The sequence below is a fragment of the Arachis stenosperma genome, chromosome 1, assembly GCF_014773155.1.
Source record: "Arachis stenosperma cultivar V10309 chromosome 1, arast.V10309.gnm1.PFL2, whole genome shotgun sequence".
In the NCBI taxonomy this organism is placed as follows: Eukaryota; Viridiplantae; Streptophyta; class Magnoliopsida; order Fabales; family Fabaceae; genus Arachis; species Arachis stenosperma.
In genome coordinates, this window is record NC_080377.1 from 42,181,386 (window position 1) to 42,253,474 (window position 72,089).

Consider the following 72,089-nt stretch of genomic DNA (forward strand, 5'->3'; position numbering starts at 1 on the left):
AACTGGCGTTGAGCGCCAGTTTACATCGTCAAATCTCGAATAAAGTATGGACTATTATATATTTCTGGAAAGCTCTGGATGTCTACTTTCCAACGCCATTGAGAGCGCACCATTTAGAGTTCTGTAGCTCCAGAAAATCTATTTCAAGTGCAGGGAGGTCAGAATCCAACAGCATTAGCAGTCCTTTATCAGCCTTTTATCAGAGTTTTGCTCAGGTCCCTCAATTTCAGCCAGAAATTACCTGAAATCACAGAAAAATACACAAACTCATAGTAAAGTCCAGAAATGTGAATTTAGCATAAAAACTAATGAAAACATCCCTAAAAGTAGCTAGATTATACTAAAAACTATCTAAAAACAATGCAAAAAGCGTATAAATTATCCGCTCATCATATATCCCTATAGAACTCTAACTCAGTAACAGGATCATCGATGTCCATCCCAACAGCCGCGGTGGTAAACTGAGCAAACTCATATGGGGCGACATTCCCAAAGAGCTGAGAGCTACTGCCCAAATCGTAGGTCGGCTGATCCATAGCTGAGGCTGAACCGACTACATCCTCACCAACACCGTGCTGAGTGCCCTCATCCTCAACGGATGGTCCTCTACCTCGAGCCCCTCCACGGCCGTCCCGCCTTGCCTGTCGTCTGGCTCTACGTCGAGGAACACGATAATCCACCGCATCTTTATGATCAGCTCTAGGGATGTCCTCCTCTAAACGGTCAGCCAGCTCTCGCCACTCTCGATCCGTGGTACGGGTGCCTATACGCCGACGCCGATCTACTCGCCTGTTATCTGGTCTGTCGTAAACGTGCACCCTAGGAGGTGCCTGCGACGACCCTCTGTGACGAGCCTCCTCAGTCAACACAATCGGCCTCGGATCCTGAAATACAACATTTGGGGATAGGAATCTGTGCGCTACACGGCACCACCAATCCAGGTAGTCTGATGATGGACCGGGATCAAAGACTTGATCGACCAGATGACTGAATGAAGCCGGTTCTCCCAATGCTGATGCCACTCCCGATAATACGTGGGAAACCACTGGTCCCCACCCCTGCCATCCTTCGCATGTAGCCAATCTATGTTCAGAGCTGGCTGAGGGAGATGCTGAACACTGCCAAACTGCGGTAGAACCCTGTCGACCTGATGCCACTCAATCACAGCAAAATATATCAGGCTAGTGATGGCCGTCCATAGCCTACGGTGCTCGTCAGCTAGTATCTCCGGATGAATAACAGCAACAACCTCGGCAGAAGAATAAGGCTCCCACACAAACTGTATCGATACAGTCAGGGTTTCGTCAGACCATGACACTTAACATAAACCAGTGCAACTAAGAGAAATAACTAAATGACTCACATCGTGGACACGCAATAGATCCAAGGAAAGACGTGCAGACAATAATCTTTGATCCCCGGCATCGTTCCTCGGCATATACGTAGCCCACCTGCAATTTTCATTGGAATGATGTCATAACATGGAAGAACACATGATGTTGAACAATTTATGAACCGAAAATAATAAACCGTACCTGGAAGCAAGAGGAAACCCGAATCCATCAAACCCATTAGGCCTCAAAGTGGGAAACCTCTAGAAAATCCAAGACTGTAGAAGTTGTAGGGGCCCGGCCAAGTTAACAACGTTTCTGTTTGTCCCACGACAAAGACATCTATACAACCATACCAGTGCAGCCGAACCCCAGCTATATCTGCCCAAGTCGTCTAACGATGCCAAATAAGACAACCAGTGAAGGTGGACCTGGTTTGCATTCTTGTCCGCAAACAGCTGAGAGGACAAGAGCATCAAAATATAAGCACGAGCGTATATACGCACGGTCTCATCACTAGCATCTACTGGGAGAACCCGAAACCTCTCATGGAACCATGTGTAGCACACTGTCATCTGCTTTACTTTACTCTGCGGAGGTAACTCCCCAAACAACTCGCGGAACCACACCCATGCTGGTCTACCGTACTCCATCAGATTCTCAAACTCAGTCAGGCACCCACTGACGGGCTCACCATCGATCAGCAAACCCAGCTGATATGCCACATCTTGCAAAGTAATAGTGCACTCACCAAAGGGCGTATGGAAGGTGTGGGTCTCAGGACGCCACCGCTCAATAAATGTGCTAAGGAGAGGCTCATCAACCCAGAACCACTGACTGTTAAGCCTAGCCAAATGATACAAGCTCGCGGTCTCTAGATAGGGTATAATCCGGTCGTGTAAGGGCATATTCTGTTGTTTCCTAACGCCGCTAATCACCCTAGTAGGCTGCAAAATGTGGGTAACAAAATCCCTCAACATATGATCATTACTAATAACATCAAACATAATTTATAAAAAATTATTAGAAGCCTCACATTGGTTTTGTTGATTCCCTAATTATAGCAATAACACTAATTATAACAGTAACAATGAAACTACTAATACGACACACTCATAATAACAATAAAAATTAAATGTAAAAAAATTATTTTACTAACAATAACCAAAATAATATCAATATTTATACAAATAATAATAATAATAATAATAATAATAATAATAATAATAATAACTAACCTCTGCGTCGATATATCCAGCCACGTGAGCGACGCCATTTAGTCGGTACAAGCGATCCTCATCCTCCATACTCCACCACCTAAACCTCTCAAACCTTCAAAGCTTTCCACAAATTCTCTCAAACCAACAACCCTCAAAATTTTATTTGTGACACAAATGATCCGTAAGGAGCTTCAGCGGATTATGTATTTATAACCCCTAACACGTAAACCGTAGTAACCTATAGAGATTTTCGTTTACTACACCCTCTTTATAAAGTAGCCACGGTTTATGCCTTGCTTTCTCTCTTTGTAATCCGTTGCAATTTGCCAGGGTTTACGCACAAAAACTACCTTTCATAATCCGTTGCTAGCAGTCACAGTTTATGTACAAATAAAAAACCGTGGTTGCTTCCCATAGATTACATAGAAATGTCAAAATGCATATGCACGTAACACATTTCTATTTTGTGTATTTGGATAAAATTTTCATCAAATTTATTTATTTGGATAAATTATCCTAATTCTAGTGATCTAAAAAAAATGGAATGAGAGACCACAGATGATATAATAAACTCTGCATAAAAAACATTATAATAAATTCAACTCTCAAATTCTTACCTTTAAGACACATTGAATTTTCCCTACTTCTACAACTCTCTATTAATAGTTTAATATTAGATTAGATTTGATTTAACGTTTCCTTAAATAAAAAAAAGGGGGAACAAGCACACAACCGATGCATAACGCATAGGTCCCGGACATAAATAAATACAGTAGCAAACAAAGAAAGACCTGTGTGTAGCCGCCAAAGAGAACGGTGAAGGACGGCCGGGTCATCCTACACCACCCGTCACAAAATCCACGTGTCAGCCTCCCAACAAACAAACCCTGGCCACGTCGCCCCCTCCCTCCTCTCACTTCTCTGATCCTCTCCTCTATTTTCTCTCTCCCGCCAAATTCTTCGCTTCCCCACCCGCTTCTTCTCCTCTCTTTCTTTCTTTCTTCTCCTCACTCTCCACCTCCACATTATTCATTCATCCATTTCTCTACATTCAAGCTCATACCTAAACTCCATCATCAATTAATTCATTGAGTAACCATCAGTTCAATTCAACAAAACGTATGCTGAAGAAGTCAAAATAAAGATGTCTCTGCCTTCAGAAGCAATGAGGGGAACTCCCCCGGGAATTCTCCTAATAAGAGCCCTAAGAGGAAAAGATTGGAACCTCCGAACATACCGTTATATGGTTCTGTTAATAACTTTCATGGCCTACGCATGCTACCATGCGACAAGAAAGCCCACGGGCATAGTCAAGAGCGTCCTCTGCCCAGACGCACACAAGCACGCCACCGAGGCCCAAGGCTGGAGCCCATTCAACGGCCCTGAAGGCCCGTCCCGGCTCGGCGAGATTGACGTTGCCTTCCTCGCTTGCTACTCCCTTGGCATGTACGTCGCCGGCCACCTCGGCGATACCCTAGACCTTCGTTTGTTTCTCACTACCGGCATGATGGGAAGTGGAATCTTCGTTGCTCTTTTCGGAATGGGATTCTTCTGGGACGTTCATGAATTTTGGTTCTACTTATCGATGCAGATGGTGGCAGGGTTGTTTCAAGCCACAGGTTGGCCTTCTGTGGTAGCAGTTATTGGAAACTGGTTTGGGAAGAGGAAGAGAGGGTTGATAATGGGGATTTGGAACGCGCACACATCGGTTGGGAACATTAGTGGTTCACTTCTTGCGGCCAGTGTTCTGGACCATGGTTGGGGCTGGTCTTTCATGGTCCCCGGTGCTCTGATTGTGTTTGGAGGGATTGTTGTGTACTTGTTTCTTGCTGCGTACCCGGAGGACGTTGGATTTGCGACGATTCACAGCGTTGGATCGGATGTCATGCCGGAATCTTTGGTTCCTGTAGACGATGAAGAGGCTCCTGAGGGGAAATGTGCTCAGAGGCAGGGTTCCATGTGTAGGAGGAGCATTGGGCTTGCTGAGGCTTGTATGATACCCGGTGTCATTCCATTTGCGCTCTGTCTTTTCTTTGCCAAGCTTGTCGCCTATACTTTCTTATATTGGTTGCCATTTTACTTGACTCAAACAGGTGATTATACTTGCATCTTATTATCTTTTCATTCATATATACATTTGTTTGTTTCCTCCATTTCCCTTGAAAGCTCACACACCCCTTAATTAAGGGTTCTATGTATGTTGTGGCTTATGTAAGACATATTTAAATCTATCTTCCATAAACCTACGAGAGTCAGGCTTAGGGATTAGGAAGAATATAATATATATATACACATCTACACACTAAGAGCTTTCCCCAACATTTCAAGTTGCAATTTTGGTCATGGGTTAGTATCGAGCAGGATGTGAATATCTTGCCTAAGTATGATTAGGAAGAACTAATTCATTAGATGTGTTGAACTAGTTTCTACCCTCTTATTGAACTTGTAGTGGTCCTGGAATTCCTCAACAAAGATCAGAATATAACAGTTGGATTGCATAGTTGACCCCTAAGTAAAACATGTTCTTTTTTGTTTTTCTTATAAGCTGCCCAAATTTTCATCTTTTTATCTTGCAGAAATTGGAGGGGAGTACCTCTCGGTAAAAGCTGCCGGGAACATTTCCACCATGTTCGATTTAGGAGGCATTTTTGGGGGTATTCTTGCTGGTTACCTGTCGGATAAACTCGATGCCCGTGCTATTACTGCAGCGAGCTTTATGTATGCAGCAATTCCTTCGATGCTTTTGTACCGATGTTATGGAAGTGTTTCGATGACAATCAACATTGCCCTTATGGCGTTAACTGGTTTACTTGTAAATGGTCCTTATGCACTTATCACCACTGCTGTCTCTGCGGACCTGGGGACACATAGTTCTCTTAGAGGAGATTCTCGAGCTCTTGCTACTGTCACTGCTATAATAGATGGTACGGGATCAGTTGGTGCAGCGCTTGGTCCCCTTCTTACTGGCTTCATTTCAACAAGGGGATGGAATGAAGTTTTCCTTATGCTAACCATTGGTGCTTTTATTGCTGGACTTCTTCTTACACGTTTGGTCATAGCTGAAATTGCAGAGAAGTCTGGCCAAAATTTATACAGGGAACAGCAAAATTCTGGAGGTAATATTAGTTTAAATATTTTAAATATCACCTTTTGGTTATCTCAAATGTGCATTCGGTGGAAGCATTTCCCAAGTACTATGTCTTACCTTATCACATACATCGCATCCCTAGTCCTTAGTTATTTTTACATAATTCTCAGTGTATGAATGTCTAGAAACTTTGGTACATTTTTTTTGGGGTATGTTAAAATGTTTAAATGTATTAAAACAAATGTAGTTAGAAAGTCATATTACCATGGGTTTATATTTTAAGAGTGTTGACTTAGCCTCCTTATATTCTTAACAATCATCATAATTTAAAATTCCACTCACAGTGACAAGCATTGGTATATACTATATATACAACAAAACATGGGAAGTGAAATTTAAAATTGGGAGGATATTTAGGTAAATGTTGGACAGCAGGAGTTAAATCCTGTATGCATGTATCATTGCTTCTGTTTTTGTTACTTCATCTCCTCTTACCAAAATATTAAAGGAGTTGCAACCTCTTGTTTGTTGCTATTGATGATTAAGCCAAATTCTGCTTGAATTTTGAACTTAGAATGTATCCACCTGAACCCTGCGGTTCTTCTTTTGCAGTTCAACCACTTCTACAGGAGCAAAGGTGACGGTAACAGTGACACTGTTGAGTGCCTCATGAATATTCAAATATACTTCTCCAACACTTGAGGCTGTATCTGTAATATGAGAGAAAGTTGCAAGGTTTTTGTTTTCGATAGATTTTAGTAGCCATTTTATATCTCTGTTTCTCTTATGATGTATATTCCCTAGTGATAAGCTAAGTTAACCAGCAAGTAGAAGACCAAATCCATGATTCTGCAGCTCTTCATTTTGTTCTATGGAGGGATTCCACAAGGAATCATGGCTCACACTATTCAAGAATGAAACTTGATTCCCATTCATCTTAAATTGACTTTCCTATGGGAATACTTGATTATATTATGTTTCTAAAGTTTCATATTATGAATATGGTTATGAATATTCTTTATAATAATTTTGGTAGTTTTCTCTCGTTTGGCTAGAGTATGGGGTAACATCTTCAACTTTAAGATAATAATATCGGGAGTAAACTGTTAAGTTGGCACACCAAAAATTTTGGCTCTAACGAAAATTAACGAAAATAAACCTAACATGAATGACAAATTAGTTCTTAAAAAAAATTGAAAAAATTGACAAAAACAATCCGACATTAATTACTATAAAAGAATGTTGAGATGACAATCAGAAAAGATTAGGGGTGAGAAGCGGGCTAATCCGTCCCACTTTGTTCAGCCAATTTGTTTTTTTTTTTTTTTTGGGGGGAAATTATTAAATATTAAAAATATATATAATTTTACAAATAATTTTTAAAGACAAAAAATTTATAATTTTTAAATTTATAGACACTAAAATATTTATAATTTTAAATATCTAATAAATATGATTATCAACTAAATTTTTTGAAACAAAATAATAAAAGTAATATTATTCAAAATATATAATTAAATATTATTCAAGTCTCTAATCAATTAAATATGGTTCAAATTATAACTTAAAATAAAATGAATAAACATTCAAAAAAACATTAAAGTCAAGTTTGCCGACAAGTCCGTCCCCCTTCCAAAATCAGTAAATTAGGCAGGTTTTTTGGGCGAGTTATGCTAGTTAGCCGGGTAAATTTGACCCATTTAACACTCCTACAAAAGATGACATGGCAAATTTAAATTATTTTAAAATTATTAAAATCCTATTTTTTTAAATTAGTAATATAATTACATTTTTTTTAGTTTCCTAACTCGTCAATTCTTTATAAAATTTTTAGTTAGTTACTTTTTTTTCTAATCCTCAGAAGATCATCAAAAAACGATACGATAAACCGTACAAAAAATTTGGGGATGTCTCTCTTTCAATAAAGAAGTTTTGGTTTAAGGAGTGAAAGGTAAAAACTAACATATATATCATGCAAATCATATAAATTATTTCAAGAACAAAATAAGTTATTTTCTTGTCTTATCTTATATGTGCAAAGCCACTTTTCTTATCAATGATAATGATGAGGAGTCTTTTTGGAGGGCTTTCAAGTATAGGACTAGTAAGCGATTTAGCCAAATGATGTCGGATATCAATAAGGGTATAGATACAACCCACGAATGGTTAATCCCTGTTTACCAAAAAGTGTTAGAAATGTACTGAAAAGCAGATGAAAAATGAAAAATTATAAAAAAAAAAAAAGTAAGGGAGAATTGAACGTCACTCTTAGGTGGTTCTGTTCATTGCGGAGAGAATAATAACGTAATTTAAGTGGTTTTAGATCTTATTTAATAGACATATATTTATGTGAAACTTTTCTTAGTTTGTGTTTTATGCTAAATAAAAGAAGCATTTGGGTTGTACACCAACCTACAAGAAAATTTTCAAGAAAATCCACACACTTAAAAGTGACATGTCCAAATGGGTGGACAAACGCTCTCAAAACACTCATGTGAGATAGATATAGTATAAATATTAAATTATTAATTAATTAAAATGTTATATAAATGTAGCCCACGAATTTGTTTGTTTCTGCATTTGCTTTATGATTTCCTTATAAACTTAGTCTCTAATTCATGAAATTTTAGGAATTGTTATTATTTTTAGGTTAGATTGGCACTTTTAGAGTTGCTGGCCTTAAGTGTATAAATGTGACATTGTTAAACAATTAACCGGTGCTAATGAGTAATGAAATTTTAGGGATTGAGGATTGTTCCGTGAGATTGTGGATTTAGGGAAGTGTTGTTAATGTGCACTTTGGAATTCACTGTGTTGATTAGTTTCGAGCTTCAAACATGAAGGGGTTGCATTCTTATGTGTATGTTTTATTTCTTGGTTAGTTTCAAGCTTCAAACATGAAGGAGTTGCATTCTTATGTGCATGTTTTATTTGTTGAATGTATCTGCATGACCCATAATTGTTAACATCAGTTCTTGTTTCTTTAATTGTCATTTATAGTTTGCAAGTTTGTATCTTTTGTCGTGTTTATTCTTAAATTTCTGTTAGATTATGTAATGGCATTGCAATAAGCATTAGAATTAAGTTTTATCTTCCCCCGTCAATGCTTGATAAACAATTCTTCCATTTTTGGAATTTTCACTAATCTCTATGCTCTGAAGACTTCCAATACACTTAAAAAATTTACTTGTGTTTTTGACCTCCCTCAAAACATAATCAGGTGGCTGTCCTGTGCAATATATTCAGAAAATCTAAAACCTTATTCAAAGCAGGGAAACAAAGGAAGCTAACTGATTTAAATACTAGAATAAAATAAAATTGTTTAGGTTTTATTATGGCTTGTTCTTTATTTAAAGAAATTGGCATGCCTGGTTATAGTTGGGAGACAGTAACTATATAAGATGTTACTACTTACTAGCATCCCAATTGCTATTGGAATAGAAAAATTGAATATAGTAGATAAGTAAAGAGAATCAAAGAGGAAAAATATCTATAAAAAAATATCAAATAAGAAGAGGTATAAAGTGTTAGAGAAGAAGCTACGCGTTATATATAACCCCAGTTGGTTGTTTTTGCTCGTGTAGAGTAATTCTTATCCTCCATCTTTTATTATTCTTTCTCTTACATTAATTTTGTTGTAATCATTATTATTGTTATATGATTTTGAAGCCCGTATTAAATTGAATTAAATTAAATCTATATACTATATGTATATGTCGTGCCACCATTTACAATTATGATGATTTAGCCTACTTGTACATATTTAGGCACTAAAACATACTATTCAAGTAGAATTGTTTAACATGAAATCAAGTAGAATAGTATATAGGCTTTTATATAATTAATATAATCATTATACAATAGAAAAAGTTAAAAAAAAATTAGCAGAAGTTTAGACTCAACATGCCAAGGCTCAAGCACAAAAATGGAGTTACCACCAATTAATAAGGACTTATAAAAAAAAATAGAATTTATAAAAAAAATATTTTTTAGTTTTATTAAGTTTGGAGCCACTTCTATTAAATCTATATCTAGAAGAGCATCTATAAATTAAAGTTTTGTTTTTGATTTGCGGAAACAGATTTATAATCTCAATGAAGAATTTTTTTAGCATATTACTCAATAGACAGATGAGCATATTAGTAAGTTGTTAGACACACGTTTGACTCTTTTGGAAAAGACTCAAAAAGTTAAAGAAGTTAAATCGAATAATTGAAAAGGCCAAAGAGAAAAAGCTGAAACAAAAGAGATGGAATGAAACATATATTAGTTATTACAAGATGGTTAGAATGTCAAGTAGTTCCAGTGCTGTTCCACTACCACCCGTGCCGCTGCCACCCTCAATCTTTTCGGATGAGGATTATGATGATGATGAGGATGAAGATGACACTGAGGACTATAGCTGATAGTTTTAGTATGATTAAACAATACACTGAGGATTATAATTGATATGTCAATACACTTTGTTTATGTTTTGAATTGACTTGCATAGTTTGATAATACGATGAATTTGTTTATTTTTTGAAATATTATAAATGTTTAAATACAAGTTGGATAAAAATTGGATGAAAATTTGTTTTAATTAAATTCATATTTTTTTTTGTATGAAGTCAGGTTTATTTTGTAAAGGAAAAGTCTAAAAAAGTTTCTGTTTTACCTTACTGACAGATTTATAAACAAAAAATTCATTTGTATTTAGAATTATAAATGTTTTTTCAAGCTCTAATAATCGACAGAAAATCTATCGAAAAATTTGACACAAGTTATTGACAAAAAATTTATCAAAAAATTTGACTTTTTAACCAAACAAAGGGATGTTAGTAATGGTGAAAAAGAGAAAAATTCGTCGGTAATTACCGATGAAAAAATTTGTCAGTAAATAATTTTTTACGAAATTTTTATTGATGAATAAAATTATCGGTAACAAAAAATTTGTCTATAATAAAGATTAAATCTATCTATAAATTCATTTGTAATAAGCAATTTTTTAGTAGTATTAGTTTCGAAAGTATGTTGAACATTGCTGGCACATGGTCATCACCTTACACTCAAAATATCTTATTTTAAAATTCTTCGGTAAACAACGCTGATAGAAATTTGTGTCTGACATTTCGAATCTATTTAAAACCAAATCTACCAATATTTATTAACATGAGATTCTTTAGTACATTTAGAACTTCTAAACAGCAAGTATGCAACATCGTAGAAGAGCTTACTCAAATTTACCTCCCTTCTCGCCATTTTTTATTATCCCATTTGGGTTAACAACCACAAAGAAAAATTCTATTGGCTATGTCTATGAATATAGGAGAAGGGAATATAGTGTACAGATTAATTGTGATGAGTTATGGTGCTTGTAACTTTTTATATAGGTAAAATATTTTGGATGTAACTATTTAAGATGGAGAATATCGGATTTATTTTGGCCACATCTCAAGACAACTGTCTTCAAATTTCAGAGTCTAAACACCCAAAATATGTGCAAGCTTCTGAAAAAAGCTTGATCTAAGGTACACCTACGATCTTTGGTTAAGGAATGGTGGCATATCATAGATGCACAACATTTGAGTTACAACTTTAATTTTCATTTTGGCAATGTATTCGAGATATGACATGGGTATTTAAATTGGTAAATACTCTGCACATTACACGTATTCATAAATTAAAAACTATAGCAAACTTTTACAACTTTGCCAGTTATTCCTCAGTCGACATGTATCCTTCAAAATAATCACAAATAAAATCTATATAAAATTTGGAATAGATTATTAAACTAATACTAAAAAATTTATACCGCTGACAAAAATAACAGTTAAAGATATGAATGACAAATAAACATTTGAATTATTAAAAAATATGACAAAAATAAGTAATAAATAATATTTTTTTATAAATAACAAATTTTTTATATTTAGTAAATGATTTATATATTAGATTCGAATTTTTATAGCGATATTTGAATAATTATTTAAAAAGTACATGAAAATCGAAGCAAAATTCAATTAATATATTTTTATTTTTTTTAAAATTTGATCATTTACAAATTTTTTTAAAAATTCACCAGACAAAATTAACAAATATAAAACGTAAAAAAATTTATTTTTTAAATAAAATTTATAAAAAATTATATCAAAATATAATTTTTAAAATATTTTAAAAATATATATTTAATATTTAATTATTTTTTTATATTTTTAAATCTTTTAAAAATTTATTTATTGTTGTTGAAATTAATTTTTATTAGCAAAATGAACTTTTCATCAGTAGTAGTTTATATAGTTTACTCTTAGTGGCATGGAATTGGAAGGATGGTGTGACACGTGGCAACGTGTGGAGGCTTGTGATGCGTCACCCTTCCCCTCACCTCTTTTGATCGCAAAGCTCCGATACCTTCGGGTCATTTTATAACTCCACTTCCTCACCCCTTTCTTCGATTTCTTCTTCAACCTTCCCTCTCTCGCTTCTCCTTTGGTACAATTCCTCCGGCGACGATCTCTTTCTTCGGTCATTTTCCTCGCCGGCGAACACTTCTTTCCTCCGTTTTCCGCCGAGCTTGTTCAGATTTGAATAATATTTTCAAACCTCAAACGCAGCCATGAATCCTGAATAGTAAGTGCTAATTAACCTCGCTCCCCCCCCTTTCTCCTTCAATTTTCCATGGAATTGCTTCGTGCGTGTTTCTGACTCCACCTTAGTTTAGATCTGATGTCGTCTCATGTGGTGGTAGTGAATTTTTGTCCTTTGTGAAGTGCTGATTCAATTTTTGTATTTTTTTTATTCAATATATTCTCTGATGAAATTTCGCTTATGGCGTTGAAGTTGATCACTGATTTAGATCTGTTTTTGTCGACGATAGATCCGTTTGTGAGTGTTTAGTTATTTGTTTGGCTACTTTAGAAATGTTTGTTTCTCTGATCTGTCTTCAGGAATGTTTATTTATTGTGTCTAATTTTTGTGAATGATGTTGTTTGTTTTTGAAAATTGATTTACTATTTGAAATTGGAATAAGATGCGGGAAAGGTATTAATTTGTCTTTTAGCTTAAAATATGCGAGTTCTTTAGACTAATCTGTGTGATTGTTGTGAATTATGAATTTCTCATAATTGATAAGCTTGAAGGAAACACAGAGCATTTAGTACTATCAAACAGGTTATAGCGAGGATGAACCTAATTACATTTTTTTTTGGCTCAATGATGGTTGTTAGTTATATTTTACACAGATGTCTGCTAATGAGATCTTTTTGTTTCCCTGTTAAACCGATATTAAGTGGGTGGTAGTTGAACTTCTATATATATACGTAGATCTATAAGTGATGGTTGAGCAAGACGTGGCCCTTCCTAAAATAATCTAATTTAGAGGGCTTTTTTTAATCTATTGATGAGGCTTAGATCGATAATTTCTTGTGCAATATGTGCTCAACTAGGCTATAGAGAAATTTTAAAAGGACATGGGCTTGTTTTGTGCAAGCCTATCAGGTTTCATGTGGATTGGTGGTAGACAAACATTGCATAAATCGGAGTCAAATTTTTAGCAGAATATGTTGTGGTTGCATGCATTTATCCTACTATTATTATTGATGTCCTATGTAAGTGGCACTTGGGCAACCGACGTTCTACCTTTCCAGAAAGTATTGCTGTGTTGCGTGCTATTCTGCTGTTCCACATGCTAATATTGTGTTGCTGTTTCCCTGCATATTAACATAGCTAAAGGAATGACTGTTTCTTAATATTTTCTTCCCTTTAACCATAACTATGTTTCTGTAGCGACTATTTGTTCAAGCTTTTGCTGATTGGAGATTCCGGTGTGGGCAAGTCATGTCTCCTACTGAGGTTTGCTGTAAGTTTTGAGAGTCTGTCCTTTTTGTTCTTCCTTCAGCTATTATGTGTTTCATGGTCACTTTTTCCCATCAGGAAAGAATGAAGTTGAAAATTCCTGATATTTTCTCTCCATATATATTATGTTGGCCAATGTTCAACGAATTGTTAGAAAAGGCAAGGTTTATACAAAACAAGAAGTTTTGCCTTGAGGCTAACATCTTTGTATGGACTGCATTATATTTTGATAAGTTACATGTTTAATTCTAATATTATATTTTGCTGTCAAACAGGATGACTCATATCTTGACAGCTATATCAGTACCATCGGAGTTGACTTTGTAAGCATTCATGCCCATCCCTTAACCTCATTTCATGTTCTTTCAACACATTTATGAATAACTGACTAATTATTTACCATGCTCTCTTCTGCAGAAAATTCGCACTGTGGAACAAGATGGAAAAACTATTAAACTTCAAATTGTAAGCTCATGCTAATATTAATGTTATTTGGATATTGAACTTTGCTCAGTCATTTTTTAACGAACAATTGATTCATTTCAATGTGCTTTTCTCCCTGTAAATTGCCTCTTTTGAAATTTTCTCATTTAGTTGTTATTCTTATTCATCAATATAAATGTGTGTATAAAGAGGTCAATGTAAGATTATGTCCTATGTACTAAAGAAAGTCTCTTTTAATGTCCAATATAATTATTATTCTATGGGTCATTTTCTAAGAGGTTCATTGTTGTATACAGTCACCAATTGTGTCATTGGTTAATCCTTGAGGGATTCATGGTACCAATAGAAAGCAGGAAATTGAGTCCCCCACAACCCTTCCCATAATTATTCTGGGATTGGTGCTGTTCTTGTTTCTGTAAGGTTGTAATTGTTTACAGATTTTCTGCCTTCCTTAATAATGTATAGTGGGACACTGCTGGTCAAGAACGTTTCCGTACTATCACTAGCAGCTACTATCGTGGGGCCCATGGCATTATAGTGAGTATTTATGAATCGGTCCTTCCCCTGTAGTTCCCTCTATGATTATTTTTTATTTTGGGAGACATTGGTGTGATCCGTGACTTTTTTGCAGGTTGTTTATGATGTCACTGACCAAGATAGCTTCAACAATGTTAAGCAGTGGCTGAATGAAATTGACCGTTATGCAAGTGAGAATGTTAACAAGCTTCTTGTGGGAAACAAGTGCGATCTAACAGCTAATAAAGTTGTGTCCTATGAGACGGCAAAGGTTACTCAAATTGTACCTTTTGTTTTGCCATCCTCATCATATGATCCCATTTGCATCTGCTGAATCCATTCTTCTGTAATAATAATGGTAGAGTTTGGCTTTATGTTTCTATCTTTAGGCATTTGCGGACGAAATCAGGATTCCTTTCATGGAAACTAGTGCAAAAAATGCAACCAATGTGGAACAAGCTTTCATGGCAATGGCAGCTGAAATTAAAAATAGGTGCTATACTTGTGGAAATGTCTACATTTGTCTTATTTTCTAGCAGGCAGAAGTTTTAGTAGGGATATATTTCCATTTTTTCTCCCTGCTTGCTCCGTTGCACATTCATATCCTGGCGAGTCTTGAACAAAGACTTGTTGAAGATGTTTGAGTTTGTGGAGTTAAGGAACTACATTTAGTTAATTGATATCATTCAACAGGTTCCAGATCTAACCTCCATGGCTGACCTCTTTTCTTGTCCTTTGATCTTTTTTTTTCCCCTACAGAATGGCAAGCCAGCCAATGAACAATGCGAGGCCTCCAACAGTTCAAATCCGAGGACAGCCAGTAAACCAGAAGTCCGGTTGCTGCTCGTCTTAGGGGAGCGGGTGAAACATCTGTGGTCTTAGACGTTTATGTGTCTCCATGGCATGTAATCTAGTTCTTCACATAATGCTATAATGTCAACATTGTTCATGATTTGCTTCTTACATTGTTCAGCTCGTTGTTAAAACTTCCATTCTTTTTCAATGTATTTGATTTAAAGAACATTTGTACAAAATTAGGAATATCGGTGAATAGCAGTATTTGCCTTGTTCTTTGTCCAATTCTCATTTTACATTATGCATACACCTTCACGTATATTGATTGCTACTGTTTCTTTGGAACGTAAATTTTGTTTGCTTGTATCCAGAATTGTATCTTTGTAAGGGCATAAAGTGCAGAGGTAAATGGGTATTTTTTTTAAAACTTTATTTTGCTTCTTTGTCTATTGGGTGTATTCTTGTTATGACTCGCATGCACAACAGCATAGTTATCAAACTCGGATTGGTCGAAAGGTTCGACCAATTGACTGACCCAACAGGGCACTAAACATGAATTCAAAAATGTGTAATAATAGGGGTTTCAAACCAGAGTCCTCGTTGGAAACCCTAACTCTGCCATCTTCGCCGCCATGTAGTATGCTATCGTACGCCTGGAAAAGCTCCTTGAGGCCTCCAAGGTCGGGCCTCTAGGCCGATGGGAAGGACAATGAAAAAGGGGATTGCAAGTGGAGAAACGATGTAGTCGAGGATTTGGAAAGAGGAGGAGGGAGGACAGTCTATAGGTGTAGCTTGAATAGGCTTGCTGTAAATGCATCATTTGGGTCCATAGATGGTGCAAGTGCTGATGAGGGGCCGGCGGGGTAGTGATTAGTGAATTTGGGAAGTGAGATGAGAAATGCGCGGCGAGTGACTGAGGGGTTTGGTAATGTATTTTACTATTTCGGTGTAGATAAAGCCTAAAGGCTAATACACCTCAATAAAATAAAAGCCCAACCAAAAAAAAAAAAAAAACGCAAACATTTCAGAAAAGAATAAAACCCTAAAAAAAATTATTATATTAAGTGCCGACAAAAGCATATATTATATAAAAATAACAATTAATATAATTTAATTGTCATTGAATAATAATATTATATTATAATTTTATAATATAGTATTATGTATATTATATTATACTAAATTATAAATATATTTATTTATTGTTATTATTTATTTTTTTTATTATTATCGGATTAAGCATTTTGACTAATAACTAATTCGTTGAACTATTGATCCGATGACTTAATAATTTGGTCAGATTAATTGTCAATTAGATGATAACTATGTACGTCACCGTTAAGCAAAAGAATGTTATGACTCGTATTCATACCCTAGCCTACAACTCAAAGCCAAGTCCAAATGACTAAAGCCAGGTCCAAAATGATTAAAGCCCACTTCAGAGTTCAAATTTACTCTCCCTATGTGTCCGACCTTATTTGTCTGACTTAGTATGCAAAATCTTAAATTGTACCTACAAACATGCCTATATATTCAATAATAATGCTCTACATCCATGTAATTTCCCTAACCAAGTCAACCAAGTTATTTTTGGACGCCCCCAGTTTTTAACGTAAAGCTTCTTCCTCAACGTAGAGCTTCTTCTTCCTCAACGTAGAGCTTCTCTTCCTCAACGTAAAGCTCTTGTCGTTCTTCTCTGCTCTGATTTCTCTACTTTTCTTCTTCAATCTGCATTGCATTTATGTTCTTCATTTTCAGATTTCAGATTTTTTCTTTGTTTTCAGATTTCAATACCGTATCAAAACAATGAATGATTCAACTTTAAATCAATTGAATGTGAGCGATTTGGATTATTCTTCTGAATCGAATCAAGTGGACGGGGTTTGCATTATTCAATTTTGAATTAAAATGGAATGGAATGCAATCGCTAAATCCAGTTGTTTATGAACACAATTTTCTATTCATTTGGTATTGCACATTGGTTTCATTTTGATAATGTTTTCTGTTCATTCTAGACGCAGGTGTTTCTGAATTTGAATTTATAGAATGGACAATTTTTGATTCATTTAATATTATACAACTGTTTTGCTTTGATAATATTTTTGGTTCATTCTTCAATAATTTTGAATTGAATGGTAATGGAATGCAATTGAATAAAGTGATAATGAGTAGAATGCAGGAGTTTCTGAATTTACAGAATGCACATGTTTCGGTTCATTGGTTATTAAAGAAGGCACATGTTATGGCAATATTTTCGGTTCATTTTACAGTCCAAGTGTGTTGTGAATGAACAATTTATCCCAAATGTTGGGATGACTTTCAAGACATTGGAAGAAGCTAGAAAGTTCTACAAAGATCACTACAAACTTGCTAATTTTTCTATGAAAATAAGGAACACCACTCGGAAGGGAGATGATATTAAGAATCAACTAATTACATGTAGTAGAGAGGGGAAGTAGAAATCCAAGATATCTCAAACTCTGAAGACAAATTCTTCAGCTGGAATAAACTGCCCAACCAGGATTTATGTACATAGATTGAAGGATGTTGGTCTTTGGATAATTTCTAAAGTTGTTCTGAATCGTTCACACCCTTGTTGTCCAGATCGAGCAGAGATGCTTAAACAACACAGGGAGCTAAGCATGTTTGTGTGTCGTACCATTGAAAATAATGACAAAGCCGGAATCAGACTGAGTAAAATATATCAGTCATTTGTACTAACAACAGACAGTCACCGCAAATTAAGTTTTATAAAAACAGATGTGAGGAATTACATTACAAGAAAAGTACGTAATGTTTCCGAACAAGATGATGCTAAAGAATTCGGCAAAGTACTTATTAAGAATGAAAGAGAAGAATCACAATTTCTTTTTCGAGTTTAACCTTGAAGCTGCTCACTCCATCAAAAATGCATTTTGGGCTGATGCAAAAAGCAGAGCTGCATACGAGTATTTTAGAGATGTTGTTTCATTTGATACCACTTACAATACAAACAAGTATTTGGTTTACTGCGATATAATTTTCGGTTCATAGAGCAAACACATTTTGGTTCATAACTGTTGTGAGTGTCTATTTTTGTAGGTACAATCTGGTTTTTTATTCTTTTGTGGGCGTGAATCACCACGATTAATCGACACTTCTCGGATGCGCTTTGATGAAAAATGAGGACATCCAATCATTCAAATGGTTATTTGAATGTTAGCTTTGTTACATGGGAGGGAAGGCACCAAAAGGAATTCTTACCGATCAATGCACATCAATGCAAAGGGCTATTGAGACCTGTATGCCAACAACAATTCACCAGTGGTGCATTTGGCATATCATGAAGAAGATCCCAAGCAAATTAAATGGCTACAAGTAACACGAAGAAATCGAACAAGAGATGAGTCACGTTGTTTGGAACTCGTTTATAAAAGACGCATTCAACAGAAATTCGAATGATTTTGTCACAAAGTATGGTGTTGGAGGCAATAAGTGGCTTTTAGGTAACCGAGATTTAATTCGAATTATTTGATGTTGTTACTTTTTTTTTGGTGAAAATGAGTATAACTTTCGTTTCATTTGCATGTCTAATTTCGGTTCATTTTGCAGAGCTTTTTGAAGATCAATATTTATGGATTTCAATTTATCTGGATCACCACTTTTGGGTCGAGATGAGAAGCACACAAAGGAGCGAGAACATGCATATTTTTTTAAAGAAGTTTATTGTAAAAACCGGAATAAACGCTTTAATAAAATAATAATTTTAACTGCCCGAAATAGGTTCGAAAATATAGAAATGATAATTTGAAAATAAAAAGGTAAAATTTAAATTCAATAGATTTTTCTGAGTGGGAAAATGTATCTTTTGCGGAAAGTTTTTGTAAAAATGCGTACTGGAGCTTAAGCCGGCAGTACCGGCTCTAGTCTATCCAATACCGCGTATTTTGAAAAATAAAATTTTAAAAGATTGAATTTATTGTTTTGAAAGGACAAAAATAATTTGGAATAAAAAACCGGACACTAATCTTAAAGGTTTTGGCCCAAAGTGGGCCAAACGGACCTAAAAGCTAACGGGTTGGACTGGGCCCAAGTTGGGTCCAAGCCCAACATATATAAACACAACTAATGAGCATTTCAGCTCATTTCTAGCCCTAAACCAAGAAAGGAGCGCTGGTGAGAGAAGAGAGGAAGAAGAGAGTTGCTACTATTCATCTCCTCCTTCTTTTGCCCATAACTTGAGCTACGGAGCTCCGATTGACGAGCCGTTTGTAGCCACGAGTCGTTCTTGCCGAACCCATCATTTATAAATAAGTTTTGTTAGTAAAAAACTCTTTCTCTAGCTCCAGTTTTCTGCCTTAGTCCAAAACTAAAAAATGGCTTTGGATTTTTGAGTTTCTTTGTGTTTTTGTTGTTTAGGGGTGATCTAGCATTGGAATATCGTTGAGTTTTTCCTCTAATATCGTTAGGTAAGGTAAGGTCTCACTAAACCCTTGTGTTTAGTTATTTTTGTAAACCCTAAGTTTGATGTTTGTATGTTGTATGATGTTAGATTGAGTTTTGGTGTTTGTTAGAGTTGGTTTGAGGCTTTGGATCGAGCTTGGTGGCTTTGCTTGGTATTTTGAGTTGCGTGGGAATCAGCCAAGGTATGATTTTAATTTTTTTATGTAATATGTAATATTTCTGGACAGTTAGGCTAGTGGACCTTATGATAGGATTGTATTGGTTGTTGAAATTTATTGGATTGATGATGTATGATGATTTTGATGAATTTTAATGGGAATTATTGATGTTGGGTAATGAATATAGATGATGAAATGAATATTGATTGTGTGGATGATACTTGTGATATAATGATTGTGATGTGATGATGTTGTAAATTGAGGAAGGGTGTATATTAGGAATTAGATTGTGTGAATTATTTGTATGGAAGTATTGAATTGGAATTTTAGATTTGTGTTGAATTATGGAGGAAGGGTTGAGTGAATTAAGTATGGAAGTGATCAAAGTACAATGGAATGGTAAAGTGTAGTGTGTGGTAGTATTTTGTGATGGATTGGGTATGTTTTGGTTTGGTTTGGTTGTGAATTTTGAAAGTTTTGAGAACTTAGCAAATTTTTTGTCAAAACCAGTTTTTGGTAAACTTTGATGGATATAACTTAAGTCTCAATTTTCAAAATTTATTGAAATTTGTCTTAAATTAAAGTTCATTAAAAGATCTTTAAATTGATATAAAGTTTGATGAAAATAGATTTCTGTAGAGAAAGTTATGAACGTTTAAAGTTTGGTGTTTAAAACTGATTTCTGCAACTTTACAAAATTCTGCAAGTCTGGAGGAGTATGCGTACACAAACCCTCTATACGCGAGCGTGCCATTTTGTTTGGCACGTATGCGTACGTGAACTCTTGTATGCGTACGCGAGATGGGCAAAATTTTAAGTATGCGTACGCATAGACCTTGTTTTGCTGAAATATGATTTTTCTTCATTTTTAAGGGTTCTCTAACTTTCCAAACTTTCTCTAAATGTTGTTTAAGAGTATTATCTAGTACTTAGGTTCTAAAATTATTAAAGATGAGTTAGAGACTTAAATAGATGAATTTCTATATGAGTTTAGAAGACGGAGATTTAGATTTCTGAAGTTGTGGTTGAGCGGGTAGAGTATTATATTGGTGATGATTTAGAGAACTTAAGAGGTGATGATAGTTGATAATAATTTGAGAAATTGGAAACCGGTGATGGTTATGAGGGATTAGGAACTTGAGAATGAGTTGCGATTGATTTGAGATTGATGAACTTGAGGTATACTAATATTGGTTAATAAACTATGCTGTGTTACTGAATTGTTATGTTTGGCAAGTCGTTATGCACCTCGGGCAAGGGCTATGGCAGTCTCTCGCTTGTCAAGGTAGCAGTGCCGGTGTAGAGGTCGAGGTAGTCTCCCGCCTACGTTGAGATGTGAGGGTTGGGGTTGTATCCCGCTTGCATAACCTTTTTTGCTGCATGAGTGTGCAGCGCCTATATCTCTGGCGTGGCAGACTCCCTGCTGCATGAGTGTGCAGAACCTATATCTCTGACTGCATGAGTGTGCAGAGCTTGTATCTCTGACATGGCAAGGAAGGCTACATTCGAAAGGATGTGTCGGGTTGGCATTTATGGATCGACAAGTGATATCACAAGCCAATAGGACAAGCATTCATCATATGCATATTCTATATGCTTATTTGCTTTGCTTAACTTCAGTTATGCCTAAATGAATCACATGTCTGCTTGCTATTTGTGTACTTGTTGTATATGTATATTACTTGTGCTTTACTTGTCTACATTACCTGTGTTTTCTGTTGGGATTGAGGAGGTTCGGTAGGCGGTGGCGATAGGATCGCATGGAGGTTAGGTTGGCAAAAGCTGTGGGACAACGGTGCTATGTTAGTTAGAAATACCTTAAGATATAATACCATGTTTATGGTTTAAGTTATTTGTTTATGTTAAACTTGAATATCTGTATCGATGTGAAGTTCTAGGATTGCTTTTGGCGTTCAGGAATCTTACATCTTATATATTGGACACTGTTACCATACTGAGAACCTCCGGTTCTCATACCATATGTTGTTATTATTTTTTAAATGCAGGTTGCAACCCACCACGGTGAGTTTGTGGATATGGTGACAGGGCGGAGTATGATATTCCTTATGCTTTATTTCACTTTACTTTTGTTATAGTACTTTCCGCTCACCCCTTCTGTTTTAGACTTTGTGGCCTTAGAGGCTTGATTTGAGAGATAAATTGTATAAGCTATTTTTAAACTTCCAAAACTCTTTTGTATTTCAGTTTGACTAGCCGGCCTAAACTTCGCAAGCTGTGACTAATCCTCTTTTTGGTATATCATAATTACATATATATCTTGTTTAATTTAATTATTACCTTGTGTATCCTTGAGCTATCTACAAGGTTTTATATGTATTATGTCTTGTTCTATTTGTACCTACACGTTTAGTATCTTGTGTGAATGTTTCGCGTATTGTAGTTCTGCTTTATGCGACTTTGAGCTTTACTCCTTCATCGAGCTTCTAGTTATATAAATTCTTGGATATATATTACATATTATAAGCTTTAGAACTGTCGTGGCACTTTGTTATCTTTTGCTTTACGGCTAGAGGTAAGATTGAGGGCAACGGGGTGTTACATTTATCACACGCAATAGCTCCTTGATTCAATTTGTAAAGCAATATGATAATTGCCTAGGAAGCAGAAAGCAAAGAGAAAGAGAATTTGATGTTGCATATTTTCACACCGTGATGCCGTGTGCAACAAAATCACCAATAGAGGCTCAATTTTAGCACGTGTATACTTACGAGAAGTTCAAGCACCATTCAGAGAAAAGGTGAATTGCATTACAAAATCAATGCATTCCACTATATGTTTTATGGCATACAAAGTTATAGAGCATGTTTTTAACTCAACATTCAACAAGTTTGTTGTTATATACGATGCAGTATCACACAAAGTAAAGTGCCAGTGCTTGTTGTTTGAGTGAAGGGGCATACTATGCCGTTATTCTCTGAGTGCCTTAAGCTTTGAGCGAGTAGATAAAGTGCCACCAAAATATATATTGGAACGCTGGAGTTAGAACATAAAGAGGAGGCACACACATATAAAGAGAAGCCAAGACGAACCTCAATTGGAGCCAAGATGCAAGAGATTCGACAATTTGGTATTTCGATCACACAATATTTGAGAATTTACGTCACAATTTGAGGAGCTGACCGAAATTCTGTAAAGGGATTTTAACAATGTCCTGGCTGAGATGCAAGAATATCAAGCGAAAAAGAAAGGAAAAAATTTTGTTATCTCATAAAGAAGCAACATTGAGCAATGTGGACAACCTCCAAAGCCCGCCACGTGTTAGAATAAGAGGCCGTCCTAAGAACAGACTGGGATCAAACATGAAAAAAAAGATCGCAAACGCAACAAAGAAAAAGAAAAAGCCAGCTCCAAGTGAGGTAACATTGATTTGCTTTCAATTAGGAGAAATTTGTTTGTACATTTTGCATATGATTTATTTTGTCTTTTGCAGTTGAGCCTTTTAGATGGTGGATCAATGATTCAGTCAAGTTCCAGCCTTTACGATGCACATGATATAAATTATCCCAGAGAGGATTATAGGAGTTTTAGTTTTATTAACATAATTTTCATTCATGTATGAAAGAAATTTGGTTCATTGAAGTTATATGAGGGTTAATTTCTGATTGATGTTATTCTTTACTAAATAGTCACTTTTTTGTTATCTCAAAGAGTTTAAGTGTTTCTGAAATTGAATAGATATATACACTTTTCCAGTTCATCTAGTGAATTATTTTTGGTTCATTTGTGTTTTTTTGGGATCTTGATGTTCCATAAATACCCTGAATCCATTCACTTTGAACCTAGAAAAAAAACAGCAGCCCAGACAGTTCCAACAGATATATACATTAACATTAGATTTTCATTAACATTCACATATATTCATTAACATTAGATTTCAATTAACATTTACATTAATATTCACAAATATATATTAAAGAAGAAGTGTTTATTTTTTTTACAAGGAGTTAAACAAATTATGTTTGAAACTATAACCTATTTACTGTCTATATCCCCATATATGAATTTACAAAAAGGGCTTGAGAGAGCAGCAGATGACTTGGGGAGTCTTATGGCTTCAGAATCTTAAATAATTTGGTTTCTCAATTTATTGATCTTGTGCAACAGAATTGTTGGACCATACTCCCACCTAAAGGCATCAATTTCTCCCTACAATTCAATTGAAAAAATTACTTAATTTGAACCCAACTCAAATAAGAAATGAATCAAATATTATTAATTTGAAAATTACTTACTTGTTTCTAGTTTTTATATTTATACTTTCCCTTTTTGATGTTTTCAGATTCAATTGTTTCCAGCCATTTTATCAGGTATATCCTGCAATCTTAACTAAGAAAGAAATAAGTAAAATATGATTAATAGGAGACACAATAAAACAAAACATATTTAGAATAGCACTATAGCAAAGAAAGTTTTTTTACCTTGTTCGTTGTCTGCTTATTGAGATATATTGTGCTTCAACTCACTCTCCGTCCTCCATCAATAGTTCTGTCCCAGCATAAATCCTCATCTGGGATACTAATAATCCCTGAAAAGGATAAAAAATTGTATTTTAATTCAGTAATAATTGAAGAAAATCAAAGCTCACACAAATATGTATTATTTAAATAACTTACAACAAATTTGTTCAGAGTAATTCTTGATTGAGGTATTTCAATTTTCTTTTTCTTCATAGGGTAAAGCACATAGAATGCCTTCTTTCTGACATTGGCAATCCACAACCACCAATACTTTCCATTGCAAACTGGGGAAAACAACTGAAGTTTGGGAAAATATTAGAGTATTTCAGTCTAAATGATAGCAAACCACAGAATTATTAAAGAAGTTTTAGAAATCACAACTTACAAATTGATGTGATACCAATTTTCTTCTGTCAAGAAAAGGGAGGAAGTCCGTGTAGTAATTGATCTGAGATGTCTTGTTAGTTTTTGGATCAATGTACTTCTCGCCTTAGAGTCCCAACATTATATTCTAGCAGTCATACACATTCAATCAGCAAGAAAACACATTTCAATTCATTTCTTAAGGAATACTTAGCAGCAGTATGATGTAAACCTAACCCAATTCACCCACATAAAATTTTTTATTATGAATCCACTCTTTTGGCAAGCGCACCAAAATTATCGTCAAGTAATAACCCACAGTGGAGTGGGATCGTATCCACAAAGATTGGTAAATTTGAGCAGTTTTGATTAATTGATGAATTAGTCAAGCGGGACAGATAGATGGTAATTGTGGAATTATAAATGGCAGAATTGTAAAGTGCAGAATCATAAATGACTTAATTATAAATGGGAATGGGAAATTGCAGAATGTAAAAGCAAGCTATAAAGAAAGTGGTAGATGAGAATGGGAAAATTCATTGAGATCAGGAGATGTTGTCTCTTTGGATCAATTCCAGTTTATATTCCCTTCAATCATGCAACTCATTGACCTCTTGGCAATCATGATTGATTGAGCTCCAATCCCTTGGTGACTCAATCTCTCAGATCTTAATCAATAGCCAATTCCTTGGTCTAATTATTCATGAAGAGAGATATGCTTGGCCCCTGATTATACCACACATCATCATAGGTCCAAGTAGAGGGAGGATTATATGTCACCATATCCAAACACCAAAACCCAGATCCTACTCAAGTGTGAGAAGGGATTTCAAGCATGGTTTCATGTTTCTTTTTCCAAGGTTCCCATGAAACCCATTTTTGCATTCAATCTCTTTTCCAAGATAATTGAACACTAAGCATAGAAAACGAAATTCCTTCTAGCAAATCAAAGAGAAGATGAAGAGAAGAAGAATTTCACTATCATCAATCCATCAAGTATAACAGAGCTCCCTCTCTCAATGAGAGGGAATTTAGTTACTCATAGCTCAAAGGAAAGTACTCAAAAAGTAAAGAAGATGATAAAGTGTAAAAGTAGATCTAAAACTTAGCTCTCTAACTGCTTAACCCCATTTTCAGTACTTCTTGGGGGTATTTATACTACTCATAGCTCTCAAAATAAAAGAATTACAAAAGTGAAAAAGGAAAATTACAATTTGGAGGGAAAAGAAACTCAATAAGCATGACTTCCCAGCTGGCGTGTGGCTGGCGCTTCAGTGGCGTGCCACGTGCTCCTCCAATTTTGGCTTGGTGTGCCACGCTCGGTCCCTTAAGTGGCACGCTCCTATTCAATAACATCCCTGGCGTGCCACGCCTTCGAGCTCAAGTGGCACGCCCAGGGTCTTTTAATACCCATGTAGCCTGGCGTGTCACGCCTTCGAGCTTAAGTGGCACGCCCTAGCCTTTTTCCTCTTCTTCTTACCTTTGGAGACTTGAACTAGCATGGCACGCCCAGGGTCCGGCGTGCCACGCCTTTGCTGCACACTTGATCAAGCTCTCTGAAAAATTGAACTAGCGTGGCACGCCCAGGGTCTGGCGTGGCACGCCCAGGGTCTGGCGTGCCACGCCCTTTGTAAGCTAGTAATTCTTTTGTTTGGCGTGCCACGCCACGAACTCAAGTGGCATGCCCCAATGGCTTTTGCTTCCTAAATGACACTGGCGTGCCACGCCTGGGGTTCAAGTGGCACACCCAAGTGAGGAATAGTGGATGGCGTGCCACACCCTCGACGCCAAGTGGCACGCCCATGTGTTTGGCCTCCTTCATCCTCTTCTGGAAACTTGTACCAGCGTGCCACGTCTAGAGGCTGGCGTGCCACGCCCATGATCTTGCCTTGGTTCCAGTAGCTGGCGTGCCACACCCAGTACTCAAGTGGCACGCCATAGTGAGATTCTTGGACTGGCGTGCCACGCCTTCGATACCAAGTGGCACGCCCAGCCCTTGCTTTGGCCTCTTTGTGCATTGGCGTGCCATGCCTGGTCGCTCAAGTGGCACGCCTAAGTGAGATTGAGAGCCTTGCGTGCCACGCCTTCGACCTCAAGTGGCACGCCCAGACTTCATTGGCCTTCAGCCCCCTCTCTGGGATTTTGTCCTTAAGTGGCACGCCTAAGTGACTTTTTGATGCTGGCGTGCCACGCCTTCGATACCAAGTGGCACGCCTATAGAAGGTGATGGTTTAGGCGTGCCACGCCCAACCTGGTGTGCCACGCCCCTTTAGTGTCCTCCATTGTTGCTCTCTGGAACTTTGTACTAGCGTGCCACGCCAAGTTCCTGGCGTGCAACGCCCATGTGAATGCTTGAGAATCCTCCTCTGGAATTTAGTACTGGCGTGCCACGCCCAGCTCCTGGCGTGGCACGCTAGTTCATTTTTGTGGTTCTCGCTCTAAGTGGCACGCCCGCTTCACACGCATAGCTTATTTTTGTTGTTTTCTTCCCCTTTTTGATGTCTTTTTCACCTGAAATTCAGCACAACTCATCTCAAAGTAATGTACCATAATATTCATCAAATAATGCACGAATTGCAATGATCAAATGAGATTTATGCTCTTTTATGGTCCTCTTTATGCAAGAAAGAAGGGTAGATGATGCAAGTCATCACAGTATATTTCCTTCTCAAACCAGTGACATTTTCTGTCATTCAGAAGCATACACATCGCATTGACCACCTATAGGAGGAAAATTCATTAGATATATGGTACAAAGGTTTTAGAAAAATCATTAAAGTTAACGTAATAGGTAAAGAATTTATCGTGTTTTCTACATCTTGTCCAGGGATTAGAGGTATAAACTATTGTCTAATCCTATCCAAATGTCCTTCATAGTCCAACATGAATATGGTGTCATATTCATTGGTAGTATCTTTGGTTTTCTTTAAATGTGTCATCCAATGATAATACTTTTCCTCTCAGCTCCTCCGTGATTTCTTTTTCTATCTCAAGAGTTTTATACCCTGCAGTTGTGGTCAAGCTCGGCCCGATACTTGTTTCCTCAGCAAATTTCAATGTTGCTGTCATCCCAGCATGCATCACCACATCCGCCAGTATGTCAAGTTGCGTTACTATCGGTTGAGAGACCGAGGGAGTTGGTTGAGATGTTGGGAGACTTATCTCAAGGCTGAAGAAAGGTGCATCATCTTTTCATTTTCAAGGAGGAACAGCACTGGAATACAATAGAGGAAAATTTTAAGTAATAATGAAAAAGCATATGATATAACATAAAAGCTAATAAAAATGATATTAATTAAAACTTACACATTCAACAGAGGTTCTGGCTCCGTTTGCCTTGGTAAAGATTCTTTGTTGGCCTGATTTTCTGGTTCCGAAGGGCAGCTATAACAAATAGCAGCGAGTCCAATAAAGAACACATGGAATTGATTTCTGGATTCAAATAAACCTCAAATAAACCATGTAATGAATCAAAATTACCCAGATTTGAACAAGCAGTAAAACTTACATATCAAGATGTGCTTCTTCTTTCGATTGCCTTGCCACCGAAGCTTTTTTGCACCGTTGTTGTTGATCTTCTGGAAAGTTGCTGCATTAAATAGAAAAGAATTCAATGACAACCCAAAATTATTATCCTATACTATTAAAACTAATAAAAAGAATTTTAAGTGGTACTTAGTCATTAACAGAAGCTTCTTCTATTTGACTCTCCAAAGGGATATAGTTGAAGATGTTTTGCTCTTTTATTATCTCTTCCACAAGAGAACTTGGAAGAGACACCACAATAGGAGCTCTAAGAAAGATAAACAAGGAAGAAGTTAATATTGAATTACTAGAATAGGTACTGAGAAACCGAAAGCTGCACATTGAAAAACTCACATATCGAGAGGTTGAGAATGAGTTTCTACTCCAACAGCAGTGATTTGTAGTTAACGATCAGGTCTAGTTCTATTGACAATTAAACACAAATCCCGTGTGATTAACTAAACAAAACTTATTACCTAAGTCTAAAAGACCAACACAAATATTTCAACTTACATAGTTAGAGTTTCTATACTCTGTTTTTTATTCAGTTTCTTTCTTCTAATAACTCTGACTAGGGTTTTCGGGGTATTTTTCCTAATAAAAAAGATACCAAATTAAAATCATCAACTAAGATTAAAAAGCAGAGGATTAAAAGCACATCAAATTTATTTTTAGAATCCAATGAACCTCAATTAAACCTAGAAATGAACCGAATTTACCTGGTATTGGCCAGTGCATTTACAAATGGCATCGAGCTCGTATGAGTTTTTAACAGAGGTTCGCTACCCAAATTTATAGTCAGCAGTCTAAGAAAAAAAATTATTTAGTAAATCCAGAGAAATTACATGAGGTTTTAGGAAAAGCTAACAAACAAACAAAAAGAACTTTATATAAGAAGCTGTATCTTACGTGTGCGATAAATCATTTCGCGCATCTGTTGAGTGACAATCATTCGGAGTAACATTTATTTTTTAAGCTCCATCATTTTTTCTCTTTGATCTTTTTTTTATCATCTCCAACATTTCTTTTCTTTTTGCAGTAGTCATGTCCTCTACTTGTTCACTTCTGAAAATTCATACAATAAGTATCAATGAATCGAAAATTAAAGTATCAATGAATCGAAAATAATCATTTCAGAAACTTACTCCTTTTCAGATTCAGTTTTGCTTTCTAAATCCGTCAAAACAAATTTCCTTATTTTGGTTTATTTTCTTGCCACCCTCTGTGGTTGTTTTCTTTTCTGTGGCAACGTTTTCTTGATTTCTTTTTCTTTTCTGCAACACACACAAAAAGTTTTGTTAAAATAACAAGATCAAAATTTAATTAATTAAATAAATATATGGTAAAATAAAGTAAATCATCAAGAAAAATACATTGAATTTATACCGGAGACAAATATCAGAGCTGTAATTAACTTAACAAGCACACATGAACAATTTTCAGCAAATACAAGCAAAACTAAACCAAATGAACATCATGCAAACACAACAATGAACCAAAAATAATCATTTTCCAAACTTACTGGTTTTCAGATTCACTTGTGCTTTACGAATCTGCTAGAACAAGCTTCTTTATTTTGCTTTGTTTTTTCACCACACTATCTGGTTGTTTTCTTTTCCTTGGCAGCGTTTGCTCAATTTCTTCTTCTTCTCTATGATATATACAAAATATTTTGTTAAAATAACAAGATAAAAATTTAAATAAATAGATGGTTTTCAACAAGGGATAGTGAGAAGTATACTCAGATTCAGATTCAGAAAAACTGTCTTCTTTCGAAGACGAAGCCAGAACAACAATTTTCTTTTTTTCTATCTTCTCCTTTTTCTTCTTTTTTCCCTTCAAAAAAAATTGTTTTTGACATTTCTGCTGTATTTCTCCCCTTTGATTCTGCTCTGTATACAAGTCCCTAAAACACAAATGTAAGTTAGCAGTGTATCTTAGAAGCATTTGAATCGAATTTTCAAGGGAAATTTTTGTTTAATTTACCATGGTATCAGTTGCTTCCTTAGCAATCCGGTCGAGCAGATTACTCTGTGTCCAGTAGGCCACCCACGGTGGCCTGGGAGCGTCATGCGCGTCTAGCTGAGGGAACTTGGATTCATGGAAATATATTATCATCAAAACAAAGACGTAGCCGTCAACGGACTGTTTCTTTTCTTTTCTTCGGGCTTCGATACCCTTCGTCAAGAAGCTCAGCACATGAGTTGCCCAATCCCATTGTCAGATGTTGTCCACATAAAGAGCAAGCAGCTTATGGATTGGGGAGGTCGTGCTTACTGTCGTCGGCAGCAAGAAGCACTTCTGGACAAAGACAACAAAAGTCCTCTTAAATTTCTTCTGATTTTCCTCCCCTTCAAAACTCATATTAAGAACAGATTTTGTCGAAGATGCCAATGTAGCACCTTTGAAGCTTTCAATTATCTGCTTGTTTTCCTTACTGAGTTTGCTATACTCAATTTTTTCAGGAAAATGATCCTCTACAATATTTTAATAGCAACAAATAAGAAAAATCCCAGTTTCATTTTCTGTATTCAAATAAACCGAAAATTAAGAAACTACTGAACCGAAATAAGCACACGGTAGAGACTATATTACCGCCATAATTTATGCCCAGCACATCTGCTACCTTGGTAGGTGTTATGTATATTCTGCCATAGAGAGTGTCCAAGTATCCATAATAGTCATCATAGCAACCAATCAATTCTCTCAAGAGCTTGTGAGAGACGTTTATTTCCGGGACATGTGCCAATGCACCGAATCTCATTTCTTTGACAATATCTTTCTTTTGCTAACTCATTTCCTTGAACACCCTTGTTATTGCTTTTGCCTGGCATCAAATTGAATTCTATTTATGTTTTAATAAAAGGTGATAAACATTCAATCGGTAAGAAAATCAATTTTCAAATTATTTCTGCATGCAAATAAACTCAAGTGAGCACTTAACAATCAAGTGAATGTAAATCACTAACTCCAATGAACTAAATTCTATTCATATTTGAATAAAACATGATAAATATTAAATTATCAAAAAAATATCTCTGCATGCATATGAACTCAAGTGAACACTTAAGAATCAAGTGAACTCCAATGAATCGATTTCTATTCATGTTTGAATAAAATGTGATAAACATTAAATCAACAAGAAAATCACATTTCAAATCATTTCTGCATACAAATGAACTCAAGTGAGCACTTAACAATCAAGTGAGTGTAAATCACCAACTCTAATAAATCGATTTCTATTCATATTTAAATAAAACGTGATAAACATTAAATCAGAAAAAATATTTATGCATGCAAATGAAATCAATTAAAGTAAGTGATAAACCGAATTATATATCAGAGAAAGAAAATAACAACACATTTCCCATTCGTATGCCCTAAATACGGGAAAAAAATAGAATCAGAATAAGTCGATCTACTAAACAAACTAACTCAATTCACTAAACCTAAAATTGAACTAGGAGAAACGTGAGATTTACGAGAAATTAAATAAACATGATAAGAATAGTTTTTCTCATACCTTGTGGAGTCTGTGTTGTTTTTTTGTTTGTTTTTTCTTCTTCCTTTCGAAAGCTTCACTCAATTCTTCAGTAGCAGTAGTTACGAACGTGGTTTGAGAGATTTTGAGAGAGATTTGAAATTCTCCAGTAGCAGTTTCGAGTGTGAAGAAGGAATGTTATTTCATATTCAAGGCGCGGATGAATTGGTAACGTTTTGGGGGGCAGGGGGGAGGGGTTTCGATGCATGTAATACACGTTTATTTAATGAGATTGGATTTTTTGGTTATGGGCCTGCTTGAATGGACTTGGATGAAAAATTACTTGGATGTGTAGCCCATTGTTTCTTAAATTGCTAAAATATCAAATCGATTCATTAATAATATATCGATTCTTTAACATATTTTTCAGTTATTAATTAATTTATTTAAAACACTCTTTTGTCCTAAATCAAACTGATTTGATAATCAGTTATCTATTAATGTAGTTCTGGCTGGTATAATTCGCTTCTCAAAACTTGTATATAACTGAAATGTGTGTCTTTGGATTGAAGTTTGTGAACGAAAGTTTACATAAAATTGATTTGTAAATTTGATTTTTATTAAAAGTGAGTTGGTATTAGGGTTAACCACTAAAAATGTCTTTGAATTATTTTAACGCTGACGAAAATGCCTGCAACTTTTGTTATCGACAAAATTACCTTTAAACATTTTAAAAACACACCAAAACTGCACATCCATATAAACAGAGGCGGTTTGTTAACATTTTGGTATGATGTGGCAAATAGAGTGGCGTATGTGGCAAACGAAAATCACCCTCTTTTCTTCTCTCATACCTCCTCTCACTTACCCACCCTCTAACTTAGTAAGTCACTAGCACCTCTGTCCATCGTGATAGAGCCACGGGCGAACCACCACTGTCGTAGCTCCATCCCCCTCTCTATCTCTCCCTTTCTTCTTTTCTAACTTCCTCTCACTCTCTCTCACTCGATTTTCTTCTCTCAACTCCTCACCATCAATACCTATTGTCCTCTCCAAAATCACAATGCAGAAAAAAGGAGACCCAAATTAGACTAATTTTCAGATATCCAAAAGAATAGAAGGAGATAATAAGCATCGGAACAAATCTTTAGATCTACTATTCTCTCTTTTTTTCAACTGAATTTTCTTTCCAAAACCAAATTGAACTTTATCAATTGAAACAGATCCAAATTAAAAAGAAAAAAAAAATCTAATTTTCATTAAAACCATAATTCATTAACAATAATAGCATTAATAAGTAATCTTCAATAACCTAAATAAAAAAGTTTCACAAGAAGAACAACTAAAACAATCAAGACTCCGGTAGAAAGCCGAAGCAGTGGTGGACCATTGACAAGAAAGGAGTAGTGCGAGAGAGGACCACTGACAAGAGAGAATTTGTACGAGTGACAACTAGTCAAGGAGGAGCAATGCTAGTTCCTGCTACCAAGGAAAAGCTGCGTGAGCGAGGACCATTGGCTGGGGAGAAAAATCCGTAAAAAAGTGGATTCTCGACACAATTTTTGGTAAGGCTTTGGAATGCATGCGGTGCATGGTTGCATCTTCATCAACTTCGATGTTTTGGCGTTGTTGAGAGAGGGAGAGCGAGTGAGAGTGCCTCCTAAACCTTAAATCACTTAACAAACATATAAAGGCATCTAATGGAATCAAGGTGAATTAAATTTATTTATTTTAAGACCTAAAAAGTATGTTTTCACTCTTAAGCACAATTAAAGGAGAAGTTATAAAACCATGCTATTTCAATGGATAAATGTGGGTAAAAGGTCGTAAAATCCCTTAAATCAAGCACAAGATAAACCCTACAAATGGGGTTTATCAGAGAAGAAGTGAGAGAAGAAGATATGGATAGTGAGCATGAGTTAAGTAAGACAAGGAGAGAAGTAGAAAATAGGAAAGCGGATGGAGCTCCGACAGTGGTGGTTCACCCCGCTGTAGATGGTAAGTGGGTTAGAAGGTGAGTTAGTGAGTGCGGGACTATGAAAGAAAATGTGAGATAAAAATAACAGGCCACATTAGCTTTTTTGTTTGCCACACATACTACTCCGTTTGCCACGTTTTCATCACTCTTTTCATGATTGTGCAGTTTTGGCACGTTTTTAAACTATTTAAGAGTATTTTGTCGATAACAAAGGTTTAGGGTATTTTTGTTATCGTCAGAATAATTCGGGGACGTTTTTTATGGTTAATCCATTGGTATTAGTGTAATTTATATTTGATAAATTTTATATTAAAATGGATTGTAGTAAACTAAATGTTGTTTGAATTATATTATTTAAAATTATTTTTAGATAAAAAATTAATGAAAAACACAAATTTAAATAATTATTTTATATTATCTTATCATTTTATTTTAGATATTAAAATAAATTATAATATTTTTTTGAAGTATTCTCAGTATTTTTTTAGCTATATTTTCAATACTTATGATTTTAATATTATTTTTATATTAGTTTTTTACTTAATTTTTCTTTTAAATAAAAAATAAAAAAATTAAAACTCCATAAAAAAAAGAGGGATAAAAAAATCATATGAAAAAATAATAAAAAATTCATAAAAATATGGGATTATATTAAAAAATTATAAAAATAATAAAATTTATTATATAAACAATGAAGAACACAGAATTATTAGATAGATAATAAATTTTTTCAATTAATGATTTAATGATAAAAACTGAATGTAAAAATTAAAATTTTTTGGCTCACTTAAATGTGGATTAAACTATAAAATTACTTTTACATTTAGAAAAAAATGACCAAATAAAAAATAAAATTTTTAAAAAGACTAAACATATGTTTAATGTTTCAAACACTAAATCAAACACACTTGTGTTAGTTTCTGTAAAGAATTATAACGGGGTAGAAAAACATGAAAATCATGTGTTATAGAAACAACTCCATAGAACATCATCATGTCAGTGTGTCGGTGTCTCCATCCACTTATTTCAAGAGCATCTTTATTACAACTACCAAATTTATTCTAAAAAAAACATGTTAGATGTCTAATTAGAATTACACACAGGAAAATTTAAACATAGCAAAAAACTGAACATGCTAAGCACGTCTCTTTATATCTCTTTTCTGTTTTTACCTTTTCATTCTTGGATTCTTTAAACAAATTGTTTTCCCAACCCCCATCCCAAAAAAATAATAATAAATTAAAATTAAAGAAAAAGAAAAATTAAAAAAGTGAATGAAAAGAAAGCCAATAAATATGTAATTCGCTAGTTATTTTGATAAGAAAGTAAAAATATACAATGAATCTAACTTATATGTATTATTAGTACTTAAAAAAAATACATTTATGTTAAAACAAACTATATTAATAAATAATGCATGGTAACTTCTGCACTCATTATCTCTTAAAAATATTTTTTTAAAAAAAAGTCACTTTCAAGTTTTATGTACCCTATACTCAAATATAACAGAGGACATTTAGTTAATTCATAATGGTAAGACCCAAGAATTGGAGGGTGTAACAGCTCTGGAATCATAGTAAAGAAGAAGCTTCTCCGCTACTAGTGAAAGAAAGTATGATATCAGAAGGGTATAAGAACACTTCTTAAATCAAAAGTAGTTCGGGGGTATACCTTTCTCATCTATGTCTTGCTATTTACATCAGGATTTTATTTTTCCATTTTTTAGTTAGGCATGTTTCATATATGCTGGGGGATGAAGGGAAGTAGGGAACAAAAATAATACTTCACAGTGCGAGTAATGTGTCTCCAATAAATGAGGAAATAAATGTTAGAACTGTGGCCTTTGTTAGAGGGTGACCACTGACCAGTGCTCATTGGAATTCTTTTTAGTTATTTTAAGTATATGGTAATAAATCTGGCTGACTTTTTTTTTTATAAAAATAAGATGAGTGATACACTCTTAACATTATAATTTTTTATATTTTTTTAAATTATAGGAGAAATTAAAACTGAATGGTCCAATTTTTTTTATCTTATTTTTAAAATTTTTTTAGAACAGAATTCCAATTTCTATATCCTAATTCAAACAGTGCCATATTTTGATAATTGAGCAGTTTATAATTATTCTAAAAACTATTTTTTCATTATCACGACTTAAATTTAAAATATTTATTTAAAGAGACAAAAATACTTATTGTTTTTTTTTATCAATTTTACATTTGTCTTTATCTAATTGTTTTTGGTATTGAAATAGGGCTAAAAAACTTCAGACAAAAAACAAATTAAAGAGTAGTAGATACAAATAAGATAGCCCCTGTTTTAAATAAAAGAGTTTTACTAACTCTGAAAAAGAGAAATTTCAAAACAAAATATCAAAATCTAACTCAATAGTCAGACAATTTACACATCTGTTATCCTCTCTTCTATACAAAATAAAATTTTCAATTATAATATTTTAGCTCATTAATTCTCCTCAGTGAATTGGGATGCTTATCAAGTCTCTTTTCACCACTCAACAATTTTTCTCGCAACTGACACCTTCTTCATCTCCATTCTCCAAGCCAAACTCATCCCTTCTAAATCTAGATACTCTCTTTATAGATTGATGCTGCAGAAAAAAATTTATCCTTGTGTGTTTCCATCTCCTTCTATCCTCTTTTTCATTTCGACCAGGTGGAAGATATGAATTGAATTTTCCCAAATCCCCATCATCTTTAATCCATCTGTCTTTACCTAATTTTGCACCACCATTTATCAACTTTTGGATCTTTTGGTAGGGTCATTATTTTGGTGCCATGAATAATTGGTACGGTGCACAACAGCCTAGGGTCTGAACACTCTGAAAAGGGGATTATAGCCCTTGAAAGTTATTCAATAAGTGTGAGGGCCTTAGCCCTTAGCTTAAGTCATCATGAGTTCTAAAACTTGTATATGGCAATTGAGTATGGCCCATTATGTATCATTATAAACTAGCTTATATATCAACATGAAATACATGATATATTTACCAATGTGTTCCCATATATGTATTTACAATCTGACTTTCATTTATGATGGGCTAGGCAAACAACCAGACATTGAGAACGATCCTTGCCTCTCAAGTGACATGGAGAAGGATCCTTGTCTTTCAAGATTCAAACTCAAGGCTTTAGCCTTACTAATATACAATTTCTTTACATTAGCACTTTGATCTTGCATTAACCTTGCCAAGCTTCTTTTAGCATTCGCCCTAAAGGGACAATTAGAAGCCAAAAACCCATCCACCAAATGAAGGTATGCTTCCAAGTCATGACAACAGGCCATGTCAGCGTCCGGCTTCAAAAACGGCGACATCTTGGTGTCAACTCGCAGCTCGGCTCCCACATGGGAGTAAGCGAGGGGCGTGTTGTCATCAAACATGTCAAGGACACCGCCAATTTTAGAGTTCCTTATCGTTTGCTCAAGCTCTTCGCTTACAAACATGCCGGGTACTCTAGTGATTACATCTTGGGAATTCACAATTCTTAGAACTTTAACTCCTTGGGCAGTGATTTTGTCACCAAAGGCCTTGTTACCAACTTTAGGCCCACCAAAAGAAAAAACTGCCACAGAAGGCACTTCAGGGACACGAGTAGTTATCTCATTAGCCACTAATAAAGCCAATGCCGCACCCAAACTATGGCCGGTGATGGTTATGCTCAATGTTTCTCCTTCGTACATTTCCATGAGTCGCTTCACTTCTTCGATCACGGACTCTGCCAGGCTTGGCACGTGAGTTCCTTCTGTCTTGAACAAACTCAAGAACCCACACTCCACCTTGGGCTTTCCTTGGCCCTCCTCGGGCATGTCATTCAATTGTGCCCGCATGTTCTCAGCCCATTCAAGACACGTCGCGGTTCCACGGAGGGAGATAACTATGTCCCTCCTGCCCATCCTTGCAATCTCCCTTTTGTCATCGCAAACTGCAACGTACCCAATCCAACTGGATCTCTGGGTCATCCATCCAAGATCTGGTGCCACATCATCAATCCATTTTGGCATGTTAATCGATGACGTGGCATACAGACTCTTGGTGACCCTGTAGTACCTGTCGGGAAGTGCAACGTGGCGATGAGACGGGGGTCCCTCTTCCGACATGGCGGGATTGGAGTGGAAGGAATGGTACGCCGCTTGGATGAACTCGCCGTATCGGACCACCTCGCGGCGGAGATTCTCATCAAGGGGATCTAACATCCCCTTCCAGTCGTTGCTGCCGTGGTACTCCCTCCACCGGCTTCCGAGGGCGTTCCGCGGCGAGTACTCCGCCGTCTTGGACAGCATCCGCTGAAGGCGTTTGAGGTGGCGTGGCGACATCTCCTCCGTGGCCTTCATGTCAGGCCACAACCTCGCCAAGTTGAGACCTTCCAAAACACTCTTCCCCCTCTTCTCAGTAGTGGTTTGCTCCCTTTCCTTGACGCCGTTCTGCTGTTCTTGTTGTTGGTTAGCGAGTTGTGTCAATGGTGGTGGCGGCGAGTCCTTGTGGAGGAGCCTGTCGAGGTTAGCAAGGTGCAAGCGAGTTGAGTCGGTGGTGGAGGTTAGTGCCTTCTTGGGTGCTGACGTGGAACAAGAAGAAGGCGATGACGTCAGCTTACCGTTGTTGTTGTCGGGGTTCAAGGGAGAAAGATGGCACCTAAAGCTAGCCCGCCTTGCTTGGAACATGTGAAGATTGTGTGCCGGAATAGTAGAACTGATCACCTGCATCATTTTCGTAACAGGAAAGAGGGCAATGAGTTTTGAACAGGTGAGGGGCGGATTGGAGGGAGAGGGAGAAAGTGATTCCACACTTTGAGCCAACTAAGAATGTGGAATGGAGTAAGGGGTGTTCTATTTAAAATCGAGGGGTTTAAGTTTTTGCCATTGGTTGTGGTCGTATATTACGGAATCAACCAAGTATTTTCGTTGGTGGATTTAAGCGTGTGATGACTTGGGAGGAAGATCCAATGACAAGAAAGAGAACAAAAAAGTAACTAATATGAAAATGAAACCAGCCGTGTCTCGGGTTGAGTTTCTTCTCTACTAACTACTAAAAAATCTATTCCATGTGATTTGTATTCCTATTTTATTTTGTTAGGTACCTTATTTTTATGAGCATAGTGTATTTTTTTTTCCTAAAGAAAATGACACTCTTTTTATGAAATACCTTCTCTTGTATTTGTAGGCGATCAATATTCTATTTGTTTTTTTCCTTTTTTTAATTAATATTAGTTAACTCCTTTATTTTTTATACTAAAAGTGCTGGTTTCTAATATTTTTATTTTTAAAATATATACTTTATTCCTAGGTTATCTAAAACGTTGATTTGAACCTAAATGTGAGGTTCAAATTTTCAGTGAGGCAGCGTCTAACTTGTTCTTAGGCTGAGGTGTCGCCGTCCGAATTCCTTTTAAGGATGTGGGGGTGATATCTGCAAGAGACTCCGATGCTTAAGTTAGGAAGGTATTTAAGCATGTTTTTTAGTAAATTAGAACGTGAATATATCTGAGGAATATCAGTGTATTTATAGTAGAATGAATAACCACCTTTTAGAATAGTTTCACTTTTGTTGGTGGATAACCGTTCCCTTTATTTTAGGAGTTTGTTAGGATTTATCTTTTAGCGGAGATAGAGATAGTATGAGAGATTTGGAGAGGCACTTACTTATTTGGATAAGCAAAATTGGACTTTGGTCGTGTCCGACCTCTTAAGAGGTCGGGTAAGTGGAGGCTCTTGGTGGGCCTTTATACTTAATGGGTTTGGCATTATCTTTTTGGACCAAGGTATGAACAGTGCCCCTATTTGAGTCTGAACTTTCATAAAGTCAGGAACTTAGGTATACAACGAGCTTATGAGACATCAAGTCAAGATCTATACTAGGCATATCAAAGGCTTTCCACACAAAGAGGTTGAAATTTCTTCGTATAAGGTCCATGAGTTGTGCTTTCAGACCTCCTGCTAGGTTAGCCCTTATATTCGTTGTCTTTTTAAGATGATCTCTGATTTGCACTTCTTCTACCTTTCCTCCAAGTTGGGAGAGTAGTTCTTCCCAGGTTCGAACACCATCAAGCTCGATAAATGCATCTAATATTACTCAAGGGCATCAGGCTAGGACTGGGCCCAATGAGTAGAAGGACAGAACTAATGTTGGGTCTGGTCCTAATGTGAAGCCCAATAAAGACCCACAACCCAACATAGACCCACAACCCAATAGAGACCAAAATATTAGGTTCTATATGAGTGAAGTTCAAGATGATGATGATGACCCATATATAATTATGAATCTGAGGATGTACATACCTCTATATCATCAGATGATGAATCCAGCAAGCATAAATTTCCTGAGTTCGATGATGATTATATTTTTGGAGAGGGGAGGTTTGAATTAGGGACCAGGTTTGCCACCATAGAGAGATTTAAGGAAGTTGTGAAAGAATCATTCATTGCTGAGGGTAAGAAGCTTAAGTGGATTAAGAATGACAAGGAAAGAGTGAGGGTGGGATGCATGGATGATGAGTGTCCGTGGTTGGTTCATTTATCATACAACAAATCTCTACAATGCTATTAGGTGAAGACTTACAAAAATGATCGTACATGTGCAAGTGACTTGTGAAGTAATGCAGCTGATTAACATTGGATTAGTAAGAAGGTTGAGAAGAGAATGAGTACACAACCTCTATGAGGACAAGTAAGGCTATTGACTTTCTGAGAGAAGAGAAGAATTCTCACTCACTCTGCACATCCAAAAATGGTCAATAGAGCAGTTAGAGAGGCAAGAGAGAGAATCATAGACAATGAGAGAGAATAGTATGGTAATGTGAGAGATTACTTGTTTGAGATTTTAAGAAGCAACCCAGGGTCTAGAGCAGAAGTATGTGTCACTCCTATTCCTCAATCTCCTCATGTGTTTGATAAGCTTTATATATGTTTAGAGGCATGCAAGCAAGGCTTCAAGGGTGGATATAGGCCTCTGATACATCTTGATGGTTATTTTCTGAAGACATATTATGGTGGACAACTCCTAACAGCAGTGGCTCAGGACGCAAATAACCAATTTTATATAGTTGCTTACAGAGTTGCAAGGTTTGAAACTAAGGAGTCTTGGAAGTGATTTTTGACTCTACTCCAAGAGGATGTAGGGGATGTGCAGACTCATGGTTGGAATTTTATGTCCAACCAACAAAAGGTAAAATTCATAATCCTTTAATTACTTGCCACTTGTTCACAATTGATTTTTGTTTTAGTTATGCAATTGGTTAAAATTGGCTTCCGTTTTACTTATGCAATTATTTACTATTAGCTTCTGTTTTAGTTAGATAATTGTTTAATGTTGATTGTTGTTGACTGTTGGTTTTAATGTTGCAATTATTTACAATTGTTTAATATAACTGTTTAATATTGACTACTGGTTTAGTATTAATAATTGTTTAGTATTGACTGCTGGTTTAGTATTGACAACTGTTTAGTATTGACTGCTAGTTCACTATGTACTGTGTTAGGGATTTCTACTTGCATTGAAAATAGTTATGCCGAATGGCCATCACCGAAATTGTGTGATGCACATTTGGAAAAACTTTATCAATGGGTTTAAGGATTTGTATATTTTGGAGGTGGTTTGGGACTGTGCTAAATGCACCACCATACCAGAATTCAAGGAACAGATAGAGAAGTTCAAAGGAATTAACCAAGGTGCATGGGAATACCTGCAAAATTTGAGCCAGCAACTTGGGTTAAGGCATATTTCTCACATGGACCAAAAGTGGACAACCTCATAAATAACATGTGTGAGGTGTTCAACGCAAAGATAGTAAACTATAGAAGCAAGCCTATTCTCACAATGTGTGAAGAAATTAGATGCTATCTGATGAGGAGGATGGTCAAGCATAAGGAGTTACTTGACAATTATCCTGGAAAGCTTGCACCTGTTCAACAGAAGAGGATGGAGCGTCTAATAAGGCCCAGCAACAAATGGCATGTAGAGTGGATAGGCGACGATAAACGCAAGAAGTTTGAAGTGAGTCGTAAAAATACAAAGGTGGACGTGGGTCTTGTCAAGCAAACCTGCTCATGCAACAAATGGTAGCTGACTGGTTAGTTTTAATTAATTGTGAAGTATGTTCTCAATAATAGGGTTTACTTGCTATTAGTTCATGATGTTGTTCTGTTTTAGGCATGCCATGTACCCATGGAATTGCAGCAATCAGGAAGAGGCATGATCATCCAAAGAAATATATGCATCCATGGTTATGCATGGAGTCAATCCATAAGATATATGCACATTGTATTCAACGTGTGCCAAGTGAGGAGTTTTGGACAAGGACTGAGTATTCAATGCCAAATCCTCCCATCATAAAGAGACCAATAGGCAGGTCAAAAGTGCACAACAGACAGAAGGATCCTGCTAAGCCAATGATGCAATAAGGTAACAAGCTGAAGAGATCATTTAAAGTCACATGTAGTAAATGTGGTGCAATGGGACATAACTACAAGACATGCAAGGGTGCTCCATCTGACCCCAACTAAAAACCTAAGACAAAGAAGGCCAAGAAAGGTGCCACATCTCAATCATTAGTATTCCTCCAACTGTCACAATCAGTTCCAAATGATAATGTAAGTAATGTGCTTAAGGAGTAATCAGTCTAATTTTTTAATGCTTCGGGATGTATGTGTCTGTTTAATGTATGATTAGGGAATTAATATTAGTAGGAGACTAATAAGTCAATATAATTGGATAGGATGCTCCTAACACCCAAAGTGCTCCATCTAGTCAGGATCACAACAATAATAGTCAGCAACTCACTCCAGTAGTAAGTTAATCCTATTAGTGTGAATTGTTGACCTTTCAATGATTTTTACCCTAAGTTTTATGACTACTTGAAATACATGTCAACCAAGTCTCAACTGTTGTGACCTCAAATCTTTTCATCACTGTGGCAACAACACCAAGGCCTGCAACACTAGCTCCAGCGGCACACCAAGTCAAGCCAGGTCCTGTAATTAGAAGGACACCATTTAGGCCTTGATGGGTTGAAACCGAATTCCAACACCTAAACTCATCGACAAGTGTATCGGGTCACATCAAGTAGTAATAACTCACATGAGTGAGGTCTATCCCACAGGGATTGAAGGATTGAGCAATTTTAGTTTAGTGGTTGATTTAGTCAAGCAAACAAGAGTTGAGTTGAGTGATTTGTATTTGACAGAAGTTAAATTGCATGAAATTTAAAGGGAGAGGGAAGAATTGCAGTAAATAAGGGGAATAGAAAATAAAAGTGCTAAATTTTAAAGAATAAGTAAAGTAAATGACAGAAACTTAGAGTGCAAGAAATATAAATTGCAGAAACTTAAAGTACAAGAAATGTAAATGGCTTGAATCAGAAAAGGATTTGGGCACTGGGATTGTAGAAATTAAAAAGAGAAAGTAAAATGGCATGAATCAGAGAAGTAAAGTATGAATTGAGATGCAACATATCTAAACAGAAAAGAATAATTGCTTGGAAATTCAAACAGAAAGTAGAATGCAGCTCAAGTGCACTAACTAAAGAGAAATTGAAGATCTCAGGGGTGGAGGAGACTAGAAAACAAGTCTAGATCTCAAATCCTTCCTTGATCTAATGAGAAAAATTGCTAAAGAAATGGAAGAGTAAATTGCAGAAGAAGTAAAAGATGAAGGCAGTAAATATAATTTGGATTCAAATCTCAGTTGCTGAAACTTTGCAGAAAAATAAACAAAGAGATCCCAAGGTGAGATTGAAATAGAATTTCTTCAATTCTCCGCCCAAGATCCAAGACAAGAAGTAAAGAGTGTAGAAACAAGAACAAGGAAGAAGAGAGCTCAATTTTCCTTCCCAATTCTCTAAGATCCACAGTGACAAATCACAAGAAAGCAAAAATGAAAATTCTAAAAAAATGAGAGTCAAAGTAAAAGGGTCCCCCCAAAAAAAAGTCCTATCTAAATCAAACTAGCTTCTATTTATACACTTCCTATTTTTGAATTTTAGAATTTGGAGTGGGCTTTTTAATTTGGTGAAGAATTGAATTTAAATTGAATTTTGGTTCAATTTTGGCCCATAGGTGCTTGCTCCCAGTAGTTTGCTCAGTTGGTGGGGAGAGCGCAGCATTGCCTTGTGTCTTTGGCCCTTTGTAGCGTGCCAAGCTTGTGTGCAGCATCAGGGTAGCGCTCTGCTCTCCTTGAGAGCGCAGCATTGGTGCTTCAAAGGAGAGGTTTCTGGTTCGAATCCTTGGAGAAGCATTGTTGGCCCCTTTCTTTTGTGCACAAAGTGGTGCCTTCCTCCTTGTTTCCTTGAGGTGCATGGTTCGAATCTTGGTGGGAGCATTTTGGGTGCCAATTTCCTTGGTTTCTTCTAGCGCCTTCTCCCTACTCTTCATGAATGTCCCTGGTTCAAATCCTTGTGAGTGTACTTAAGCCAATTTTGGCTTATTTTCTTGCAAGGGTAGCGCTTCCCTTTAACCCCTTGCTCATGAGTTCGAACCTTGTGGCTTTCACTAGCAAACTTTTTCCTTGAATTTATTTTGGAAGGCCCCCGATAATGCTCTTGGCAAGAGCTGAGCATTATGCTTCTCCCCTTTCTTCCTTGGTTCATTATAGTGCTCAGCTCTTAAGGGGAGCGTAGCATTCAAGCCTTGCTTCCTTGGTTCATTACAATGCTCCTTTGGAGAGCATTGTGCTCTTGGAGAGAGTGCTGTGGCTTCCCTCCTTCAATGTGCCACGCTTCCTTGTTTCTTTTGCCACATTTTTCTCTTCCTTGGGCCACACTTCTTAGGCTACGCTTTCTTGTTTTCTTCTTTTCTTCACCTACAAGTAATCAAAACAACCAATCCAAGTATCACCAAATTCACAAGGTTTATAAATCATTCAAAAACTAATTAAATTTAGCTTAAACCTCATGATTTAGTATCAATTAAAGGGTGGTTGATTGATTCAATAAAACCATGCAAATCCACACCAAATTACTTACTTACAATGCAAGAAAGTGCTTAAAAACTAATGAAACAAGTGAAATTTGCTTCAAAAGCTAGCATATGATGACTCGTCATCAGGCCTCCACTCCAAGTTCCATCTACAACCCACCAAAAAGTTCAACCTAATCCATCAAAGACGAGACCCAAGCAAGAGATATTCAGACCATCAGCTCCACTTTGTCCCAGTCCACTCCCAAATCCAAGTCAGCAAAGATCACCACAGTCTCAATCTCAAGGTGCTCCACCTAGACCACATTCATCTCAAGTTATTCCAGGACCAAGTACAGCAGCTACCAAGGAGACATTGGCAGCAGCAAGCAGTGCCACAACTAGATTGTTCAAATTCATCCCTAATCCACCCTCCATCAATCCAAAGAAGTGAAGAACTATGTGAGATTGGGCATCCCACTATGCCTTGTAATGGCCTTTAGGAAACTTGGAATCATAATTTCAGTAGACTTATTTATGCACATCTGTATTTTAGGATCTATATTATGTGTTTGAGGCTTACTTTTGTGATGTTAAGCTTCATAAAACTATACACTTTAGGAGATTTGTTCTTTTGGAAAGCTTTTAGGAAACTTGGCTGTGACAAAGTTGTTTATATAACTTTCGATCTATGTTATGTGTTTATGTATGCAACTTTTAAGTATATTTCTTCAACGTTTCAATGTTTCTTTAGATATTGAAAACATAACTTCGACAGCATACTGAAATCATAAATTGAGTTACATTTAGATTACAGGATACATAAATAGCCTAAATGGCATGTTTCAATACACAACAAAAATCTAGAACAACCCATTTTTCTATTCTAATTTCTATAATTCATTTCTCAAAAACTACATACATAAAAAGCAACACAAACATTACATACAATTGTACAAATACACCAAGTTAATGGGTTTTTTTTTTCTAAAGCAATAATCTTCTTCTCCAAAATAGCCATCCTCTGATCGAATTCCTCTTCCTATTCAACAACTTCAACATCTTTCTCACCCGAATGTCTTTTATCAGAGGTGCAACCATTGCTTCCAATCCTTGTAAGATTCTCATCGATCCAAACAAAAAATTTGCAATGCGGTTGCTTTCCTTGTCAAAATCCCCAAAATCATTTACTATCTAGAACTATTTCAGATCAAAATTCTCAAATTTTTTTATCTTACCTTATAGAATGGAAAACCCAAGAATATTCTGTTAGGGTTGCTAATGGTTCTCGACATATACATTATTGCTTAAACTCCACAGAAGCACCTCAAGGCGACGCCGTCGTTTAGATCTCTAGCATGCACAACACACGAAACAGAGCTTGAAGTTGAATTGTCTTATCTTACTCCACTGACGCTTCTTCTTGAGGTTGATGATGCTCCATTGGTAGTCATTGTTAATCCAGGTAGAACTCCTCGCCAGTAGCCTACACAAAGAAACGCAATCAATTTAACGATTAGGGCTGCACACGAAACGACGTAGTTTTGAGGAAGAGGGACTTATTTGTCCAGTTTTCAAAACTGTCCTTCCACTTATATGCCACATGTTCACCCGTAACGCCAGGTCATCAGAACAGGAGTCACATCAGACTTTTCCGTTAGGTTTGACGGAGGCATTTTCACGGAGGGACTCATCCATCCAACTGTTGTGAAGGTCAGGAATTTAAAAGTATTTTTCAATGGTCAGGAATGAAAATGTTCGCGGGGCAAAAAGTCAGGGACCTATTTGTCATTTTCTCAAATAGAAAAAGTATTATTTAGATATTTCGTAAGGAAGAGAGTAACACCTTCACTAAAGTTCATGATTCTTAATCCATAATAAATCAATAGCCAGAGTATCACGGTATGTACCAAATCTATCACAAGTTCACAACACTATCATATTACTCATAGTGTTTCCATAAGTACGAGTCCATACAAACTATTTTACTTTTATCGCTACACCACACACTTCCTTAAGGAATGAAAGATTCCTGTGGCAGTTATTATTTTTAATATTAAAATAATATATTTTTAATATTAATTTTTTTATTTAAAAAATAAAAATATAAAGTGTTGCAAAATATAAGAGTGTGGCCTTACTTATAGCAACACTTAAGTGTTGAACTAGTCAAGTGAAATGACATAAATGTTTATCATTACTCCACCAAATTTTTTTCACCTATGAGCATGATATATTATAATCAAATTTAGAAAATATAAAAAAAGTAACTATCAATTTACTACTCAAAAAATTCAGGCATTGACAAAAAAGACTCCAAAAGATGTTATCAACAAAAAAATTCCTAAATAATTTTAAAATTTGAAAAAATAACCAAATAATAAATGTTCTAATTTCTGTTAATGAAAAATGATGAAGTAGCTAACAAGGCATTGACATGTCACCAAATCACCACCTCCCACCTCCAAGTTTCCTTCTGCCTCACTACCACACCCACCAACACCACCATTAATCTTATTTTCAAATCACTCTCAACTTCCTTTTTCCAACTCATCTCTCTTTCTCTCGCTCTCTCATTACTTCTTACTCTTCCCCTTTCTCACCTCTACTTGTGTTCTCTCTTCAGCGATAATAACAATATTCATACAGTTCAATGATAACAATATTATGTAATTTTTTTAAAATAAAAAAATAAAAAATAGATCCAAAGAGTTCACAGAGAATGAGAGAGATCGAGAGACGAAAAAGAAGAGACAAAGTAAAGAGTGTTAGAACGTGGCATTGAGGGAGAAGATGTCAGCGTCGACAAAAGAAGAAGACATCAGTGGCGAGAAAGTCCACTCTCACTGTCATCGTTGCAAAACTCAAGGTTGAACGTGACCCTAAGTTCGACATCAATTTTTGTGTCTACGCTGCCATGTCTGCCGAGCTCGACCAAGTTTGCGCCGAAGCTCACTAGCTCGCCTCTACCTATGAGGAACTCAGGTCATGCCAATAAAACACACACACACACACACACACTCTCTCTCTCTCTCTCTCTTTCTCTCTATCTGAAATCAACTATGGCATGGGAATTGGTCTAGATCAATGATGAGCGGATATTTTATACTAGGGGTGTGCATGGTATGGGTGAAACCGGGTTTGATGTGACCCAGACCCGACCCGAAATATATATCCGAGCCTATTTAGTAGACCCGAACCCAACCCTAGACCCGATGAAACCTATACACTTTCGGACCACATTTATACCTGGTAAAAATTGGGTGAAAATCGGACCGTTAACATTACATTACCTTGATACCTTCTTATAAGCTAGCCTGTGAAAATATCTAAATTTTCAATACTCCAACCATTATTTGACATGGTAAAATTCACTTAGAAAAATAAAACAAGAACCAACACTTCTCTAAAATTAAAGCATAACTATAACCAATACTAATATTGTCTAATAACACCAAATATTTAAATCAATACAAATAACACAATATTATGCATTAATTAGTCTAAAATCTTATGCATTTTAAATATAAAACATTAACTTATAGTCTTATAATAACTAATAACACAAAATATTAAGGTTTACTATACTTAAATTCCACATAAGAATAGCCATCATCCATCACTAATAATACAAAATATTAATTGTGTATGATGATCGGGCCACCGGGCCGATTTCGAGTGACCCGAGCAATGGCCCGGACCCGACCCGAAATAATGACCGGGTCTATTTTTGAGACCCTTACCCGGCCCTAGACCTGGTGAAATCACACCAAATTAGCCCCTAAAGTGTTTGTAGGCGGGCCGAGTCTTCGGACCGGACCGGGCCATGCACACCCCTATTTTATACGTTTTTTGACATCATTTTCATATAGTTTTTAGTAGTTTTTATTTAGTTTTTATTAAGTTTTTATAGGTTTTAGTGTTAAAATCACATTTTTGGATTCTACTACGAGTTTTTGTGTTTTTTAACAATTTCAAGTATTTTTTGGCTGAAATTGAGGAGTTGGAGCAGAAGTCTGATTCAGAGACAAAGAAAGCACTGTAGATGCTGCCCAGATCTGACCTGCCTGTATTCGGAAGAGCTTTTCTGGAGTTACAAAAGTTCAAATGGAGCAATCTTAACGGATATGGAAATCTGACTTCTAGAGCTTTCCAGCAATATATAATAGTTTATACTGTGCTTCGGATTAGAAGGCCCAAAACTGGCGTCCAACGCCAGCTTACTGCCCCTTCCAAGCGTCTAGCGCCCAAAGAGCAGAGCCCAGCGTCCAAAGGCCTAGAGAGGACCCCCTAGCTGGCATTCCACGCCCAAGGAGCCTCATGCACGTGGATCTCATCAAAGCTCAGCCCAAACACTCACCAAGTGGATCTCAGAAGTGGATTTTAGCACTAAATAGACTATTTTACCCTTACTAGTCATTTGTTTAAGTATTTAAAGACCTTTTACACATTGTATCATACACTCTCCGATTTAGGAGAGAAGTCTTTGACCACTTTTACCATCTTCTTTAGACCTCTTGTTGAGGGAGGTCTGCCATTATTTTCATCTTTGTGTTTTTATTTCTGTATGAGTCTCTAAACCTCCTAGGTTGAGGGTAGGAGCTCTCCTGAATCCTATGAATTAATAAAAATACTATTTCTTCTTCTTTGATCCGTGTTTGATCTATCTCTAAGATGTATATTCTGGTCTTTATCGTGGTGAATAGGACGATATGACAAATTGGCTTTGTTCATCACATTAAAACGAACGTGCCTGACAAACACCCGCGTCTACTTGGGTTCGTGGGAGTACCTGGAAGAAAAGTACGAGCCAATAGCTATGAATTCACATCTCTCAGATGGTTAATCCACAATTTTATTGGGGACTTCTCAAGACACCAGTTCAGCCGATCTCCGGGGAGATTAAGGTCTCTGTGGTATAGGCTAGATTCCAAAGAAGGAGCGTTCTCTAATCCAAAAGATTCGACCTTGTCTGTGGCATTTTGAGTAGGATCGCCAAGAGAATAGCCTGCTAGAGCTTCACCCTCCATTGGAATGAATGACAAGGGCCCTGGCGTTCATTCTGTAGTATAGGAGATCAAGGACCATTGGCATGTCTTTGATCACTTATAGCCTACCACAGAAGAAGATCATTCACAAGCAAAGAAGATAGTAGTACCAGAGTTACTTCAGAAAGACAAAGCAACTCCAACTCTCAACTCTATTCCCATCATATAATTTCTAATAGCTAACTTCTTAATATCCAACACCCTTCTGATTCCGCTTGACTAAGACCTGTAAGACAACCATAAGCTTGCTTCAAGCCACAATCCTCATAGGACCGATCCTGACTCGCTCAGGTATTACTTGAACGACCCAGTGCACTTGCTGGTACTGCTGCTGTTGTGCGAAATAGTGTGCGTTTTGTGTACACGCGCAACCAATCAACTAGAGCTAGATAGAAAACAAGGAGGGAGAGAGGCAGAGAAAGAGAGAAGAAAATTAATTTGAAAATTTAGGGTTTGTATAATTTTAAATTAAGTAAAAATTCCAAATAATATTTTAGTGTGCCATGTCATTTGCTTCTAGCCACTTCAACATTTTTCGTTAACAGAAACTAGAACAGGTAATGTCTGGTCACTTTTGTCGAATTTTAAAATTATTCAGGGACTTTTTGATCGATAACTTCTTTCAATATACTTTTTGCCAATGCCTGAATATTTCGATTACTAAAGTGGTTGTTACCTCAAAATAACCAAGAGGTGATGAGAACCTGAAAGATTTCAACATAGTAAAGAAATTGGATAAAAACTATATATAAGAAAATATGAACTCATAGATATCATAACATTCTTATCGCAAGTCTTAATTGCCTAACTGTCCACCTAATCCCTGCATTATCACTCGAATCATTTAGCACACATTCTTAGCTTGGGATCTTTTTCAATCTCGATATCATGTTACCCTCCGTTACATGTGCATGCTAGACAAACACAACAATCCATACAATTTACACACAAACAAATATTATATAACTCAAGTAGCACATAATTACCATTATAACAATCATAATCAAATGCACTCTTAAGAAAACATAACAAATGTTTATGATGAATGTTTTTTTACTGGTCATAAGCACATATGTTAGTTATATTGTCAAACCTGACAATATTCAATAGTTATTGTCAGACAGTCTTTTGTCAGGTATCTCACAAGAGGAACAACTAGAATTTTTTTGAAGTCTGTCTTAGAGAATAATGTTCTGTCAACTTCTTTACAAGAAAAACTATTTGGAAATTGCATGCTTGACCACCCGTATAATAAGAAAGAATTTACATACAGTCATGCACATCGAGTATCACTATCAATGACCATCCATTTGCGTTCGACTTAGGCCGTTTATGTAAGACATGTAGATCTAAGGTTTCTAACCTAACTCCTTAGACACAAGGTCAATGGTTTGGATTATCATGAGCCTGCCAAAGTGGACTATTTTTGCATATGTAGGGTGTTGGCTAGATAACATGCACTCGCATACGCAACTTCATGCTGCATATACAAAATTGCTCCTAATGCCTAAACTGTCCTGTATGCAAACACTCGCTGCATACATAGAATTCCAATCTTGCCTACCTTTTATTGTGCATGTTATTGCATAAAAGTTCCTTTTGCAACGTTAGGTGTAGCTCCTGCCAAACATTGCATAGGTAGAATTCCTTTGCATACACAACAAATTATGTCTAACTGTCTCTTGCACCTTTTACTTTCCAACACTCTAATTACTTACAAAATTCACAAAAAAATTGTAGAAAAAATATATAGTTTTTGTTCTTCAAAAGCATAAAACTAGACACATTGAGTTTTCTTCAAAAGAGGATGTGAGAGTCTAAGTTATGGATTCACTAAAATAGCCCAAAACATATATTTTGTGTATTACTTAAATAAGATTAACACAAAAAGGTTGTTGACTAAATTTAGAGAAAAAATTATTACTATCATACAGATCATAAGTTTGAGAGATAAATATTTCATACTAATCTCGATATACATGTGTGTATATATATATATATATATATATTGCATATAGTATATGGTTGTTAAATTATCTCATATTGAGAATTCAATGACAAATTTATGGATATATTTACCATATATTTGTCAAAAAGATATTCTCATCAAGAACATAGTATTAGAGTTTTCTTTCATCTACCATTATCATGTTAATCAATAAAGTTTCTTATTATATACTGATTCTGAATAGTTATTATCTTAGTTTGTCAGCTGAATAAGTATTAGATAATATTTAAATACTTACAGATTTAATTATTGCTAGAATATATTAACTCTTGGTAATGAATTTGAGTTATATGGTGATAATTATTGAATTGAATAAAATTTTGACTAAGAGAATTAAATTAACAAAGAAATAAATTCATTAGATTATTCACTAGTTTATTATAATAATGACAATGAGTTAGAGCTTAACAATTATATCATACTCTAAACATTACTGAAAATACAGTAATTTTTATCAAATTTTTGAGACACTAATTACCATTAGATTTCATGTGGGAAAAACCGACGGTATTCATTAAAAATTCAAAATATGGAAAACATTGTTGTTGAATTAAAAATTTTGATGCAAAGTTCGTAAAAAAATTTTGGATCCAAGAAAGTTTTTTAATGGCGCAAGATCTTACAGTCGAAAAATCTATTGACAGTAACTCACTCCATCGAAACGCAATGTTTAACTAAATGAACTCTCTTTACCCACGAAATTTTTCAATAGAATGTTTGATGGTAAGCTAGGAATTAAATCACGACTTGTTCTTCTTCCCCCTCACTTATGCAAACCAGATTTCAAATATCTCCTACATTTTTCTCCACTCTCCACCACCCTCATTTGCCCTCCCCCCTTATTGCTACCTCACTACCATTGCTACCACTCCCATCTCAGTAGTTGCGGCCCCACTTAAGGTGAAAACTGAGGCAATATTGGGATAATGACCTCAGGTTTAGTCACCACCATACCACAAACAATGTGAATAGAACGTCAACCAAGGATAGCTCTCTACATTGTGGGATACCATCACTCTATCAAGAGGTTGATAGTAACATTTTTACTTAGTTAAAGTTTAAGTTTTATCTTTTATTACAAATTTAATTGTGACTTGTTTTAAATATTTGTTCACTATACGTATAACAAAGGAGTTGTGGCGCAAGCTTAATAAAGCCAAAGTCTTCAAATACCTCTACATTGAAAAGAGAACAAGACACTCTAGATGCATGGATGAGCGGTCTGAAAAGTTTTATGTAAGTCTCGACTTTAGATCTAATCCAATTTAAAATAGTATTTATGTTAAATTCATAGCATATTCATTTTTATGTATTCGGATAAGTTTACATAGAATATGAATTTTCATAACATACTTTTGTTTTATAGTGATTTAAATATGAAGTTTCAAAACAAAATAATAATATTTAATATATTTAATTAAAAAATAATTTTAAAATTGGACATATGTTACTGTTAAATTTGTAGTTGGATAAAGTTGACAGTAAATAATTAATCTAATTTAAAATAAAAATGCAAAAATTACTGTCAAATTTAAATCTTAATTTATAGTAAAAAAATTTTGACATACGATAATGTAAACCTCAATTTCTCAACTTCGGTCCTAATTAACGTCCGACCATTCCAATGATATTAACAAAATCATTAGCTTCAAATTTAAAAAATCCGATGGTAATATGTTTTCGTTGAGGTTTTTTTTGTTGGATAAAATATAATGATAAATCCTACGGTAATAAGTGAATTTCTTTTAATGAAAAAGTTAGTCAAAGACTTAAAAAACTGATAAAAAAATATTTTATTCTTATTTAATTCTTATTAAAAAAAACATACTACTTCATATTATCGAATCGACAAAGAATATTGTTAGACGTCAGCTTTGTTTGATAAATATAGTATGACTAATTTACCACAAATCTATAATATCACACACTAATAAGTATTTTAATATTTTTTAAAAAATTAGTTAATTATTATATTTTTTACTAGTATAAAAAATTATATAACAATAATATAGAAATTGGGAATTAATGCTAAATGTTAATTAATAATAATGGGTTATTTTATAATGAATTTTAAATTTGAATTTAAATTTTTAAATAAATTTCTATAAATCCATTTCAAATTGAAATGTGATTTTATTCAATTTAAAATAAAAAAATTTTGAAAAATTAGAATTTACAGCATACTACTATTTATATGTAGAGAAAGTGTAAGAAAGTAAGCCAACACTAATCAATTTTAAAATTTAAGATTTGTAATTTAAAATATAAAATTGAAAATTTATAATTTAAAATTTAGAATTTAAAATAAAAAAATATTCTAAAAAATGACTAATGTTAAGTGAAAAATGTTAGTTTTTAACGTTATTTATATGGGTAAATACTAAATAGTTAAATTTATCTCTAAAAGATTATTCGTTCTCTAAATTGGATCCTTTAAAGATTTTAAATTAATTGTGTTAGTTCTTTGGTCATTTTTTTTATTAACGGTACCAAAATTTATTAATATGACATGTTAAGTGATACTACAACACACACATAAAGTTTTAATTGACTATTAACATGATAAGTTCATGAAATTAGATCAAATCAAAATCTAATTGAGGAAAAAATTTGAGGTATTGAAATCCCTCAATTTGGAATTTATTTGATTTAATTTCATAAATTTATTATATTAGCCATCAATTAAAACTACTAAGTATGTATTGTGATATCAATTAACGTATTACATTAACAAACTTTGACGTTATTAACAACAGAAGTGACGGAAGGACTAAAGTGACTAATTTAAAATTTTTAAAAAATAAATTTAATTAAATTTTTTTTAAAAACTAAATTTAAAAAATAAGTAATTTTTCGAAAATTAATTTGACCATTTATCCCTATATGTATAACTATAAAAAAGGAAAGAAGATGATTCTACTCCCTCTTTTCGATGCCTATACAATATAAGTTTTATTCTTATAATATTTTCAACAAATTTTCTCAATTGAAATTTTGTTAGTGAAAGAATTGACAACAAAAAATGATCTTCTCATGAACACGCATGGCGCGTTTTCTTACATTCGACTTTATATTTGATATATATTATTTAAATAAAATTTACAATACAGAAAAGTTAACTATATGGTGTAAACTTAGGTTTAGTCGACTTCACGTGAAGTTGATAACTAAAAATCGTTAGATGAAAATTTAGTCAAATCAGTCAAACTATCTAATGATTCTCAACTATCAATTTCACGTAAAGTCGACTGCGCATAAATTTTTAGCTTTTTATAAACTACGATACTTTAGTACTTATGCGAAGAACCGGTAATAATCCGTCACTCACGCCTTTAAAAGTCTTACCATAGAATTATATGATTAGACGAACTCCTTATATGCATATTTTAGTTATCATTATTATTTCAAACAGGTCAAGTTTCATTAAATTTGAAGAGCAACACAATGTTTTAATATGGGAACAAATGAAGCAAATAAAATAAAAGTAATATTATGTTAATATCTTGTTAAATTTCATTTTAATTATAAACTATCTATTATATAATAGATGGAGTGTATTGTGACTAATTATGGGGGCTATATATACTGGTTATACAATTTGATAACTAACACTATATATATTCCAACTAATTTTAGTTAATATTACAGTAAGTTAGGTTAAAATGTACAATTAAATCAAACCCAAATTAATATTATACAATTTATTTAAATTTAAAAATGTTACAAGGATCTTCCAAGTACATTTTTTTATATAAATTGAATGAGATGCATTCGATTTGTAAATTCCTATAGTAAATCGAAGCTGACAAATTCGAATTATCAAGAGAAATGTAAACCGAATTAGTCAGAATCGATTTATGCATGCATGTCAATTCCCTAGTAAATCAAATCACGTACATTCGATTTATGCATGCAACGTTTTGCCTCTGGTAATTCGAAACAAGTTGTTTCAATTTATTCCTAGGTTGGTTCTATATAATTTGAATAGAATTGATTCGAATTACTGTGCACTTATCAATCGAACTAGGCAAATTCGATTTAGTGTGAGGCCAACGTATATAAATATAATATGAACGTGAATTTCTTATGAGAGTGAAACACAATGACTAGTGAGGATAGTTTTTTAGTATTGGCGCACTATAGAGGGTTGATTAAGAAAAAAACATAATCTGGAATTAAGTTTACTGATAAGGATCCCCTTAGTATTTTTCTGAAACCTTCAACGAGCTTCGTTGAGTTCCTGAATTCTATAATCCGAAAAATAGGGTTACAAGGCGTGAAACGGGTTGAGAAGTTATTCTATAGAATTTCGATTTTAGTTTTGCGGGATGATGTGAAATACGATTCATTTGTCATAGGGAGTGACGATGATTTGCAAGTTCTGTTCTATTGTCATCGGCAGTTTCTTGAGGTTAGGACCCCTGAGCTGTTGGCCAAGCTTGTAGATGTGGTTCCCAGCTCGGGAGGTTCGAACCGGAATCCCCAACATCTAGCAACAGCAGCTTGTTCTAGTTCGAGGCCTGTTTGTGCCTCTTTATCCGTGCCTATTATTGCACCTGAGGCAGTGTTGGTTGTCTCCCCGTCCTTCGCAGATGATCTAAACCACAGTGGTGACGGAGAAGTAGGTATTACTGAGACGCAACCGATTTCATTAGAGGGTGGAGTACTGGATGGTATAGATGATGTGCTATGGAATGATGACGATGATGATGATGTAGAGCCTGACATCATTGCCGATGATAGTGGTGATGACATAGCAGAGAGTAATCTAGCTGGGGTGGCGGAGCGTCTAGTTTAGGGACTCAGCAGTACCCCCCCGCACTTTTCAAATTTGGACTTGGATGCCATGAGACAACATGGGGTTCCTGGCAAACTTGTTGGATTTGGTGCCAGAGATACATAGGGTACCGAGGTCTAGTAGAGTTTCAGGTTGGTCAGCATTTTCAAGATAAAGAGGAGGGTGTTAAGCGTGAAGACCTATAGCATCCTATGCGGGATTCAGTACAAAGTGGTGGAGTCCGATTATCACAAGTACTATGGAAAGCGTAAGGAATTTGACAACGGGTGCACATCGTTGATTAGAATTAGTTTCTACTGGCGTAGAGGTATTTGGGAGGTAAAACGACACAATGGATCTCATACTTGTCTGGCCACGTCAATATCGAATGATCACAGGAGTCTTGATTATCATGTGATCTCTGCATTCATATTGCTAATAGTTAGAGCTAATGCTGCCGTGTGTATCAAGGTACAACTGAATGAAATAGAGGCATATTTCAGTTTTAGACTGACTTACAGGAGGGTTTGGTTGGCTAAGTAGAAGGTCGTGGAATAGATTTACGGAGATTGGGATAAGTCATACAATGAGTTACCGTGATGGGTACTAGGTGTGCAGATGATGATGCCTGGTAGTATTGCAGTGTTGAGGACGAGTCCTGTGTGAGTGGGTGGGCAAGTGGAGCAGTTGCATGCCTAAGTCCATTGGAATTTTTGGACATTCCCACCATGTATCGATGCCTTCCGACATTGTAAGCCGTTGGTCAATATTGACGGGATCCACTTGTACGCCAAATATGGGGGTACATTGCTCGTTGCGATTGCTTAGGACAGGAACTCCAACATCCTGCCTGTTGCATTTGCAGTTGTGGAGGGTGAGAATGCTGAGTTGTGGTTATTTTTTCTATCCTACCTCCACCAGCATGTCACTCCGTAGCTGGATATTCTATCGATATTGGATCGGCACAATGGTATTAACGCTACACTTGAGGCTCCTGACGGAGGTTGGCTACCATCTGCTGCCTACCGTACATTCTGTATTCAACATGTGGCCGCAAAATGTTTCCTGACTTTAAGGGCAAGGATGCACGTAGGCTTCTAGTGAACGTAGCATATGCCAAGACTGAGGTTGAATTTAATTACTGGTTTGATATTCTACGAACTGAAGACCCTGCCATGTGTGATTGGGTTAACAGGATTGAGTATGCAATGCGGACTCAGCATCGGGATGAGGGGAGGAGATTCGGACATATGACGACGAATATCTCTGAGTGTTTGAATTCGATACTGAAGGGAGTGAGGAACCTTCCACTTTGTTCACTGGTGAAGTCCACGTATGGGAGGTTGGCCGAGCTATTTGTTCGCAAGAGAAGAGAGGTAGAAGCCCAGTTGGGAATCGGACAGCAATTTAGTCAGCATCTAGTGAAGGCTATAGAGGTCAAACTGAAGGCCTCAATATGTTTCACAATGACTTTATATGACAGGGATAACTCCGAATTCAGTGTCGCTGAGACTACACCTACTAGGTCGTTCTCACTTGGTAGTTACAGAGTGTCACTCAGGGCACAGACATGTTATTATGGATATTTTCAGGCACGTCATTATCCATGTTGTCATGCCTTAGCTTGTTGTGCGTATTCACGTCTGACTTGGCAGCTCTATGTGCATGAGGTGTATCACCTTAGCTTGGTGTTCGACGTGTATTGGATGGGATTCATCCCTCCGATCCCTGAGGGTTTTCAGCCACCGTATAATGGACTAACAGTCATACCTGACCCCTCAAAGAGACGTGTGACTGAGGGGCATCCTAGGACCACTAGGGTCTGGACTACCATGGAGGAGGCTAACCCGAACAGACCTAAGAGATGTGGGCTGTGCAGATAGTCAGGACACACACGTAGGACATGTCCACAGGGCGGGGTCACCACGGGTACCGGAGTCGACGTCTAGTCATTAGTTTCATATTTACATTGAAGTATGTTAGTGTTTCCTATTTAGTCAACTTTATTGTGTTTATGCATTGTAATGTTTGGTATGTTCCATGATGTCTTTATTATTATTTCACAGTGACCCCATGTATTCGCAACTATTGTGTTATTGTGTATCATATTAGATCTTGTTTTCAAACACTCGTCTAATGTTAACTAATAAAATTATATGATAGTATGTTATATGGTTTCAAACGATGTAAACTCATAACAATATAAGGTCAAAGTAACTAGGAGTGTTAACTCATACACTAAACAAGAATAAAATACAACACAAAGACAATACTAAGTGATGCAAAGTAAAACAACAACGAGCTACAACTCATACACCAGGCATGAATAAATTACAACACACAGACAATACTAAGTGATGCAAAGTCAAAGCAACTATGAATCATAACTCATACACTAAACACCAATAACCATGACTCATCCGAACAGATGCGACATTGTGAAGCAGCGTCGAGGTCGCCGGATCCTCTGGCGTCTTTAGGCGAACGTCACCTGATCCTCATCTCCATCTCCGGCTGCCTCTGTCTTGTGTGCAGTCTGTGGGGGTGGCCTAGACAGTCCTGCCACAGTTTCTGGGGTGATTGTGTATGCTAAAGGAGAAGTGCCATCCAAAGCAAAATGCTCATGTAACGTGCTTGACGGGGGCTCGTTCAGGTCCACATCTAGGTGTGACTAGGATCCGGTGGTATGCGACCTTTGGTGTGTTGCCTCATCCTCTTGCATGATGACACTAATCTCCTCAAGAAAGTGTGATCCTCCGAAGTCTGCATTAAGACCCTCACTAGTGAGCAGGTCCGATAGAAGCTGACCTAGGCTAATCCATGTCTGGCTGTCATGTACATCTTGGAATTCCCTTTCGCCATCTCCACCGCCACTTTCGCCGGTATCATCACCCACACCAAAACCATACCATTTTCCACGAAGTGATCCTCTACCACTGCCACCATGCTCACCTCCTCCAAGTCCACCCCCCATCCAACCCTCATATCCACCACGATGCCCTCTATCATCCCCATCATCATCCCTACCATCACCATCTTCGTCAACACTGTCATGATCATTAGGCCTGCATCTCTCTCTATCTCTAGCTTTATATCGATGACCACCCTTCCCTGCCTGTCCAACATGACCCGTACCTTGTCCACGACCTCGACCTCTATCCTTATCTCCCGCCATCGCCTCATCAAGCCACTGCTAGTCATGCTGGCTCCTACGTGTCCTAACACGAGCTCTCCGCTCAACTTGACGCCTATCTAAAACATCATCCACCCGATCCATGTCAAGAACTCGTCCTGGACCTCCTTGGGTCGCCTCGATTATACCACACACATTCATAGATCAAAGTATTGGGAGGATTACATGTCACTATATTCACCCAACCCCCAACCTAATCCAATGTGAGAGAGCATTTCTAGCATGATCTCCTCATCCCTTTTCCAAGGCTCAGAGGAGATCCAATTATGGATAGTTTCTTTTCCAACACAACTAACCAATTGAATTAAGATCGAAAGCTCTCTAGTAAAATCAAGAGAAAAGAAAGAAGAAGAAGAATAAGAACTACATTTGATCCATTGAATCACAATAGAGCTCTCTAACCCAATGAAAAGAGTTAGTTGATCATTGCTCTACCAAAATAGAAAAGAAAGAAAGTGCAGAAAAGTAAAGATGAAGATTAAAACTAACATTGAAACTTCCAAATTCATAAATGAAAAGTACAAAGAAAAGAAAGAGAAGGAAAAGTGTGTGAGGGGAGGGAGTCTGAAGACCCCTCTTCAATCCCTAATTCCAAAATCCCAGTCTACCTTTCCAAGTAAAAACTAAGGCCTTTATATAGGCTCTCCTAAATTACAAAATGAAATTAAAAGAAAATTACAATTAGATGAAAAGTCCTACTCTAGATGCTTCATGTGGCCTTTGATTGGTTGACACTTGTGGGCTTGCTTCCTTGAGGTTGGGTGGTCCTTGAAGAGAAGTGAATAAAGTTGAGGTCCAGATGCTTAACGTTAATGCTGCCGTTAGCCACACTAACGCTACAAGTGTGGCGTTAGTGCTAAAGTTATTGTGGCTAACGTTGCACTTGCTACCCAGTTGGTGTTTTTGGGGCTTAAAAGATACCTCTTATTTGTGCTCCAATTTCATGCCCACTATAGACTATTATACATCTTTGGAAAGCTCTGAATGTTAGCTTTCTAACGCAACTAGAATCATCTCAATTGGACCTTTTTAACTCAATTTATACTCCTTTGAAGTAGACAAGGTCACTGGCATAGTCGCTAGCGTTACTGGAAAACGTGAGTCACGATAATGCTAGCGATCAGGGGCTTAATGTTGCCTGGTTCTGGAGCTCAAAATTAATATCCACTCTATACTATTATATATTGTTGGAAAGCTCTAGATGTCTACTTTCCAACGCCTTTGAAAGCGCATCATTTGGAGCTTTACAGCTCAAGTTACACTTCTTGGAAGGTGAAGAGGTCAGTTGGCCTTACTACAGGTTGATACCATGTTCATCTTTGCACTTTCAGGGCAGGTTTTCTCCCTCAAATTTAGTGTCTACCATGTAGTGCCATATATTCTTGGAAATCTCTGGAATCCTACTTTCCAATGCTTTTGGAATCACCTCATTTGGAGTTTTGTGGCTCAAGTTATTCTTGTTTGAAGAAGGCATGTTCAGGCTGCTAGGTGAGACTTTTGCCCACGTTAGTGTCCATGTTAGTGTAACTAATGTGGCCATTAATGTGGGTCTTCCTTTGCTTCGCTAACGTTAATGGCATTCACCTTTTCCACTAACTTTGGCGTCTCCCTTTTCTTCCACGTTAGTTCCCACGTTAATGTAACTAACGTTGAAGCTAACGTGGGTCTTCTTGCTTCACAAACGTTAGTGGCACTCACTTTTTCCACTAACGTTGGCGTTTCCCTTTCCTTCCACGTTAGTTCCCACGTTAATGTAACTAACGTGGAAGCTAACGTGGGTCTTCTTGTCCCTCGCTAACGTTAGTGGTGCTTACTTTTACCACTAACATTCCATGCTCTCCTTCTTCAAAGTTAATGCCATTAACTTTCTCACTAACGTTGGGGCTTCTCTTTTCCTCCACGTTAATGGCCACGTTAGTGGCACTAACGTAGACACTAACGTGGCTCTTCTCTGCTTCTTGTTACCTGAAATCAATCAAACAAAGTGTATCAAAGTCTTGCTCTTAATCATGGGATTATGCATCATCCAATTTATCAGTCAATTCATGCATAATTCTCATGAAATCATTCAAAATTCACAATGTTTGCTTGAATCATGGTATGAATGCATTTTTAATCAAATACTTGCTTATTTCCTAAGAAAATGTATGAAACCATCCTAAAGCATACAAAAAATGGCTAGTAAAACTAGCCAAGATGCTCTGGCATCACACATCAAAACATATTCCTATAACAATATTAACTATTGCATCTGTTAATGCGAAGAATGGCATAAACACAACCAAATAAGATTACGGGTTCAAACACAAAATAACATTAAATATTTATCAAATTGGGCCTAATAAAATAACTTTATTATTAATAAAAAAATTTATTTAATGTTCACAATCGCACAATGTTGGACCACAAACAAGTTCATCGGTTGCCAATGTTGTCGTCACAAGAATTCTAACTAAAACATAGCAGGTCACTACTAATGGTTTCATTAATAAAAACTCAAATCCCAACATAGACTCTAATCACTACTTTCACTCTAACTAAGTTTCACTACCAATTATCTTCACTACTAATACTCTTTAGTTATTTGTAATCAGTATTCAAGCTAGAACTTGCCTCATCAAACCTCTAGAAATTAATAAGTTCTTAATCTAACCACTGAATCTAGTTTAAAAATCATAAATAATGACTAGCATTCTAAGAAACAGAAAAAAATAAACATCTAATACTATTTTCATAAAAAAATGTATGCACTAACCTCTTCATTGATGACACCAGCAATATGGGCGGCTCCGTCCAAACGATAAAGACGATCCGGGTTATCCTCCATCAGCAGCGTATCTGAAGGTTGGGGTGTATGGGCTAAAGTTTCTCTGAGATTTGGTGGGGTAGGGTTTCTGAATGTAGTTCTAATGAGCTCAATTCAAACTCTTTTTATAGTGAAAACACAAGTAAATCGACTCAGCTCAAGTCAAAATACCATGGGTTCCCATGTTGTATAATTTGCATTAGCCCCATTTGAATTATATAGAAACCAACCTAGGGGTAAATCGAAACAGCTTGTTTCGAATTACTAGGGGCGAAACGTTGTATGCGTAAATCGAATGTACGTGATTCGATTTACTTGGGAGCTGACATGCATGCTTAAATCGATTCTGGTTAATTTAATTTGTATTTCTCTTGGTAATTCGAATTTGTTAGCTTCGATTTATTATGGAAATTTACAAATCAAATGCGTCTCATTCGATTTATATAGAAAGATGCACTTGGGAGATCCTTGTAACGTTTTTGGGTTTGGATGAATTGTGTAATATTGATTTGGGTTTAGTTTAATTATACATTTTACCAGTAAGTTATGAAATAAAATCAATATGAAGTCCACTAAAAATCAATTTTATTAAGTTTAAATTTTAAATATTTTTTAATTAAATTTTGAATATTTTTGTTTTTAGAAATTTTAAATATTTTTTAATCTTATGTTAAATGTTAGTCATACAATGTTGATTCCCAAAATTTTTTCTTATTAAAATTAAAGTGACACTTTTTTTAACTATTTTTATAATATTTTTTATTTTTTAAATTGAAAGAAATTTTCGAATATTAAAAAAATTACTACTTTAATTTTAGTAATATTTTTTAAATTTTGTCAAAGTTGTATAATTACCACATTCACCCCAACATACACCTATGTATGTATTAGTATATATTAGGATATAGTTTTATATATAGTAGCACAGCAAATACTAGTTCCACAATGAGAAATTCTGCTAAATATATCAGGACACGACTACTTTTGGTGGAACTGATTCTCGAATTTTTCTCTCATGAACGTCAATACACAAACTTCTGAACTAGAAAAGAGATCACCAGAAGAAGAGGATCTGGTGGCAAGAAGTACTAAAAAAAGTCAAGATGCACGAGGATATGAAGAAAATCAATGCAGAAGTCACCATAGAAGAATCTCCAAATCAGAATGCGGAAGCAGACAACAGGTGGAAGTCCTAGAGGATAGCCCAATAGAGGCAGCGACCCGCAAGGTTTCGTATCGGGACATGGTCGTTGATAATGGTTTTGACAACCTCAATCCGAAAGAGATTGCAGATATGGTCGCTGAGGAATACGTGCTGGAAAAGGAGTCCTTTGATGCTAGTCCAGAATCAGAAGCTCCCTTCAATCCTAAGCCGAGCATAGAAGTGTCGCTAGAAGAATATGAGGACTGGTGTCGTCCATGGAAGAGATCTTTGATCGTCAAACCCCTGGGAAAGAACCTTAATCTCCAGGCTATGGAGAGGTGGGTGGTGCATGAAATTGCAATCACACTTTTGTAATTCCGCACAACTAACCAGCAAGTGCACTGGGTCGTCCAAGTAATACCTTACGTGAGTAAGGGTCGATCCCACGGAGATTGTCGGCTTGAAGCAAGCTATGGTTATCTTGTAACTCTTAGTCAGGATATCAATAATTATCAAGTTTAATTGTGAAAAGTATAAAAACATGAAATAAGTACTTGTTTTGCAGTAATGGAGAACAGGTTGAGGTTTTGGAGATGCTCTATCTTCTGAATCTCTGCTTTCCTACTGTCTTCTTCTTCAAGCACGCAAGACTCCTTCCATGGCAAGCTGTATGTAGGGTTTCACCGTTGTCAATGGCTACCTCCCATCCTCTCAGTGAAAATGTTCAACGCGCTCTGTCACAGCACAGCTAATCATCTGTCGGTTCTCAATCAGGTTGGAATAGAATCCAGTGATTTTTTTGCGTCTGTCACTAACGCCCAACCTTCAGAAGTTTGAAGCTCGTCACAGTCATCCAATCATTGAATCCTACTCAGAATACCACAGACAATGTTTAGACCTTCCAAGAGATATCTACTCAATCTAAGGTAGAACGGAGGTGGTTGTCAGGCACACGTTCATAGGTGAGGATGATGATGAGTGTCACGGATCATCACATTCATCAGGTTTAGGAACAAGTGATATCTTAGAATGGAAGCAAGCATGATTGAATGAAAAACAGTAGTAATTGCATTAATCCATCAAGACACAGTAGAGCTCCTCACCCCCCAACCATGGGGTTTAGAGACTCATGCCGTAGAAGATACAATGAGAAACGTGTAAAGTGTCATGAGGTAGAGATACAATGTCAAAAGGTCCTATTAATAGTGAACTAGTAACCTAGGGTATACAGAAATGAGTAAATGACGTAAAAATCCACTTCCGGGGTCCACTTGGTGTGTGCTTGGGCTGAGCATTGAAGCTTTCATGTGTAGAGACTTTTTCTGGAGTTAAACGCCAGCATTTATGCCAGTTTGGGCGTTTAACTCCAATTTTTGTGCCAGTTCCGGCGTTAAACGCTGGGAATTCTAAAGCTGATTTGCAATGCTGGTTTGGGCCATCAAATCTCGGGCAAAGTATGAACTATTATACATTGCTGGAAAGCCCAGGATGTCTACTTTCCAACGCAATTAAGAGCGCGCCAATTGGGCTTCTTTAGCTCCAGAAAATCCACTTCGAGTGCAGGGAGGTCAGAATCCAACAACATCTGCAGTCCTTTTTTAGCCTCTGAATCAGATTTTTGCTCAGGTCCCTCAATTTCAGCCAGAAATTACCTGAAATCACAGAAAAATACACAAACTCATAGTAAAGCCCAGAAAAGTAAATTTTAAATAAAAACTAATAAAAACATACTAAAAACTAACTAAAATGTACTAAAAACATACTAAAAATAGTGCCAAAAAGCGTATAAATTATCTGCTCATCAGTGGGTAAGCAAAAGATGGGAAAAGAAGGATGTGGTCAGAGTTATGGATTTGGAAGAAAACTTCTTCCTTGTCAGATTCTCTAACCAAGAAGATTACTCCCATGCTTTGTTTGAAGGGCCATGGATGATTGCAGATCACTACCTCTTGATCCAGAGATGGAGACCGCTATTTATACCACAAGAAGTTAATATCCAAAAGGTTGCTGTTTGGATTCGGATCCCTAATCTTCCGACAGAACTCTACAACAAATTTTTTCTCTGGAAAGTTGGGAAAGCTCTAGGTACCATGCTCATAGTTGATGAACTCACCTCTATCCATTCTAGAGGCAAGTTTGCACGGATATGTGTGGAAATTGATTTGAACAAAAAATTAATTCCATATATTTCAGCTCTTGGTAAAGACTTCAAGCTTGAATATGAAGGTCTCCACCAGATTTGCTTTAAGTGTGGATGATATGGCCATAAGGTAGAAGATTGTCATGAAATTTTCGGAGATCTAATCGGAAAAGTGGTAGCTGCTGCCATGGAGGTTGATCGGAGCAACCAGGAATGTGGTGGTGGTAACCCAAGCAGAAATGGAAAGGAGCCGTTGGAGCAGGAAGACAATCTCGGGGTAGAATCTTCAAAGGAGGGAAATAAGGAGATTGATGGGAGTAATCAAGATCCTAAAGACAAAAAAGGCAATAATCTGGTCCCCAAAGAGGAAAGTCCATTTGGTCCTTGGATGTTAGTAAAAAGAAATCAGAGAAGATACAAGCCGAAGATGGAAGATTCTCATATGGAAAAAAGGAAAAATTTCAGTCAAGCAGATTTCAAGCTTTAGAAGGGATTAATTCAGAAGATTACGTGGAGGAAAATCAGAGTAACTATTATGGTAAACAAGAATACTACGCCAATAGCATTAAAGAGACTAAAGAGGGAAAGGAAAAATCCAACCAGCACCCAGATTTGATACCCAAATATTTGGGCCACCAAAAAAATCAGTAAAAACCTAAGGCTCCCCCCTCACAAGTAAAAGGAAGGGCCACTGAAATCAGTATGAAGAAACAGAGCATTCAAAGTCAGCCCAAGCAATCAAACAAAATAGACCTTGTGAATGCTAGTTCACAAGTCACAGATCCATCAACAAGCAATGCAAGGAGAGTTCAAAATGAGAAAAACAAAAATGACCACAGTGATTACTGGTGAAGCTTCAGCAGACTAAACAAAGAGATTACCAGAAAACATCAAGATGGAGAATACATCAATGTAGGTTATATTAACGATAGCATCACTAACTCTCTTATTTCCTCTATCATGGGAGGGGGAGCTAAGGGTCCAGAGGAAGTTATGACAGCAACTATACCCCCTGATCCTGGAGAGGATGATCCTTTTACAGATACGGAGGATATGGAGCCTTCTCCATCAAGTCCAAAGCCTATGGAGGCTTGAGTCTTCTTGTTATCAGGATGAGTTCTACCTCTTTTCTATTTAGTTTTTATGAATATCTTAATCTGGAATTGTAGAGGAGCCGCTGCCAAAGGGTTCCCTTCCATTATTAAAGATCTTGCTTTCAGATATAGAGCTAACTTGTGCATTCTTTTGGAAACTCATGTGTCAGGTCCAAAAGCAGAAAATATCATCAAGAAGTTAGGATTCGATTCGTGGTGCATAAGTGAAGCGAGTGGTTTTGCGGGAGGTATATGGTGCCTTTGGAGAAAGTCTTATTGGGAGATTGAACCTATGCATATTTACAATCAATTCATCCACATGAAGGTTTGCTACCAGCAAGTTAGCACCTGGTGGCTCATTGCTGTCTATGGCAGCCCACAACCAGCGAACAGAAGGACTTTATGGGAGTCCCTGGAAAGATTAGCTCCTAATATATCTAGACCATGGTGCTTAGGGGGGGACTTTAACTCCATATTATCGTTAAACGATACGGGAAGAAGTACAAATCTCTCTCAAGATAGAACAGATTCTATTCTTATATCCTTAATTGTGATGTCAGCGATTTGGGTTTTACTGGGCCACCCTTTACTTGGCAGCGGGGTAACACTAAACGCAGACTTGATAGATTTATTTGCAATGTAGATTTTGTTAATGCTTTTTCTAATGCAGGTGTTAAACATCTTCCGAGACTCAAATCAGATCATCTTCCTTTTCTTTTGGACTTTAATCAGAACAACAATTATGGAGGAACGAAGCCTTTTAGGTTCTTAGCCCTTTAGATTCTCCATGACAATTACAAGGATCTAGTAGACAGTAGTTGGGATAAAAAAGGATACCTTATCCTCAACATAGCTTCATTTACGGAAAAAGCTAATATTTGGAATAAAGAAGTCTTTGGTCATATCATTCGAAAGAAGAACCATATACTTCTCCGTATGGAGGGTATTAATAAGAAGTTATCTTTTGGTCACAACCCCTTCCTGGATAAACTTCAGAAAGATCTTTGGAAAGAATATGAAGTCATTTCCATCCAAGAAGAAAGCTATTGGAAACAAATGTCGAGGTGTAATACTATCCAATTTGGGGATAAAAACACTAGTCGTAGAAGAAGGAACCGAGTCACATCCCTTATGGACAGTCATGGTTCTTGGATTGAGGATCCTGTTACGCTTAAAAATATGGGAGTTTGTTTTTTTAAAAATTTGTATTCTTCTGATCAGATCTGTGTTCCTTTTCCCTTGACAGGTTTCTTTCCTAGGATTGTGGATGAAGATATTAAGGAACTAGGGAAGGAGACCTCAGAGGAGGAAATCAAGAAGGTTATGTTCAATATGGGAGGGTGGAAAGCTCTAGGGAAAGATGGAATTCCAGCTAAATTCTTCCAATTCTCTTGGGATACTATAAAAGATTCTTTGGTTACTTGGGTTCGGTCTATCTTTCAGGAACCTAAAAATATCATAAACGTTAACCAGACTCTCATCTCTATTATTCCTAAAGTTCCTGCCCCTAAGAATTTTACTCAATTTAGGCCTATTAGTCTCTGCAATGTTGTTTATAAGATTATTTCTAAGATTGTTGTAGAAAGACTTAAACCCCATATGTCTTTTCTTATTGCAAATACTCAAGCTAGTTTTGTTCCAGGAAGGGTTAGTGCAGATAATATTTTAGTAGCTCAAGAAGTGATCCATTCGATGAGGACAAAGAATTGCGGAAAAGGTTTTATGGCAGTCAAAATTGACTTAGAGAAGGCATACGATAGGCTCAATTGGGATTTCATCTTACATACCCTCAAGGAGATTCATTTACCAGAGAACTTGATCAATGTCATTGAGTATTGCATAACTACACCAACTATGGAATGGGTCTCCATTAGAAGAATTTTGTCCCTCCAGAGGCATTAGACAGGGAGATCCCCTCTCACCTTACCTTTTTGTTCTTTGTGTTGAGAGACTTTCCCACCTTATTAACTCTCGAGTTAATGATAGAAAGTGGAAACCTATTATGCTATCTAGGAATGGGCCTAAACTCTCTCATCTTTGCTTTGCAGATGATTTAGTTTTATTTGCACAAGCTAGTAAGGATCAAGTAAATGTCATAAGAGAAACACTTAAGGTTTTCTGTGATAGCTCTGGCCAAAGGGTTAATTTTCAGAAATCTTGTGTTTTCTTCTCAAAGAACGTAAATCACACCATCAAGCAGGAACTCAGTCAACATTTGGGCATCAACCTAACGTGCAACATAGGAAAGTACCTTGGTGTTCCCCTCATTCATGAGAAGTGCAACAAGCAACATTTTCAATTCGTCATCGACAAAATGAAGGCTAAGCTCTCTAGCTGGAACATGAAGACGCTCTCTTTTGCAGGAAGGTGTACTCTCATCTAGTCAGTCTTATCATCTATCCCTAGCTACGTGATGCAAACCATGAAGATTCCGAAGGAAGTTTGTAATCAAATAGACAAGATTTGTAGAGATTTTCTTTGGGGTGAAACTGAAGCAAATAAAAAGATCCATTTAATAAGGTGGGATACTATTTGCAAGCCGAAGAGTATGGGAGGACTTGGTATTCGAAAGGCAGAAGATACAAATGCTTTATTCCTCATGAAATTAGCCTGGGGCCTTATTCAGGATAATCAATCCCTATGGGTCAGAGTTATGAAAGAAAAATACGGGTGTGGAACTTAGTCGATTCCTAAGGTGCTTTCTAAAGCTAGTAGTTCGAATGCTTGGAGATGTATTACAAAGATTTGGAGCAAATTCAGCACTAATGTCATTTGGAGAATTGGAAATGGTGAAAAGATATCATTCTGGAACGATCATTGGGTGCCAGGCATAGGCTTGCTAAAAAATTTTGCTATCAGTCCCATTGACGGGGATAGGAGTGATGAGAAGGTGGCCGCTTATGCGAGAGCAGAGGGAGATTGGGATTGGTTCAAACTAAATCAAATCCTTCCGGAGGAGATTTTAGAGCTAATCCAGATTATAAAAGCCCCTCATTCTGATTTAAGAGAAGACAATATCAGCTGGCTACCAGAACCTAAGGGAGATTTCACTATTAAATCTGCCTATGAAGCCTATTTTACAAATAATGAGAACACAGACAAAAATTTTAGAGATGTTTGGAAGCTCAATATACCACAACGTCTTAAAGCTTTTTCATGGCTAGTAATGCATGAGGCTTTACTCACTAATTCCAGGAGGAAAAGGATAGGACTTACCAGCAATGAGTGCTGTCCTAGGTGCCCTGGCCAAGAAGAGACCCTGCTCCATGTTCTCCGGGATTGTCACTATATCCGTGAAACTTGGATGAGCAGCGTTGATAGCAGTCAACAAGGCAAGTTCTTCAACCAAAACTTCCAGGATTGGTTCAAGCACAATATTTGCGGGACTGCTCGAAGAAAGGATGGGAATGCTTAGCCCACCTATTTTGTTACTACCTGCAATGCAGCTTGGAGAAGCAGAAATGATTTAATTTTTAACAATTCGGGCATCCACAGCTCAGACCTTCCAAGAATAATTCAGAACTTAGCCAAACACTATTATGAGGTTCTTCAAAAAACTGACAAAAGCAGAAATGTCCTTACCTCAACCAAGATTATCGACATTAGTTAGTCTCCGCCAGAGGAGGGTTGGTATAAGATTAATACTGATGGCTCGATTCTCACTAATTCGGGAACCGGTGTTTGTGGAGGGCTTCTGAGGGATACAAATGGAAGACTCAAGGTAGGCTTCATGTTTAACATCGGCGCGGTAACCATTACCACAGCTGAGCTCCAGGGAATCTATTTGGGATTAAAGCTCGCAATTGATCTGGGGCTAAGAAAGCTTGTTATAGAGACGGATTCCCTGTGTGCTTTCAACCTTATCCACAGCGCTTCTACCTCCCAACATTCGAGTACCTCTCTGGTAAGGAAAATGAAGCGCCTTCTAGCGAAGCCTGGAATTTTTCAGGTGAACCACATATTTCGAGAAGCAAATTTTGCAGCTGATGTCCTTGCAAAACATGCACATCGCTTCCCCCATGGTTTGAGTTGCTTTGAAGAAGCCCCTCCTTTCCTATTTCTTTCGCTGGACGCTGATTGCAGAGGGATAAAGTTCCCAAGATATTTTAGTTAATTTGTTTGTTTCTTTGGGCTTTTGGCCCCGTGCTTTATCAAAAAAAATTAATTGGTGGTTAAAAGACTGGACGTTTAAAAGTCACAGGTGATTAAAAAGTAATAAGTGCACCCCACTAAACATTTACCGTGCCTACCTAATTTTGAACACTACTACATTTTAAACCTTTAGTAGCATTTATCTTTTAATATTTATTAAAATGTTAGTAATTATAACAAAATCACATATTAAATATTTATGCTAAAATGTTACTAAATGCATTTATTTATTTTTTTAAAAAATGTTACCTATTCCTACTCACTTATTCACATTCACAGGAACAAGAAAAACTCCTTGGTCACAAAATCAAAATCAGTCACTCCTCACATCCAAATCTCACTCACGTTGCAATCTAATCACTTATTCCTTCGCGCATTTGCTTCGATCTCGATCTCGCCGGATTTCAATCTCAATCTCGCTCTTGCTCGATTTCGATATTGCTCTCGCTCGATTCTCGCTTTCGTTCTCGCTTTCGCTCTCGCTCATTTCTCGATCTCGTTCTCGCTCGATTCTCGATCTCGCTCGATCTCAATTCTCGATATCTCTTCGGTGAGGCTGCAACCTTTGAACTCATCACCAATCTGCTCTCCTAAGTCATTGTTGCCTCTGTGATCATTACTGTTCCTCTATCCTCTTCATTGTAAGTGTCTCTGCTTTCCGCTTGCAGTCATTGTCACCGTCGCCCTATAGGTAGGTCATCCTTTGATCCTTAATATGTTAATTTATGTTATGAATTCGTAGCCAACCCCTAATTTAGTTCTTTTTTATTACGAAATATGTTAATATATGTATTAATTTTAATTACTGTATTTGATAATTTTTGTAATTTTTGATTACTGCAGTTGATTTTCAGGAAATTAAATTCCCTATGTTTAATACTGTAAAATTCAAACAAATTTTAGTTATCGACTTCATCATTTCACTTCGAAAATAATGGCAGTTAAAGGACATTAAAACCCAATTGAATGTCAAAAATTAATAATGAAAGGCCAGACTAATGTCATGACCTATTTATTGCTTGAAGAGATGAGGATGAAACAGGTATTGCTTGTATGTTTGAAGGACTTAAACATGTGTGTGTGTATGTGTGTGAACTTATTTTTGTATCTGTGTGTATGTTTAATTGAAGGTTGTTTGTGGACTAATTTTAAAGTTGAATGTTTGTTATTAT

General features: G+C 36.3%; 3 protein-coding genes across 3 annotated transcripts; 2 read left to right on the forward strand and 1 right to left on the reverse strand.

The window, feature by feature from the left end:
• The first annotated feature begins 3,345 nt into the window (after nucleotides 1–3,345).
• LOC130941869 (putative glycerol-3-phosphate transporter 4) lies at nucleotides 3,346–6,621 on the forward strand. The gene is made up of 3 exons (XM_057870498.1): nucleotides 3,346–4,644; nucleotides 5,128–5,667; nucleotides 6,252–6,621. Exons 1-3 carry the CDS (start codon nucleotides 3,696–3,698, stop codon nucleotides 6,278–6,280), a joined length of 1,518 nt encoding a protein of 505 aa, XP_057726481.1. The 5' UTR covers nucleotides 3,346–3,695; the 3' UTR covers nucleotides 6,281–6,621.
• Nucleotides 6,622–12,011: 5,390 nt separating this feature from the next.
• LOC130968646 (ras-related protein RABD2c) lies at nucleotides 12,012–15,512 on the forward strand. The gene is made up of 8 exons (XM_057894039.1): nucleotides 12,012–12,248; nucleotides 13,404–13,476; nucleotides 13,748–13,795; nucleotides 13,890–13,937; nucleotides 14,382–14,453; nucleotides 14,548–14,703; nucleotides 14,822–14,925; nucleotides 15,192–15,512. Exons 1-8 carry the CDS (start codon nucleotides 12,235–12,237, stop codon nucleotides 15,283–15,285), a joined length of 609 nt encoding a protein of 202 aa, XP_057750022.1. The 5' UTR covers nucleotides 12,012–12,234; the 3' UTR covers nucleotides 15,286–15,512.
• Nucleotides 15,513–36,656: 21,144 nt separating this feature from the next.
• LOC130943223 (phospholipase A1-Ibeta2, chloroplastic-like) lies at nucleotides 36,657–38,484 on the reverse strand. Its single transcript, XM_057871063.1, has one exon. The coding sequence runs from the start codon at nucleotides 38,373–38,375 to the stop codon at nucleotides 36,702–36,704; it is 1,674 nt and encodes a 557-aa protein (XP_057727046.1). The 5' UTR covers nucleotides 38,376–38,484; the 3' UTR covers nucleotides 36,657–36,701.
• Between the last annotated feature and the right edge of the window lie 33,605 nt (nucleotides 38,485–72,089).

Excerpts from the sequence above, each read along its gene's own strand:
- LOC130943223 (XM_057871063.1), bottom strand. The coding sequence starts at position 38,375 with ATGATGCAGGTGATCAGTTCTACTATTCCGGCACACAATCTTCACATG.
- LOC130968646 (XM_057894039.1), top strand. Across the intron at positions 13,796-13,889 it reads GTACCATCGGAGTTGACTTT|AAAATTCGCACTGTGGAACA; the intron begins GTAAGCATTCAT and ends TCTCTTCTGCAG. Across the intron at positions 14,454-14,547 it reads GTGGGGCCCATGGCATTATA|GTTGTTTATGATGTCACTGA; the intron begins GTGAGTATTTAT and ends ACTTTTTTGCAG.
- LOC130941869 (XM_057870498.1), top strand. The coding sequence starts at position 3,696 with ATGTCTCTGCCTTCAGAAGCAATGAGGGGAACTCCCCCGGGAATTCTC. Across the intron at positions 4,645-5,127 it reads ATTTTACTTGACTCAAACAG|AAATTGGAGGGGAGTACCTC; the intron begins GTGATTATACTT and ends TTTATCTTGCAG. Across the intron at positions 5,668-6,251 it reads GGAACAGCAAAATTCTGGAG|TTCAACCACTTCTACAGGAG; the intron begins GTAATATTAGTT and ends CTTCTTTTGCAG.